The 72,089-nt window shown below is 40.9% G+C and overlaps 4 protein-coding genes across 4 annotated transcripts; 2 read left to right on the top strand and 2 right to left on the bottom strand.

The window, feature by feature from the left end:
- Positions 1 to 1,296: 1,296 nt before the first annotated feature.
- Positions 1,297 to 10,339, bottom strand: LOC139441920 (uncharacterized). Its single transcript, XM_071222668.1, has 5 exons — positions 10,250 to 10,339; positions 7,380 to 8,062; positions 6,202 to 6,287; positions 2,971 to 3,139; positions 1,297 to 2,065 (listed from the first exon to the last, which is right to left on the bottom strand). The coding sequence occupies exons 2-5, from the start codon at positions 8,059 to 8,061 to the stop codon at positions 1,680 to 1,682; spliced, it is 1,323 nt and encodes a 440-aa protein (XP_071078769.1). The 5' UTR covers position 8,062; positions 10,250 to 10,339; the 3' UTR covers positions 1,297 to 1,679.
- A 6,294-nt stretch (positions 10,340 to 16,633) lies between these two features.
- LOC139441913 (uncharacterized) lies at positions 16,634 to 24,077 on the top strand. Its single transcript, XM_071222661.1, has 4 exons — positions 16,634 to 16,700; positions 22,054 to 22,110; positions 22,633 to 22,711; positions 23,875 to 24,077. Exons 1-4 carry the CDS (start codon positions 16,635 to 16,637, stop codon positions 24,075 to 24,077), a joined length of 405 nt encoding a protein of 134 aa, XP_071078762.1. The 5' UTR covers position 16,634.
- Positions 24,078 to 28,835: 4,758 nt separating this feature from the next.
- Positions 28,836 to 44,096, bottom strand: LOC139441919 (cell division cycle-associated 7-like protein). The gene is made up of 10 exons (XM_071222667.1): positions 44,014 to 44,096; positions 40,005 to 40,070; positions 39,644 to 39,700; positions 38,309 to 38,482; positions 37,411 to 37,494; positions 36,291 to 36,419; positions 34,029 to 34,115; positions 32,476 to 32,538; positions 31,580 to 31,716; positions 28,836 to 30,930 (listed from the first exon to the last, which is right to left on the bottom strand). The coding sequence occupies exons 1-10, from the start codon at positions 44,023 to 44,025 to the stop codon at positions 30,918 to 30,920; spliced, it is 822 nt and encodes a 273-aa protein (XP_071078768.1). The 5' UTR covers positions 44,026 to 44,096; the 3' UTR covers positions 28,836 to 30,917.
- Positions 44,097 to 46,413: 2,317 nt separating this feature from the next.
- Positions 46,414 to 63,880, top strand: LOC139441915 (pyridoxine-5'-phosphate oxidase-like). Its single transcript, XM_071222663.1, has 7 exons — positions 46,414 to 46,553; positions 51,341 to 51,494; positions 53,241 to 53,340; positions 53,985 to 54,038; positions 59,148 to 59,276; positions 61,765 to 61,841; positions 63,411 to 63,880. Exons 1-7 carry the CDS (start codon positions 46,457 to 46,459, stop codon positions 63,574 to 63,576), a joined length of 777 nt encoding a protein of 258 aa, XP_071078764.1. The 5' UTR covers positions 46,414 to 46,456; the 3' UTR covers positions 63,577 to 63,880.
- Positions 63,881 to 72,089: the final 8,209 nt, after the last annotated feature.

Genomic DNA, 72,089 nt, shown 5'->3' with positions numbered 1-72,089 from the left:
AACCTACAATCATAGGTTTCTGGCGTGCCCAAGGGACGCAACTCTGCGAATCACGGCGCCTTAGACGACTGGGCCAGCCGTGCCCCCTATTACGACTGTGGTTATTTCACAGTATCGATGGCTGCTTCATAAAAGAGTGACATTAGAAATATGTATATTTATGTTGAAATATGTCGCTGTGTTTCCAGACATTGCGAGGAACAGAACCGAAAGTGTTTCTCCAAAACAAACTATCCACAAGAAACGTCTCAACATTTATTACACATATATTGTTAATACAAACCAACACATAAAATTGTCTCTGATCATGATTTGTTTATTTGTTTGTTGTTGAACGCCGCACTCAGCAATACTCCAGCTGCATAATCCAGTCTAGACATAATCCGGTGATTGGTTTAATGAGCATACGGGGATATACAACAACCAAGTCAGCGAGCCTGACCACCCGATCCTATTAGTCGCCTCTTATGATAAGCATGGGTTGCTAAAGAACTATTCTAACCCGGATCTTAATCACGTTATGTTTTAAATTGACAAAGACACAGAACATTGCCGAAGACAAACATTGACCAGCATGTACACACATACATCAGGTCAATCTGACTGAGAATTGAGTTGTTCCCCTTGATGTAGCTGGGCAACGCAGATAAACGCAATGACCGAACGGTCGCATCCAAAAGTGGGCGAGATAGGGAAATCGGTATTTGAAGACAAGATAATTAACGTGAGAATTGTTAGAATATTCAGGAAATACCAAACTTAACCCCCTTTCATAAAATGGACATCCCGACATTGTTGAGATTTGATTGTATGTATGGTTTCACCATTACTTGAATACGGGTAATTATGTTTAAATCCTGTGAAATTCTTCTTTTTATGTATATTTTGAGATTATAATAAGATTAATAATGTTGACACCTCATATCAGAAGTAAACGGTTCGTGTGCGTTGTTTATCGTACAATATAACACTCCCCAGCGTCCTTTAATTCTTAAATATATGCATGATATTGGTTACGGTGTGTACGAATAGATGGACAGTTAGCAACGCTTGCTGACAATATATTCATTATATAATCTAAGATCTATTACATTCTTAAGACGTGTGTTTCTTATCACATATTTAACGGGACCGTGAAGATCCGGGGTAGAATAGGTCTTCAGCAACCCATACTTGCCATCAAAGGCGAATATGCTTGTCGGTAGAGGCGACTAACGGGATCGGGTGGTCAGATTCGCTGACTTGGTTGATGCATGTCATCGATCCCAAATGCGCGGATCGATGCTCATGATGTCAATCACTGGATTGTCTGGCCCAGACTGGATTATTTACAGACCGCCGTCATATAGCTGGAATATTGCTGAGTGCAGCCTTAAACAACAAACAAACAAACAAACACGTATAACGGACCCGTCACAACACAATTATTAAATGAGTATACATGAACAAATCTAGATCTGAAATGTCTTGGAATTCTGTGAGTGATGTAAACTTGTGTAACGACCTCATCTACTTCAGAGTGAGTGAGTGAGTTGGGTTTTACGCCGCTTTTAGCAATATTCCAGCACAATTACGGTGGAGAAATTGGCTTCACACATAGTACCCATGGGGGGAATCGAACTGGAGTCTTCTGCGTAACGAGCGAACGATTTATCCACTAGACTACCCCACCGCCCCTTCTACTTCAGAAGTTCATAGTGCTTTGTGAGCAGCTTGGTGATCTCTTCGCTCAGCACTTTCCACTTAAGCCCATGCTTCTCCACATCCACTTTATCGGGGTGGTAGTGCGTCACCGCCTTGCAGTACACCTTCTTTAACTCCGTAATGTCGGGTTTGTCTGGGAGGGCTTCCTTCTTATAGGTGGAGTTTGTGGGAGGGTAGGTCTTGTACAGAAACTCCAAAAACTCTATCCTAGTCGACTTCTCAAAGGTTGAGTTGACCTTTGTTAGATCGTCCTTGATTTCGTCCTTGACCTTGTCCCTCTCCTCTTGTTTGGCTTTCTCCTCCTCCCTGACAGTTTGTTCTTGGTAGCGTTGTAGGGCTGATGTGGCGTAGATGTGCCAATCTGAGGTAAAACAGGAAATGAGTGAGTGAGTGAGTATGGTTTTACGCCGCTTTTAGCAATATTCCAGCAATATCACGGCGGGGGACACCAGAGATGGGCTTCACACATTGTACCCATGTCGGGAATCGAACCCGGGTCTTCGGCGTGACGAGCGAACGCTTTAACCACTAGGCTACCCGACCGCCCCCAAAACAGGAAATGAATGGCGACGGCTACAATGTATCAATCTATCAGGCCTTTTGTTTTTTAATACTTGGTATCCCCAAATGCGTGAATCGATGTTCATGATACCATTCGCTACATTTTCTGGCCCAGACTCGATTATGTACAGACCGCTGTCATATAGCTGGAATATTGCTGAGTTAAACAACAAACAAAACAACAACAAAATATCCACCAAATCCACGCCCAGAATTGTAAGTGCATCCCCGTTGGGAAATACTCTCCATATATACTTACCGCGAAAAGAAACGCGACCCACAGAAACATATATAGAAGTAAGTACCTTAAGAAGAGCTGTCTCCAATGTGTACAAATTAATGACAAAACTAGCAATCAGTCGAGTATTACCACAGTCTCTTTATTTAAATCACGATACGCTGAACGTGATTTCCAAACTTTGCAGCTAATCCTGCACGAGCCAAATGGTGCATCTCGAGTCATGGTTCTATGACGTCGCGTGCTGCATTCATGAGCGTCGGTTCGTGCAACATAACGGCATGTTCGTTTGGACATCGAGCCAGTCTAATATCTCTTGAATATGAGTAAGTCTTCATTTATTAACCAACAAGTATAGTATTCGCGTTTCCTTTGGCGGTGAGTATATTTCGTGATATCGGAACTTAATGGCATATTCCTATTCCATGGAAGCAATGACCCCAAAAAGTGAACAGTTCTCCACCCACCTTCACTATGGAATGTCCTTGGCACCATGAGGTTGGCGAGATGCAGACATCTGTTGAAGTTTTCCTTAGCTTTGTCTTTCATCATCAACACCTGGTCATAGACTTGCCCCAGACGGGAGTGGGCAATTGCCTCCATCTCGAAGTCATTCTCTCGCGTCAGCATAATTGCCTGTGAACAAAACACTAGCTTTAAGTTTATATGTGAATCGTTCAGTTACATTTTTTATATTTTGAGATTATAATAATATTAATAATGTTGACACCTCATATCAGAAGTAAACGGATCGTGGGCGTTGTTTATCGTACAATATAACACCCCCCATCGTCCTTTAATTCTTAAATATATGCATGATATTGGTTACGGTGTGTGCGAATAGATGGACAGTTAGCAACGCCAATATATTCATTATATAATCTAAGATCTATTACATACTTAAGACGTGTGTTTCTTATTATACTACTCAAAAGAAATTAAAGAACACCAGATATATAATACACGATTTAGCAAATTGGTCATGGCATTATGTGTTATAACATTACTATCATCTAATGTTTGGCAACATGTTGCACCACGTCTGGGGTATTGCTGATCCTCCTGACACTTTCTGGAAACACTTCTGGTAGTCATGCAAATGAATTGAAAACATGAACAAAACACAGGAATATTGTCGCCCAAACACAACGCTGCACCTGTCCTTAGCAATAACCAACACAATTTTCATGCTCAGCATATGAAAGTGGTGATGTTCATGGTGCACGTGCATGCTTTCCCTTTAAGAAGGCGATGACGATGATCGTGTTTTCACACTTTCCAAAACCATGCCACAGAGTCGACATCTGACTGATGTTGATAGAGGAAGAGCTATTGCTTGGCTCCAGGATGGCCTTTCTTTACGTGAGGTGGGCAGAAGATTGCAGGTGTCCCCTCTGTCATTCACACCCTTTGGCATCGTTTTGCTGCCACTGGCAGAGTGCAAGAGCGACATCGTTCTGGACGGCCAAGGTGTACCTCACAACGTGATGACCGATACCTGGTTCTCCAAGCACTCAGGCAGTGTAAATCAACAGCAATTAACCTCAGGTTACAGTTAAGGGCTGTCAATAACACTGTCGTTAGTGATCAGACGGTGCGAAACCGTTTACGAGCTGCGAACTTGAGAAGTCGACGACAAGCAGTGAGACCACCTTTACGTCCAGTTCACAGAACAGCACGTCTGGCTTGATGTCGACAACATGTGCGTTGGAACAGACAGCAATGGTCTCGTGTACTGTTTACAGACGAGTCGCGATTCTGTTTGCAGCTCAATGATGGAAGAATACGGGTGTGGCGTCGTACTGGAGAGAGATTCACTGATGCCACAGTACGTGAACGTGTCGCTTTTGGTGGGGGATCAGTGATGGTATGGGGAGGATTTAGTTGGAATCACAGGACTCCTCTGTACCATATTGTCGGGAATCTGAATGCTGCCAGGTACCGTGATGAGATTCTTGAACCCGTGGTATTGCCCACACTTCATCAGATTGGTCAAGGTGCTGTCCTCCAGGACGACAATGCAAGACCCCATCGCGCTCGGATTATCACTGACTATCACAGACAAAAGCAGATTACCGTTATGCAATGGCCCGCTTATTCGCCAGATATGGCGCCCATTGGACATCTTTGGGATGCCTTGGGAATAGCTGTTCAAGCTAACCATCCACCTCCTGTTAATCTCCAGCAACTGTTTGGATTTCTTCATCAGGAATGGCAAGCAATTCTACAGGCAACACTGCAGCAGCTTGTCCGATCTATGCGCAGAAGATGTCAGGACTGTATTGCTTCCAGGGGTGGGCATACCCGATATTGAAGGAACAGGATTATCCTGAACTGTAGTGTGTGACTTTTGATTTATAGGGTACATGCAGTTCATATTGTTTTGTTCTGGTCAGCTGTATGCCAGCGTTTCTTTCGTCAATGAAATGGCATGAGTAAATACTTATCTTTCCCAATCAGTGTTGTTCCTGTATCCACGATTTATTTTTTGAGTGATTTTGATAACTTATTTGGGTGTTCTTTAACTTCTTTTGAGTAGTATACATATTTAACGGGACCCGTGAAGATCCGGGGTAGAATAGGTCGTCAGCAACCCTTACTTGTCGTAAAAGGCGACTATGCTTGTCGTAAGAGGCGACTAACGGGATCGGGTGGTCAGACTCGCTGACTTGATTGCGTGGATCCATGCTCATGGTGTAAATCACTGGATTGTCTGGTTCATACTCGATTATTTTACAGACCGCCGTCATATAGCTGGAATATTGCTGAGTGCGGTGTTAACAAACAAACAAACTAACTTACAACAACACTCTGAAGGTCCTTACGTTGGTGTTTTCTCATGACACTAAGACACTAAATAGCAACATGACTCTGTGGCTCGACTTAATTATGAAGAAATAATCTAATGCCTCACATTATTGTGACATCTGCAGTCAGTTAAATCAAATAGGAGCTCTATTTTAATAGTAACATCGCTAATGACAATGAAGTTAAGTGCAATTCAAAATGCTTTGAACAACTTGGTTCTTAATATTGTCAAAACCGCGCAAAACTAGTAGTGTTAGCTTTCTATGCGTTGTTGTTCTGAAATACGATTTTGAAATTTTCGTCACGTTTTATATGGATATATGTCGACGTTCTCCCACATGAAGTTGACACGCCGTAAAATAACAGAATACTGTTCATAGCAGCGTTTAACCAAATCACTCACTCATACCATTCCCAATCACTAATCAGTCTATCCACCAACGGGGGCGGTCGGGTAGCCTAGTGGTTTATGCGTTCGCTCGTCACGCCGAAGACCCCGATTCCAGCCATGGGTACAATGAGTGTCCCCCGCCGTGATATTGCTGGAATATTGCTAAAAGCGGCGTAAAACCATACTCACTCACTATCTACCAACAAGTTCAATGTGTCTTCTAAGGCGCGGCAATTCACTGTTCAGAGTTGCGTCCCTTGGGCACGCCAAAAACCTATGATTGTTAGTCGCCCCGATCATGTTTCTAGTTTTGTCAGCACCATACCCGTACTCGTAGGTTTCACCAAAGTGACAACCGTCTGAGAAATGCATCATTTCGGGCTTTCCTCCCACATTAAGCTGACACGCCGTGATATAACTGGAATACTGTTAAAAGCGGCGTTAATCCCAACTCACTCACTCACTAAGGTATTGAGGGCTGATTTGTGAAACTGCTCACCGTCCTGTACCAGTCTGTGATCTCCCACACCATGTCAATGTTCAGCACCTCTTCGTCACGGATCACACACGACAAGAGTTCGTCACCTGTCACAAAGCATTGACACAATACGACACTTGGGTCAGAAATATCTATAAATCCGCTCATAACTTAACCTTAATGTGATACATACGAAATGTCATCGATCCCAATTGCGTGGATCGATGCTCATGATATTAATCACTGGATTGTTTGGTCTAGAATCGATTATTTACAGACCGCCGTTATATAGCTGGAATATTGCAGAGTACGGCGTTAAACAACAAACCAACAACAACAACAACATACGAAATGTTCATGTAGGTGCAGGTATCATAATCTATTGCGAATATAAAATATCAACGCCGGAGAATAACCAGTAAAGATTATCCGACGAAACAGATTCCTTTTGGCGTAAACGGTACAATAGAAGACTAGTGAACATTATATGAATGGATTACAGAAAATCAGTGATAACAGTAAAACAAGGGTACGAATATCCTGCAAAACCCATAGCACCTGCCATTCACACAATTAGCATAAAAAGCATGTGTTTGTTCCCTGTCATCAAGCAGCAGTACTCTTGCCAGGCGACGGCATCATGTAAACAAACCAGACAATCAAGTAATATAAATACAGGCACATGTGTATAAAAGCGCTAACCTGTGTCGTTTGAGATTCAAAGGAAATAGCAGTATAAAATCATTCTAAAAACTTGCCAGGAAAAAGAATTATGTTCAGAAATCTGGACAAAGGAAGTTGATATTAAAAAAAGATTGTTTGGTCCTCCTTTCAGAAGAAAAATTCAAATTTCTTGGAGAAGTGCCAAAAATAGAATCCTGCCTCCAACAGAGGTTATTCCAATATTACACCATGATCAGTCCGAAAGCTACAATGGTACAGACCCGGGATACTATTTTCATTCGATAGATTTTTTTTCCTATTGTTTCATGGGTCATTGTAAGACCAAACGAATATATCTTGTTTTGATAGGATCGACTTCAATAGGTTTAATCACATGTGTTTGAGAAGCCAAATACCATTTTAATGGTCCAGACTCGATTATAGCCAGACTGCCGTCATATAGCTGGAATATTGCTGAGTGCGGCGTTAAACAACAAAAAAACCAACCAACCAAATCGTCATCAGTTTCACCTTACCGGTAACGCGTGCTTTGATGGACTCAGTGACGCACGTCTGCACGAAGATGTCCTTCTCCATCAGCTCCACCTCCTCCAGCACACCAGACGACGATGTGCCCAACCGCTTCGCCTCGTTCAAGGGGAAATAGCAATCTTTGAGCAGACTCAGACTTTTCTTGTACTCGCGCTTCTGAAGTGCCGATATCCCCGCATGGAAATAGTGACCGGCTATCTCCAGGTACGCCTCCGCTCGTGTGACGTCATCGGTGACGTAGGCAACTGCTACATGCAGTTCGCGGATCCGTGTTTCTATGTCGGCGTGATCCATGTACCCCAGGAACTCTGTCCAGCACATAATGGCGGACGTCAGAAGATCTTCCAGCCAGGATAGCCTCTGATCTTCACTGGCCGATCTTGCATCACGGAAATATTTCAGTGCCTCCTTGAAGAAGAATCGGATGATCTCAGGTTTCTCGTCTCTTGCCTTTACGACAGGGGCCATTTTCCAGCATGCTTTAGCAAGGTTCTTGGCAGCCGATGATCTTTCATTCGGGGTCGCCGCCGCATTCAACGCTCTTTGGTAGTAGTTGAGTGCGCTGTTGAGGCGCTCTTTCTGTATCACGGGGCTAAGTCCATCAGTGACGGTTTTATAAATGTCATTGCCTTTCTGGCGCCACTCAACTGACGGTGACGTGGCCATTCTGTAAGACAATTGATAAAACTCAGATACAGACGTCAAACATTTAAAAAAACATTACACAATTACCATTATGACTTTTCGCCACGAATTCACAATGTATGAATGGACTTTGGGCTTGATAGTACTGTATTGCTTGTCTATTTGTTTGTTGTTAACGCCGCACTCAGCAATATTCCAGCTATATGACGGCGATCTGTACATAATCGAGTCTTGACCAGACAATCCATTGACTGATAACATGAGCATCGATCCACGCAATTGGGATACGATGACATGCATCAACCAAGTCAGCGAGCCTGACCACCCGATCCCGTTAGCCGCCTCTTACGACAAGCATAGTTGCCTTTTACGGCAAGCATGGGTTGCTGAAGACCTATTCTACCCCGGATCTTCACGGGTCGTATTGGTCGTAACGTACTTCTATCATAGGCTGTGAAAGTTGAACATTGAAAAGTGAAGTGAACAGAAACTGAAGCCACGTCATCTTTTGGGGCATCATATGAACTTATCCCCGCGACTCGGTGACCTGGTTAACGCGAGCGCCTCCAGCAATGTCACCAGCTTCACGGCGCGAGACAGAAAGGATGAACTTCATTCCCTGTATAGGAGTGAGTTGAGTTTAACGCCGCTTTTAACAGTATTCCAGTTATCGCGGCGTGTCAGCTAAATGTTGGAGGAAAGCCCGAAGTGATGCAGGTCTCAGACCCCTGTATAGGAACCCGGATGTTCAGCACGGTGAGCGAAACACACAACCGCTGGCTGCGCCGTCCTGAACAAGTTTGAAGAAATGAGAGAAGATGGTAAAAAAGAATTTTTTTGTTTTTGATAAAATGCTGGATGTTTTAAAAAAGACAAGTTTTGGTTCTCCTTTGAAAGAATATATTTCATGCCAAATCTCTGACTGAAAACATCCTGTCTCAAAACACAAACTCTCAGCACACACACACACTCCCCCTTCTACAAACTCATACACACACAAACACACATACACACTCATGTGCACACAAAAAGATACACACACATACACATCATACACACATATACAGATACAAACACATCCAACACATACACATAAACACACACATACACATACAAACTTCTACACACCCATACCCACAAACACACACTTACATACACACACTCACATACATACACACACATACATATACACATAAGCATACATACACACACAAACATACATACACATACAAACATACATACATACATACATACATACATACACACACACACACACACACTATTGAGGATCAGGTGGTCAAGCCGTGTGACAGGGTTGGTTGCATGGCATCGACCACTGGTTAACGTTTGTCTGATCCAGCCTCGACCTTTTACTTTTGCTTGTTTGTTGTTTGTTGCCTACTCCACACTTATCAATATTCCAGCTACATGACGGCGGTCTGTAAATAATCGAGTCTGGACCAGACTATCCAGTGGTTGACATGAGCATCGATCCACTCAATTGGGATACAATGACATGCATCAACCAAGTCAGCGGGCCTGACCACCCGCTCCTGTTAGTCGCCTCTTACGGCAAGCATAGTCGCCTTTTACGACAAGCATAGTCGCTTTTTACGGCAAGCATAGGTTGTGGAGACCTATTCTACCCCGGATCTTCACGGGTCACCTTTACAGGCAGCCTTAGGTAACAGGACTATTGAAGACAGTGGTGTAAAATAATGGGACCACAGCTCTATGTTGTGCTTTAACCGCAGTAGACCTACATCTAGGCCGACAGCCAAGTACATATTTATAGATCCACTTGTGGCGAACAGCGTCATCATAACAAGCACGACCTATATTGTTGTTAATGGAGTCGATATGGACGGAATCGTACAATCGAACTGCCAGACAATACCATATACCCATAGGCACGTTGTTATGGTATATAGTTGTACACAGACGTAAGAGATGGATAATATATATGGACGTGGAAATACATGGGGTAGACTATCGCTGGTGAAATGTGGCCGTGCCAATTCAAGCGTCACACAGAAATGTTAATGGCTACAATTAACGCATCTAGCAAAAGTCTAGCACGCGACCATGCGGTTGCCATAGCTTCGCTGCGCCCAAACCAGGAAGTGTACATGTACTTATGGTAATTGAAGCGTGCGTAGACCCATATGATCAAACAACAGTCATACGGCTAAGTGTAACACAAATTTACCTTGCTATGTGTGAGCCACAATGTACGACATGTATTCATCCAGTGGTATGTTTAAAACGATACTAGATATGGTGCAATCTAAAACGAAAGTAGAAGGACCGGAAGTTGTTTAGAACATAGCATAGTATAGACCTATCAGCCTGGCTCCCTGGGTATGCTGCGCTGGCGCTACACTAGCGCCAGCGCAACATACCCGGGGAACCAGGCTGTCGACCTATCCGCTGTATAGTTCATTTAACCTTGCAGAAGGGTGACTTGCTGGCTACACGGTGTGAACAAAGCACTTCAGTCACGCAGGGTTGGTTGTGGGTCATGGTGGTAGTATAAATACACGATTACGTGAATAGATCCCCTATAAACTAGAAAACTTCAAGGCACTAGGCGTATTCCTAATCAAAACAGATCTAATTAAGCGCATCTAAAAACTCATTAATCTACCAATCCAAAATCCAATTAACATACAAACACCCACCTCACCCGGCTTCCTTAGTTCCCTCCTCCACCCACCTCGGCATTTATTCCTAATTTAAAAATTCCAAAAATTCAATATAAGCAACCCCTAATAGCCCCCTCTTGGGTTGCACACACCACTTTCACCCTTTTCGCAATACACTAAATGGCCCGGCCAGGCCCGTGTGCGAAATAAGCTACAGTCGGAAAGCGCACGTTAAATCTCCTATATCAGTCAGTCAGTCAAAAGATCCCAGCGAAATAGCGACCTGCTCAGCTGCACAGACACGCTTCGAGTGCTACATCCTGTTTGACGCAGAATAAATCATATGTTTTTACATAAAGGAAAAGTGATGTTTGAAAAGTGACATAAAAATTGATAAACACCCTGCACCACCTCACATCTTAAAAATGTCAGTATGAAAAGTTGTTAAAGACATATTCATATAAATAATTGTATTAAAATTGTCCGTACTCTGAGGGGAGCACAGCAACTGAGTGAACAGCGAGGTGCACGTGCAGCATGTCCACGTGCAGCAAGGTCGTGAATGAGGTCACTTAAATACAGAGCTAATGATGAATTACAAAATGTCTGAATAAACCAGCAATTGCTAACACCCAACAATAAATTAAACCTACTACAAAATTTAGGAAACTTCACGGAAATGTGTTTTAAACTGTTTTATCGTAAATGATGAATGTATGCTTCTCATTATGATAAAATTCAAGTTTGATGTTTTTAAAAAAAATGTTCTAGCTGTTTATATGAATATGTTAGTGTCTCGCAATATCACATCGCTCTACTCACTATAAATGTCTATTTTCTTTAATATGCGACATATATACATCAAAATATGTATTTTGAATTGGCGATCGATATCAGCCCGGGTGGTAAGAAATTAGAGTTACGTCCCTTGGTGCGTCGTCTGCCCGTCAGTGTGTCTTCCAAACAAGGTGAACGTGTTTTTACGGATATACACGGAATTTAGAGATGTTTTAAGAATGGATACTTTTTACAATTTGATGTTATGGTATATGATAAATGGGTTATTATAATACGGTAGTTTTCCTATCATACCACATATCAACCCTCGACCCCCGTTGGGGGCACGGGTGGCCCAGTCGTCTGAGGCGCCGCGATTCGCTGTGCAGAGTTGCGTCCCTTGGGCACGCCAGAAACCTATGATTGTGGTTTCGAATCCAAGTTCGCCCCGATTATGTGTCTAGGCTTGTCAGCACCATACCGTGCTCGTGGGTTTCACCGAAGTGGTAAACGTCTGAGACCTGCATCACTTCTGGCTTTCCTCCCACATTAAGCTGACACGCCGCGATATAACTGGAATAATGTTAAAAGCGGCGTTAAACCCAACTCACTCATTCGACCCCCATTTCGGCCCCCTGTCTGAAGTAGGGGTCGAGGGTTGATATGGGTATGATATGAAAACTACCATATAATGACATTTATTTATGCCTAAATATATATACACGCGTACAGACAGAAGCTAATGTGTATGCGCCTGTAGGGGTTCTAACGGGTGATCGGGTTGTCGCTGACTTGGTTGATACATGACCCGTGAAGATCCGTGGTAGAATAGGTCTTCAGCAACCCATGCTTGCCGTAAAAGGCGACTATGCTTGTCGTAAGAGGCGACTAACGGGATCGGGTGGTCAGGCTCGCTGACTTGGTTGATGCATGTCATCGATCCCAATTGCGTGGGTCGATGCTCATGATATTAATCACTGGACCGTCTGGTCCAGACTTGATTATTTACAGACCGTGATATAGCTTGAGTATTGCTGAGTGCGGCGTTAAACAACTAACCAACAAACCAACCAACGTGTTGTCGTATCCCTATTGCGTAGATCGATGCGCATGATGTCAAACACTGGATTGTCTGGTCCAGACTCGATTATTTACAGACCGCTGGAATATTGCTGAGTACGGCGTTAAACAACAAACAAACAAATATTGTGAATGGACATTTGACTGGCCAGCGATATGTTGGCCAAATTATGTGTACTCCCGTTCTTTCCATTGCTAGAATAATCGGCAGAAGTTATGAACTGTAAGTTGACAATGCTTGACCACATCGTGCCCAGGTCGTCACCGATTATCTCCGACGAGAAGGCATACCGACATTGGATAGGCCCGCTAAGTTCCCTAACACGTCCCCAATAAAACATTTGTGGGATGTTCTCAGGGCCCTGTTCCAGAAAGCGATCGTAGCGCTAAGATGATCGTAACTCCCATACTTTAACATAAACTTACGACACTCATAGCGCTAAGATCGCTTTGTGGAACGGGGCCCAGACTGAGAGTGTACTCAAGAGACCCACCCCCGTAAACAAGGCCCAGCTTGGGGTAGCGCTTCAGGTGGAATGGCGGACGCCACCAAGGGTAACCACACGCAAGTTAATCAACAGTGTGCCATCAAGGTGTCATGCATGTATTAAAGGAGAATCAACTCGCTTAGCTGGGATACCCCTGTACACGACCAACCCACACACAAAAACAAGACCTGAGTTAATAAACAGTCAGAATGATTTGTGACTAGGGCTGCAACGAATACAGTGTGAGGTGAATACGATTCATATCACGAATATAGGGTAACGAATACGAATATTAATTCACAAATTCAATAACAAGTCAACAGTTGATGGTTTATTATAATATTCAGTGAAACAATAACAACATAAATTATTTGACATGGTTTGTTAATTATCAATATATTATACTTTTATATACTGCACTTATCCAGGTACTAGTATCTGCTCAAATGCGACAATGACCAGTGACCACATTACTGTCAAATTAAATATTGTAAGAGTGTTGTCATTGAAAGAAATCTATGCATATAATAAGTTCTTATGTATATATTTAGGTACAGGGTATGTAAATACACACGATTGCATATTCATAAATATTCGATTCTAGTGGCCACGAATAACGAATTCAATTCATGAATGGTTACGGTTCTATTTACCGAATACGCGTGTGAATCGTAACAGCCCTATTTGTGACTGTCTGTCGTCCGTATTTATACCCATTCTGGCTACTACAGATATCCTCATTTACACTGAAGGGGTCGTTGTCGGCACATGTTCTACGGAAATATACCCCAGGTACGTTTCTGTATACAGAAATGTACCCAAGCCAAATTCAAAATACAGAAACGTACCCTAGGATGAGTCCATTCAGAGTGGCAGGGCACAATGCGCGTAACCGGTTCTTGAGGTATTCGTCACTATCTGTGTGCCAAACCGCGGTTAAATTCAACATGGCAGTATTGTCATACTGTTGTATGAGATGCATTCCTGCGTATTACATAGGAAACGATCATGCACAGTGATGTTCGTACACTAATCTTACATTAAGGCAATATTCCGCGATGCACGTATGCACTCGTCATCAGGTGAACCGGAACTACATTATGAACCGGTTTCGGTTTCGGGAATATAGACTCGTCCGCCGTTTAGGGTACCAGGTACGTTTCTGTATTCTAATATTGGCTAGGGTACATTTCTGCATACAGAAACATACCTGGGGTACATATCTTTAGTACCCGTGCCGACAACGGCCCCTTCTACCTCATTTACTGATTAAACTGAGGAAAAAGTTGTTACTGTGAACTTTAGTAGCGCTGTCCAGACAGAATGATATAACTTAGTTTGACCGATTAATGATAAAGGTGTTATCAGTGAAGTTTAGTTAGAAAAAATAGTTATCAGTTGCTACTTTGCCACGAATGTATACGTGGTATGTGTGATTTGATAAGGGTGAATGATAAATAGCCGTAACAGATAAAGGTACTAACGCCTTACATTTGTTTCCTCGTTATCTAACGAGCACAATGAGAGATGCTGGCCCTATCCGATGTGCGTTATCGGTTTGACCCTTGGCAGATTAGACCCGTGAAGATCCAGGGTAGAATAGGTCTTCAGCAACCCATGCTTGCCTTAAAAGGCGTCTATGCTTGTCGTAAGAGGCGACTAACGGGGTCGGGTGGTCAGGCTCGTTGACTTGGTTGAAGCATGTCATCGATCCCAACTACGTGGATCGATGTTCATGATATCAATCACTGCATTGTCTGGTCCAGACACGATTACTTACAGACCGCCGTCATATAGCTGGAATATTGCTGAGTGCGGCGTTAAACAACAAACCCAAACAACAACCTTGGCACGTCAAAGATAATGGAACCTGATCCGTTAGTTGTAATATTCTCTTATTTCACAATTTCCTATTTTTAATATGTGGCATGTAACGTGATATTTTTTTGGTGAAACTTTGTCCATATTCCCAATGTTAATACATGTATCGGTAGACACACCAGATATTGATCTACACGCCCGATACTATTTTACAGACCCTTATATTTTGTCGGTAGCATAGAAATATTTGCTAAGTATAAAATGATGTTTCTAACCCAAAATTACGTTTTGGACAGCCAAATGTACTTACTTATTTTACAGCTCTGTCAGTCATTTCTTAACAGTTAATAAATCCCAAGGGACATAACCGCGTTCAGAAACCTTTTATCTGAATTTTCTTGGTACATTGATATTACGACTGTTCTCTCCGTCCGCCTCGACACTTTTTTCACCTGATGTGAATGAGTGAGTATTGTTTTGCGCCGCCTTTATCAATATCCCAGCAATATCACGCCCCGGGACACCAGAAATTGGGTTCACAAATTGACCCCATGTGGGGAATTGAACCTTGATCTTCGGCGCGACGAGCGAACACTTAAACCACGTGGCTGCCGCACCGCCCCTCACCTCAAGTGAATGGGAAGTATTTTCCCCAAATTAACCACTGTAAGATAATACGGTACGGTGTGTGAAGAGTTTAGTCACTTTGTTATAATTTCGAAAGTGAAATTTATCTTTTTTCTGCCTTAAGATAGGGGCGGTCGGGTAGCCTAGTGGTTAAAGCGTTCGCACGTCACGCTGAAGACCCTGGTTCGATTCCCGACATGAGTACAATGTGTGAAGCCCATTTCTGGTGTCCCCCGCCGTGATATTGCTGGAATATTGCTAAAAGCGGCGTAAAACCTTACTCACTCACTCTGCCTTAAGATAATTTTAGTGTGAAAATCCCTAAATCAAGTAAACGTAATTACATTGGCTCTAATCTGAAGTTAAAACAAAGTTACGTGAACTTCAATGACAGTTGGATGGATGCAATCATTTTGCTGACACTCCAATAGTTTGAGTATTGTTACTAAATCGTCCCATAGTTTTCCTTGAAAGGTTCCCCTCCCATAGTGAAACAAGAGCGGTCACCCTCCTATATAGCATAGTATAGTGAATATCACTTGAAGATTAGTTTGAGGCATTAACTTGATCGAACTTTGTTTTAAGTAGGAGAAAGTCCGAAATGTCGCGATTATTTTCGCACGTTAAGCTTTAGTTCTCCTATACATAGTTTGACTTTAAATAATGGTATAATTGCAATTGTGTATTTGTAAAATAGAGCTAAATAGAAACGTGCACTTCATCTTTGTGCGATACATTAAGCAGCCGTACGTTGAAATAAAACATTTATTGATTTTAGTCACTATTTGTACACATACGGACATTTCATGCCACGCGACAGCGTCTTTAGACGAGCCCATTATGTTAGGGTATTTGTAGTGACAGCTCGGGTTATCAAGCCGGTTACTACGTTTCTGCATTCCCAAATCCGAACAAAAACACAACAACCACACTCGATGAAAAAACAGTTCAAGAAAGTATATCATTATATATACAGTTCATAATTGATCAGGAAAGCTTACATGTGCGTGTTTACAGCAATACCCCTACTGATAATAGATTCGTCTGGTATGCGTGCATTTCATGTTTATGTTGCTACAAAACTCCCCGGCGCTCAAACAGCGGCGCACTTGTCCCTGTTCATTGACAGCCAAGCAAGACGAACTACGTCCTAACGATGACTTCAAAGCAGATTCCAAACATTTTCACCTCGACCACTGGATTTCTCGCAGTTATGCGAGAGGTGAGTATTGTAAAAATTCATTTTGGTTAAATTAGGTACAAGCAGACACGTGCGATGATCTTGTGGGATAATAAGTGAGGAATGCGAGTAGGTAAAAGCCTGGTCAAGGCATGGTTTGAATTGTGTCTGTATGTCATGAGACTAATGAAATTTGGCCTATTGTCTTATGAATGGGGCATAACCAATCTGGGAAAGACTTCCGTCCTTATCCCCCCTCCAAAAGTTATACATGTAGATATATGCATTGCCGCTCAATCCATTTAATTATATATATTTTTGAGTGATTATAGGGGCGGAGGTCTTACCTTATTCTTAAGGTCCGTGCTAGGGCACAATTCCACTAGGAAATGGATCCAGGGTATAACTTCATGCAAGTGTATGCAGCTGTTAATGTATCTCGCGTAACTAGGTTTGGTCTTTTTTCAAATCCGCAACGCGATTTATTTTTTTTTTATTTGAGGGAGTGAGTGAGTTTGATTTTAACCTGGAAACATGATCAGGGCGAACCGGGATTCGGAATCACAATCATGGGTTTCTGGCGTGCCCAAGGGACGCAACTCTGAACACTGAATTGCCGCGCCTTAGAAGACACCTTAGACTTGTTGGTGGATAGTGAGTGAGTATGGTTTTACGCCGCTTTAATCAATATTCTAGCGATATCACGGCGGAGGACACCAGAAATGGGCTTCACACATTGTACCCATTAGGGCTGGGATGAGTCCAATTTTACTACCCAACCCACACCCCTATTATCCGACCCTACCCGGGTACCCGGTGTCAAGAGATAGGTACAAAATGTCCGATTGGGAATAGTTTGACAGTAGCCCTGGCAGAATGTATATAGACACACGTATAAAACGATGTGGCCATGCATACACTGAAGTTGACTGACTTTGTTCAAACAAATATGTCAGAAAGAACATGTTCGTAGTCATGAAGGAATGCGAACATTAGAGACTTAAAATAATCGTGTAACCATGTAGTTACATTGTGAATTTTTGTCGTGAAACAATATATCACGTGACTAACCACGGGTCCGGGTAGTCCTGTGGGTACCAGGGCCCTACTAAGTACCTACCCGACCCGAGTACCCGAATTTTCCCGTCCCAGCCCTAATACCCATGGCGGGAATCGAACCCGAGTTTTCAGCGTGACGAGCGAGGGCTTTAACCGCAAGGCTGCCTGACCTCCCTTGTATCTGGTTAGGACCCAACACCAAACAATTCTGGATTGTCTAATTGATGTTCTACATTGTACGGCCATATTTCCAACAGGCTATGTCCTGTCTGTTCCGTTTCAAGTGTTCTTGTGCAGTTCGTAACTGTCTTTCAGAATGCACCGTGTTAACCGTTTTGTTTATACTGTTTTCTAATCATGCATTCGGACTTTCACTTTTGCGATCTCGTAAGACGCTCTGATTGGTCGGATGAAATGTCGCCCTAACGTGACCTGTAAAGTAATGTTGTTGAAACTGTGGACTTAAGCACGCTTCTACATATCCGATTGGCTATAAATAAAATATAATAATAATCTATGTACCAGTCGCTTCCTTACTTCCAAATACGTCATCGATAGTGAACTTTGACAGCGCTTATCTCTTGAAAAGGCAAAGAGTAAAAAGTTGATAAACACTAAACGTTTATGTAATAATAAATCTACTCGCCGCCAAAAGAAACGCGAACCATAGAAAGATAAAGAAGTATGTACGTCAAGAAGAGATGTTTCCAATGTGTACCAATGTATGACGAATAAGTCAAGTGTTACCACAGTGTCTTTATTCTTATCACGAAATGTTGCATGTGATTTCCAAACTTTACATGCTAATCCTGCACGAGACAAATGGTGCATCTGTCATGGATCTATGACGTCACATGTGATGCCTACATAGGCATAGGTTCACACAACGGACATATATATATATATATATATATATCATTTCATCTGTTAAGTTGTTGACCCGTGAAGATCCGGGGTAGAATAGGTCTTCGACAACCCATGCTTGGATTGTCTGGTCCAGACTCGATTATTTAGACTACAGACTAAGGCGACTATGCTTGTCATAAGAGGTAACTAACGGGATCGGGTGGTCAGGCTCGCTGACTTGGTTGATGCATGTCATCGATCCCAATTGTGGATCGATGCTCATGTTGTCAATCACTGGATTGTCTGGACTCTATTACTTACAGACCGCCGTCACATAGCTGGAATATTGCTGAGTGCGTCGTTAAAGAACAAATGTTTAGCTGTTATAAAACAATTTCATTAAAAGACGTCAGAAATACCACAAATTTCCAATTAGTACAAATATTTGACTTGATTATTTCACGTGTTAGACCTGTGAAATCACCACGGTTACGTAACAATTTCGTCTCGCGGAAAAAGGATGGGCAAGTGTGCTGACTGTGCGAAGTACTCCAGTCAAAGATGACACAACACAAATAGACAGTAATAGTATATTGAAGTATCAAACAGTTACAGGTGCAAATCCTGGCTGCACACTCTGGAAGACGCCTTAAACAAAATGAACAGATCTAGCTGGCGATGATGGTGTCCAGGCAGTGCAGGCAGAAAGAGCTTATAAAATATATTTAAAAGAATCAACAATAATCCAATGATAATCGAGATGTGATAATACTTATAAGAAAACGATGTTAAAGACTATACAAACGCATTGTTATTTGTAAATAAATCAATATTCCACCCTTATTGTCTTTCTTTCGTTCGTTTCCAATCCAGTTCCACTTTTTTACTTGCTCGAGTTGTTAAAATAACAATCGATACCCATTGTTTAACTAGATTGGCTGATTAAAATATTCGCAGGACGACGACCTCACTTTTTGCTAGTTTGTTTTCATACGACACGGGGTCGTCGTCCTGCGAATGAACCCCAAAAGCATATGTGCACAAATAAACACACAACCCCAATGATTGTTTACAGAAATGATATTAACTAATAATCCCCCAAAATAATCATCACGTCCTTTCTACCATTTAGGATACATATAAGATCCCAGGGGGCACGGGTGGCCCAGTCGTCTAAGGCGCCGCGATTCGCTCTGCAGAGTTGCGTCCCTTGGGCACGCCAGAAACCTATGATTGTGGATTCGAATCCCGGTTCGCCCCAATTATGTTTCTAGGTTTGTCAGCAAACCGTGCTCGTGGGTTTCACCGAAGTGGTAAACGTCGTTGACCTGCATCACTTCGGGCTTTCCTCCCACATTAAGCTGACACGCCGCGATATAACTGGAATACTGTTAAAAGCGGCGTTAAACCCAACTCGCTCACTCACTCACTATAAGATCCCACCTGACGTGAGGTGAAAGTCACTTTAACGGCGGCTAATGGGGATTTTGGAAACATACATTTAAACCCAAAATGAGGGAATATTTATCCCAGCGCATTTGGAGTATGATATGCATGTATATCAATCTCATTAAAATCAGTACTTAGTTCTGGCTGCCGCTAAACAAAGATCTGAGGACATCCCATTACGGGTCACGTCAGAACGACCTTTCGCAAACTCTGACCGACCAATGGAATTACTGACAAGAAGGCGGCATTGGCCAATCAGAAGGCAGCTTTCTCGTGCTTTACGGCACTAATTTCAAATTGGCGACTACGCTTAAAAAAACATATTTTGACAAATTCTCGCTTAAAAATTTGAAACCTGAACAAAAGAACATTCTCGAATGGCTAATATATGATCTTGATTGTATAGATTCAGTCGTTAAGCCCGTAACTATCGTTCGGAATACTCCGTTATAAAGTTTTCGCGGCTGCATGATGAGAAATCATATTCCAACTGTCACTTTCATGATCTGGTAAGAGACGCTCTGGTTGGTCGGATGAAAGGTCGTTCTGACGTGACCCTAAATGGGATGTCTTCAGATCTTTGTTTAGCGGTAGCGACAACTAAGATCTGATTTTAATGAGATTGCATGTATATAAAACCGGTTTAAACACGAAATACTGATAACGACAGGACACCTGGCCTGTACTAGAAAGGTGGCTAAGAGGAGTGGGGTATGACTGCCTAATGAATGATCGTACTAGTCCATATGGGGCTAGCTCCAACAGTAGATCAATACACCCAGTAGGTAAGCCACTTGCGGCTACCCAGAATGAATGCCCAATTTAAGCAAACAAATTAAAAAGGAATGTAATAAAAGGATATTACATAATATATATATATTACTTAAATTGCAGGCAAATTATTAGCCATTTAATATTGAATACATTAACATTATTATTGAATACAAGGTGACTTCACTATCACATTAAGTGGGAAAACGCAGTGAAATATACTTTATACCACCAATCCGACAGTGTAGAAATACTACATAATTAAAAGGACTGGATTGATATTTAATATAAAGGGTTATTTACTTATTTAGATATTGGTCAATGCTAAGCCTGTTGTCATCATGTAGGACTGCGTAACGCAGGACAACAAAGTTACCGTTTGCAGGAAATAGCCAAAGTTTGGAATGTACACTAATATCGAATTGCCTGATAAATTATGCCATATATATTCGCTAGTATGTGTTACTATTACTTTACAGACATATAGGATAGGATGACATTAATGTATAGTAGGCCAAACTGTGTTAAGGTAAACATGAAGCAGACGACGGAGCCATGCCTTGTTTACATCCGGTGCGGCCATTTTGTAATGCAACCGGAAGAGTGCCGAGGATAGCCGAAGATAATGTGTGCTGCCCAGCGCACAGGTCAAGTGTTGTCAGTGAGGGGTCAGCCACTAATTACTTCCAGATGGCACCAGGGTGTTTTAACTGAGCGCATGGCTTGGGAAACAATGACTGGTGATGGCCAATTGTTAATTTAAAATAATCTTGCAACAGATTTAATTGTTGTTGAGCAACGTTTACCAGTCCGGCACAGCAAGAATGACTTGGACAGTGGCCAAACACTTGTTTTGAAATTTGCTTGACTTAATGAAATTAAACGCAGCACGTGATTCTTAGTCCTGTAAATGTTATAACTATGCACTGGACCATACCATAAGTGCATACAAAAGACCTATAGTTGCCATATAGAGAAACTGGTGCTCTTACCTAAAACAAAATCTAGGTCTAGCTGGCGATGTTGGTGTCAGGCAGAAAGAGGCTGTTAAAAAGTTTAGGGGTCCCACGGTGGCACTGGCCCTTGTCATGTGACCCCATAGCCCCAGGCTATTGGCTAAAAGCTGTTGCTATGGGACCCGTGAGACCAGTGCCGTGATCCCCAAAACCCTATTCTAAAATTAGTAAATTGGCAGGATATTTGGTAACTGGTGTAAGGAACTTGGGCAAAATAGCCAGCCTTTACACACGAATCTTATGTCTTCTTCCAGTTCCTGGCGAGTGTGGACCGCCTGAACCAAACTGTGCTGTTTCCAGTGAAGTTACAGGTGCGTGGATTTTGCATGCTTAACGCTTAGTATATCCCGTGCTCTATTTGTAAGCGTTTTCTGAAAAGTATGGGACATGTGGGTGAATGAAATATTGCCTTATTGGTAATTGAATATAAAGTAGGTATTTCTTTTTTTTAAACAATTGCTTACAGCATTCACATTTGTTCCAGCACTAAAGTTGACATTGTCAGTTGAATTTTATTTTCATTTAAACCCTGAAATGCATAACATTTGTTAGAAAGTTTACCGCAATAATGACTTATTTTGAAAGTTTTGAGGGAGCCGAATGCGGCTTGATCTAGTTTCGGTCGATAAAGGCGACTGCGCTCATTTACTGCGGAAAGACAATGTTTACCAAATTTAGTATGTATTGGGGGTAGTCGCATGGTAGTCAAAAACATGGTTTAAGACGTATAACCGTAAAAGAAATTATCATATTGAGATGAACATGCCATCCCCAAACACTCACGTGATGCCTCCATTTTGCTATGTTCTATAATGGCCTATTCGTGTTGACAGGATTTGGACCAGTCTCAACTGATCCCAGATGACCAGCTGCTTCATCTCATCAAACAGACGACTGATGACGATAAAGAAGGTCGGTTCTTCAGAATCCCATTTTTAAAAACAACAACAAATGCCTACATTTGACTTTCTTGGTGTTTGAAGTTCTGAGGACGCCAGGACTTAAAACGTTTCGCTTTTTTATCTGCGTCAGAGTGAGCTTCCATTGCGACTCGAGGCGCAGAACTAAAGTCTTGCTAGGTTTTCTTAGGTCTTTTGAGGGTCGCCACTACTTACTGTCTTACACCATACAGGCGAGTAAACCACATTTTCGGTCACTCCTGTTAGTACCACACGAAACATCCCAAGGGATGCCTTGTTAGAATAGGTCCACAGCATCCATCTTTGTCGTAAGAGGCGGCTAAATAGATCTGGTGGACCGGCTCGGTATCTTGGTTGATTGATGGTGTGTTACGTGTCGATTCCAAAATTGGAAATATGTTTACCCAGAAATCTGTACGTAAAAGAATTCAGCGTGAAACCAATAAACAACCAACGAACTGTATAAATCAACAATGCCTGTCCAGTGTCACGGAATATTCTACATAACGCTTGACATAGCCGTTGCTATTCCGGAAGTTTACGTATAATTCAAACATCTGAATATAATAGCTTCCTCGCCACTGCTTGCATCAAATAGTATTACATTCCTGGCAAATAATCACTGTCCAATGCAATGCCATGAACTTCAACTGAATATCAACAGAAACAGTGTAGTAAGGTTACAATCATTGTTTAACAATAAATTACACTGCCATTATAACAGTGTCACCCTACCCTGCTCACGATATTCAATGCAGGCCGCGACCCGTGAAGATCCGGGGTAGAATTGATCTTCAGCAACCCATGCTTGCCGTAAAAGGCGACTATGCTTGTCGTAAAAGGCGACTAACGGGATCGGGTGGTCAGGCTCGCTGACTTATTTGATGCATGTCATCCATCCCAATTGCGTGGATCGATGCTCATGATATCAATCACTGGATTGTCTGGTCCAGATTCGATTATTTACAGACCGCCGTCATATAGCTAGAATATTGCTGAGTGGGGCCTTAAACAACAAACCAACAACAATACAGGCCGTCATCAAAGAGTTGAAATATTGCTTAGTGTAGCGGTAAACAAACCGCACGCAATATCGGCGACCAGCAGTAACGTAACTGGTATTTTGTTTAAGCTTCGAAATAAACCTTTTTTCAGCCATGGATCTCTTCGCTGTGTACATGCTTCTGCTGAATACGAGAAGCGAACTCTTGTCCGGAAGTGACCTTGCAGGAGGATCTTCTAGCGGCGACTCGTTGCTAGGGCAACAGCTGAAGACGATGGCGGGCATGTTGAAGAGCCTGACAAAGATGGCGAACACAATACGAGGGCAGTACGAGACATCAATGTACCTAAGTTAGTGACGTAACTGATTTATCCATTTGGCACAACCCAGCGTGCAATGGCGGGTAATATTTGTTATGTTACCTCTTCAAATGTTATATTTGTCTTGCATTGTTCTTATACATCTTTCTATATTTTACAATAGTTTCGCAATAAAATTGATTTGTTGAACTAAATTCAGTTTTGACTGGAATTGGAATGTAAGAACGGGTGCTGCCCGTACTTGGAATTGGGTTCCAATAATCGTGAAGGTATTTGTTTCTGGATCTAACTTAAAGCCTTATTTCATGAACAAAATTTGCAGAGATCAGTCTCGCCATTAACTGGTGCCTTTTGCTATTTACTGGAGCATTTCGAAATTTTGGAAAACTGGTTTTGTTCCGGTTTCAATCATTGAAGGACTCTATTCCATAGCATAACTCTTAAAACAATTGTATTTCCTTGCCTATAACCCTGCAGTGGTTGACTTCTGCCAATGTACACTTGCTGAACTGGTTGCCAAAATAAAACAAGTAAAACATCTTATGGAATTTTACCGAGAAGAGGTACACCGCGAACGAGGTTTTACTTCCAAGTAAATCCTCGCAAATGGAGGAATAGTAAAACAAATGTGACTATTTTCAATTTGCAATTGAATGTCAAACATGGCCGTGTTGAACAGCTGTCGGCTTTCTGCTCAAAGATCCTGTTTTGTACATCCAGATAGCTTCTCTTGTACTGCCTGAATTGTATACAAAATTTACTTAGATATATATACATGGTAATACACCTGTGTAGATCCTGATTAGAATAGTTCAGCATCCCATGCCTTCCGTTAGAGGCGATTACTGGGATCGGGTTGATTGCGTTGATCGATGCTGATGTCAATCACTGGATTATTTGGTCCAGGCTCGATTATATACAGACCGCCATCATATAGCTTGAATATCGCCGAGTGCAGCGTTCAACACCAAAAAAACATTGAGTTTACATGATTGATGTTCTACCTCCAATCTTATGTCCCCATATTCCGCATCCTCTAAAGATAGGTTTATTTTGAAAGATATTCCGAGTGGGATTTTCTTGTCAAAATAAATTTTAAAAATTTTACAACTGCAAGAAAGAAAAAAATTGTCCGTTAAAACCGATATGATGTATCGGACTGTTGCAATATCAAGTAATTAACGATTGTACTACCTGTGGTTTGTCATCGTATCCCAAAGTGTGTGGATCCATACTAGTGATGTCACTGGATAGTCTGCTCCAGACTCGATTTTTTACAAACCGCCGCCATTTAGCTGGAATATTGCCGAGTGCGGCGTTAAACGACAACTGTGGTACGAAGTATTTCAGTCACAAGGAGTCATATCGACAATTTGTTTCTTAGCAAGTTCAGATATGATATGTTTTCGTTAAGTCAAATTCGGGAAGTCTGAAACGGACTATAGAAATATGCGCAACCGACATCGTTGTTGATTGTGATAATGTAGCCCTCCTTAATAGTCCACAAAGAACAAGTCACTTGGAGCCATATTTGGATATGTCTTATAAAAAGAAACACAAGGACGCTGCATATGTTTCCATGATGCATTACACCATTTATTTTCGATAGGGTGTATTGCCGAACTGACCAAACTCTGGGGCTTTATCACCAACGTTGTGATAAAAAAAGAAAAAAAGGGTCGGGTCGTCTCGAACAAAACCGGGACGTAAAAGGAAACGAGACAGCTTTGGCATAGGGGTGATTAGGCGTACAGTGTACAAGCTTCATGACCAGAAGGTACCCCCCGACTAGAACTCGGGAGGAAACATAAGGCACAATTCATGTTTCCCGTACTACATTAATCTCCACGAGATGTGACCACGTGCAGTGAATCGAAAACCCATCTCCTCAACAATCATGACCATCGCAGTCAGAGCTTCCATACAATTTGCAGTAAACTTTGTTTATAACGTACACGCATATTACGGACTTGCCGCTATGACGTACTTAGTTTAGTCCCGGCCATTTGTTGTATATATGCTTTACGAACTATGCTAATTACGAACTGAAATTAGTGGTCCTTTTGAATTCGTTTTAACCGTGGTGTACTGTACCTTGTACCCTGGCTGAATAAGAATCGTTCCACCGTCACGTGGCTGCCCTCCGACAAACGAAAACCACCCATGGTACCATCGGGTGCAGGTAATGGTCAGTTTTGCACGCCGGAAGCCGTTATCTGGGGCTTACTGATGAATGTGAGCTACAGTCCGTTTGGCTCCAAATGAGAATTATAAATGTCAAAATAACTATCAGGAATTGTCAAAATGGTACACATGCTTGCCGTAAAAGGCGACTAACGGGATCGGGTGGTCAGGCTCGCTGACTTGGTTGATCCCAATGGCGTGGATCGATGCTCATGACATTAATCACTGGATTGTCTGGTCCAGACCGCCGTCTTAAAGCTGGAATATTGCTGTGTGCGGCGTAAAACAAACCAACCAACCAATATGGTACACGGCTTTGAAAACGCTGCGCCCAACAAGATCTGTTATTTTTATTCCCATCACTAGAAAAAGTTGTTTAAGAAACTATCCTTTTGTGTACAGGTTGACTTCTTGAATGGAGGTGACCCAGCGGTAGGGGAACAGCTAAAACGTTTATATTTATTGAGAAGTTTAAAAGAAAAGATGCTGAACTTTACAGTTTCTGTACCTTCAAAATGTTCGGGTCTCCAGCATACTATTGTGGCATTCTTTATCACACCATTTTCCCGTGAAATGTCTCTTTGTAGACTTGTCATTCCATTTTAATATAGATGCAGTGTCTCAAAGAACGTGAAAATACTTCTGCAGAAGTAGCAATACTGATGATTATCAAATCAGTGGCACAGATCATGTCTCGTTTGCAGCTGTGAGAATGCAGTCTATTGCAGAATCGAAACCCGCCCCATTGCACTGTTCAGGCTGCATAGACTGAGCTGGTAATGTTCGTTTCTTGTTTAACGCCGCACTCAGCAATATTCCAGCTATATGGCGGCGGTCTGTAAATAATCGAATCTGGACCAGACAATCCTGTGATTGACATGAGCATTGATCCACGCAATTGGGATACAATGACATGCACCACGTCAGCCAGCCATAAGACACCGAGCCTGACCAGCAAAGCTTGTTGGGGGCCTTTTCCGTGTGGGAATCATCACCAGTCCTCGAACCTGATATAAATCTTAGACGAGCTGACTTTGGGAACTGTCTTGACAAGAACCTCTTATTATAATATCATGCAAACTTTCATTCATATATTTTCAGTTTTTAGAAAGCTTGTCCCCATTTCATGCAGTATGCACTTATTTGAAAGCACGGATCAAGGGTCATAACTGATATATTCACAAGTGTCACTATAGGCCTCCAGTAACGAAAGCTAGGCCACCTCGCTGGGGACCCTGGGGACTTACGGTACCTCAGCTTCCTGCACGACATGCCAACAGGATCTACTTCCATCTCATTAAAATCAGATCTTAGTTCTCGCTACCGCCAAACAAAGATCTGAGGACATCCCATTAGGGTTCACGTCTGAACGACCTTTCATCCGACCAATCAGAGCGTCGCTTACCAGGGCCACTTGCACAAAGGATCTTGGCGCTACGACTATTGTAAGCCTATGTTCAAGTATGGGAGTTACGATCATCTTAGCGCTAAAATCGCTTCGTGCAAGTGGGTCCAGATCATAAAGTGACATTTGGAATGTGAATTCTGATAATGCAACCTCGAAAGCTTTAACATGGGTAGTCGCCAATTTGAAATTAATGCCGTAAAGCACGAGAAAGCTGCCTTCTGATTGGCTGATGTTGACTTCTTGTCGGTTGGTCAAAGTTCGCGCAAGGTCGGTCTGACGTGACCCCTAAAGGGATGTCCTCAGATCTTTGTTTAGCGGTAGCGAGAACTAAGATCTGATTTTAATGAGATTGATTACCTATTGGTGGTTGTGCACAATATTAGCCAATATTAAAACATTCAACAATGAGTTGGCTTAAAAACACTGGTTGATGTTAGTTACATGGATTATAATAGGAATTAGGTGCCACACAGGGGGACAATTATTTTTCCGTACTTTAACCTCCTGGGCAGAACCTTCAGTTATGTCAGTTGATAAAACCACCACACCAAATTTAAAAACAAGCAATAAATTATTCACATACATATTTCAAAATTTATCATACAGACCAATTTCTGAGTAACTGAGAATTTGATACCCGCTTACACCATTGAGAACCGTTCCTATATCCCCAATCCCACTTTGTGGCCTGGGATGATAAAGCAGCAATGGGAATGTCAAAACATAATTTGATGAAACTTGGTCTGCACTAAATCGACAACACGAAAACAAATAATGTAAGAAAATATTTATTCACAATATATCAACAATAAAAAAAGATAATGGAATCTAAAAGCTAACAGAGTGCCCTACAACAAGTGATTGCCATGGAGTAAGGTCATAGGGGTTGGTCTTCCTGACTACAGTCACACAGTCTCCATTCCTGTCCAAGTTTCAGGAGGCTACTCATCTTACTGATAGCGTGAAGTCAAATCAAGGTCAAATTTCATATCACCAAAAAACGAAACATATAAGTTGAGCCCCACTACTAACTACACATACCAAATTTCATCAATCAAACTAACAAGCAATGTAAGCCTTAATCATAATGTTATGCAGCATGTGAAAAATGCTCAACCTGAATGCAAGACATGGCCTCTTTAAATGCTGGTGTGATTTGGACGGTTTCCATCCTTGACAACACTTGATTATTTCATATTACTATAGGTCTAGTTATGCCCTGACATAGTAACTGTAGCAATACGAAAGAATCGGGTGTAGTTTAACTTCTTTGAGTAGAACATATTCCTGCATATGGATAAACAATTTTGTAGGTTTTTTTCCCAACTTTTTCAAACTGTTACATTCACAGAATTATTTCAAAATGCCAGTGTCCATGCCAATCTGAAATTGTCTGACGGAACTCAGTATGGGGCTTGGGTCAATGTGAATGTTGAGATTTGAACCAGCACTGTATGTGAGCAAGCTACCACTCTACCCACAGTGCCATCTCACTCACTGTGTGGTTCATATCAAATTCTTAACTTTCAGCAAGTACTGTAGAACTAAAATCTCCACTACCAATAGTCCATAGGACAATTCTAAAACCAAGAAAGTGAGAATGAAACACTCGCTAACATTCTCTTAGCCAGAAGACCAAACACCTTGTTCAACAAAACACATGCCATATTGTTATGTGTAAAAGATCAACATGATAAAAACAATTAGGAAACATTCCCACTTCTGGACAATGCAGAGAGTAATGGCGGCAGTGGACAAAAACACTTTTGGCGATAGAAGTAACGAGTAACAGTTTTAAACAACAAACTTTCTAAGAAAATATAGCATATGATCAAAAATGTGACATTCCACAGTGAGTGATGAAGTTATCAAGGAGTTGTTCCCTCACTAGAGACAGTGCTACAAGAAGCAGGGATGTGTGGGGGAAAATGAGCAAATGGTTCTTTGTTACCATGGTTACAAGAGGTTTTGGTTGGTTTGTTTAACACTGCCCTCAGCAATATTCCAGCTATATGACAGCGGTCTGTAAATAATCAAGTCTGGACCAGACAATCCAATGATTGATAACATGAGCATCCATCCACGCAATTGAGATCGATGCCCGTGCATCAACCAAGTCAGCGAGTCAGACCAGCCGATCCCGTTAGTCTCCTCTTGCAACAAGCAGTCGCCTTTTACGGCAAGCAAGGGTTGCTGAAGACCTATTCTAACCCCGATTTTCACGTTACAAGAGGGACTACAGAGGAGGTTTGGCACTTAAAACACTGAACACTTGATTTGCGTCCTACCAGCAGTACAGATGGTCATGAAAATCCCTGTACTCGACACATGTAGGAATCTTGGGGTGATCAGGGTTTCAGACCTTGAAAGTCCAGTAAAGTAATTGATTGTTTTGGAAAAACATCCATAATTCTAGGGTGCTTGTGCCTTGTGCTTGTAGCCCCTAAATTTGAAAAAAAAGGCCCACATTTTCAAATACAATGGGGCATTTTAACATTGTTCTGTATGGGCAAGTATGGGTGTGCCTCTGGAATGTTTGAAATTTTCATATAGAGGGCCCATGTCAGAAAATTCCTAGAGTGAACCCTGAACATCTATAGATTCTTTCAAATTGGTATACATGAGCATGTTCGATGACATTATTGATTTAACCAAATATGAGTGAGTATTGTTTTACACCACTTTCAATATTTCAGTAATATGGCTGGAAAAACAGAAATGGGCTTCATGGCCAAATATGAGTGAGTGAGTATGGTTTTACGCCGCTTTTAGCAATATTCCAAAAATATCCCGGGCGTTGGACACCAGAAATGGGCTTCACACATTGTACCCGTGTCGGGAATCGAACCCGGGTCTTTGGCGTGACGAGCGAACACTTTAACCACGAGGCTACCCGACCGCCCCTGGCCAAATATGAAAAATCACTGATGTGTTCAAGAATGTCTGTCTGAATGCCATTTGTCCTCAGCAAAATCCTGACGTTATTCTTAAGTGAAAATAGCAAGAAGATTGAAAACCATATTTGGTTGTTACCATGACAACCAATATTGATAATTTATCTATTTTTAACTAACGCCACGGAGACAAGAATGTATACATACATTCATGAATGTGGTGGTATTTAAGATGTCTTGTGTAGTGTGCAGAATATCAGTTAGTGAGTGCTTGTCACATCTTTCATCATACACAATATTTCCAACATGAGTCTCCCATCAGGAACACAGGAGTTAACATTCATTGACTATCAGAGCTGCCTCTCCACCATCTTGTTTTCTTGTGAGTATTATTTCCTGAAACTGAAAAAGATACGGCAGATGTCAAGCTGTACGTCGAAACTTTCCGAAACTACTTACTAAGACAATGATTGATACTGTACCGCATCTGTCATTTGGCGGCCACAAGGTGTTTGTTTGTTGTTTAACGCCGCTCTCAACAATATTCATGCTATATGACGACTGTCTGTTAATAATTGGACCAGACAATCCAGTGATTGACATTATCAGCATCAATCCACGCAATTGGAGTGAGGGAGTATGGTTTTACGCCGCTTTTTGCAATATTCCAGCAATATCACTGCGGGGTACACCAGAAATTGGCGTCACACACTGTACCAATGTCGGGAATCAAACCTGGGTCTTCGGCGTGACGAGCAAACGCTTTAACCACTAGGCTACCCGACCGCCCCACGCAACAGGAACACGATGACATGCATCAACCAGTCAGTTTGGTAAAGTTATCTCCTATTGTATCCAAGTTCTGCTACGAAAACGAAATGAAATGGATTGACAGACAGACAGACAGACAGACAGACAGACAGACAGAGAGGGCTCGTTTCTATATCCCCCACCGACATTGTTGGGGCAGGGGAAAATAACAAGAAAGCCTTGGAAAGTGAAAGGGTTAAATGCACATGTTTCCTTTTTGGTCATGTAACAATCTAAATACCTTTGTAAATAAGCGTTGACGTCACTGTAACCGTTCTCCCTGGCTAGATGAATGAGGATTCCCGTGCAGGACTTGCCAGCCTTCTTTCGACAAAAACTACAGTTGCAGATCCCTCGACACGGAGGACACATCCAGCTCTATAGATGGGAGAGTACATTTACTGAGTGAATGGATCAGTGAATAACATGAATCGAAGGCAGTAAATCTGTCAAGAAATAATTTACAGGACAAACTTTCAAACTCAGTCAACAAGTATCTCTTACATGAATGAAAGTTTCCATGCTTGTGTAACTTGTGTCGTTTCTGAAAAAACTTGTCCCCATTTCACAGAGTGAGCGAGTGTGAGAGTTGGATTTTTAACGCCGCTTTTAACAGTATTCCAGTTACATCATGGTGTGTCAGCTTAATGTGGGAGGAAAGCCCGAAGTGAATTTGAATTTGAATTTTGACACCGATTTTCGAACTCATTTGAGATCATGACCAGTAACAGTGTGTAAAATGTAAATAGTTTGAGAAAATTTGTCCTCTTTGGGAACCGGACCGACGACGGACAGAATCTGTTCCAATATTTCTCGCCCTACTTCATGGTAGGTATAATAACTATACATTTAAGTGAGTGAGTTGGGTTTAATGCCGCTTTTAACATTATTCCAGTCATATCACGGCGCGTCAGAAGTGATGCAGGTCTCAGACGTTTACCACTTCGGTGAAACCCACGAGCACGGGTATGGTGCTGACAAACCTAGAAACATAATCGGTGCGAACTGGGATTTGAACCCACAACCATAGGTTTCTGGTGTGCCCAAGGGACGCAACTCTGCACAGCGAATCGCGGCGCCTTAGATGACAGGGCCACCCGTGCCCCAACCCTACATTTAAATGTCACATGTACTTACAGGGTTTTTCAGAGCTTCTTTAGCATCTTCCCCATATCTATTCCTCAGACAAGGTCCACAGAACTGAAACGGAAGTCTTGACATCAATAAGGTGCACCAATTGATCAACCACAGGATGCAATGCAATTGTCCCTGATGACAATATAGGCTATGTGATGAGAAACTTAGCACTAAGTGAGTGTGTTTGGTGTGATGCTGCTTTTAACAGCATTCCAGTTATATCACATCTTCCCGGGGCAAGAGAGTTAACTGACTTTAAAAGTCTAGTTTCCACCCTTGCCGAACTACGGCAATATTCCAATGTGCCCATGTCTGTGTGTTTGTGCGTGTTTGCCATCTATCTGTTTCAGTATGAGTCACACGATGACAAAACCCTAATGATAGAACAGGAACCGGAAAAACCTTAAGTTGCAAGCAACTCTTGTAAGTTCCGAGTCTTTTCAAGTGAATACATGTTGTGTTGGTTGGTTGGTTTGTTGTTTAATGCCACACTCAGCTATATGACGGCGGTCTGTAAATAATCGAGTCTGGACAAGACAATCCAGTGATAGATATCATGAGCATCGATCCACGCAATTGAGATCGATGACGTGCATCAACCAAGTCAGCGAGCCTGACTACCCGATCCCATTAGTTGCCTCTTACGACAAGCATAGTCACCTTTTATGGCAAGCATGGGCTGCTGAAGACCTATTCTACCCCGGGATCTTCATGGGTCCAAAAGTATGTTGACAACAACAAACAACTAACAAGTCCCAAGACTTAGTCTTCTCCCTACAGGCGAGAAAGAGAGTCGATGTCGCGTTGCTGCCGCAGATGAGCGTGCGGCGCAAAACCTAATGAGCGACTGATATGCTGTATCTTCGAGTGTGCTGAGATAAACCTACACAAGCGCATAGTCAACGAAGTCATCTATATCCCCCGCCCATTTAACACGTTATGGTCCCAAACCAGGTAACTGACGTAACATTTTTCTTAGCCCATGTCAAAATAGCTGCAATGGAAATTCTAAAATAAACATTTCCAAAACTCCTTAAAATCAAAAGGCACCAGTTCAGTATGTGCTTTATATATAGACATGCAATGTTTGGCAAGGAAATATTTAACAGTTTATTTGTTGTACTGGACCCACACTATATTAAAACTTAAATCCAACTTTTCATGGACATGATGGAATCAAACAATAATTATCTCTGAAAATGCTAAATATCAAAAGGCACCAGTTCAGTATGTGCCTGGTAGACATGCAAAGTTTTGTAAGAAAGTATTGAATGGGTTTTGAGTTATGCTCTGGAAACAAACGCCACCCTTATAGAACCAAAGACCAACTTGTTGCCATGGAAAAGTAAAAAATAAAAATTTATAAAATTCCCAAATAGCAAAAGGCACCACTTCAGCATGAGTCTGCAAGGCAGGCAAAAAATTGTAGAGAAATATTTAACGGTTTCTGGGTTACGCTCTGGAAACGATTTGGGGACGCAATGTGCGGTATATATACCACAGCACACAAACATTGCAGTTTATTAAACAGTGAGTCAGTCTTGAATCAGTACCTGTCCGCGGACTCCGAAACACTTGCCAGACCTGCACACCGTCTTCATGTCCTGCGTCTTCTGTCTACACTGGTGACATGATGACCCCTGAAGGAACAACGCATACTTTAAGGGACTCAACTTAACAAATTTATTCAAGGACACTTCATTACCAGGGTAATATAAAAACATTTTTTATTTGATTCTGAACGCCCCACTACGCAATATCCCGCGTATACATGACAACAGCCAACCCAGCGACTGATCTTATATATATGACAGTCCCCAACGATTGCTGTTGTGAATTTATCAAAATTCTGAGGTAAAATTACCAAACTTCAGTGCTAAAATTGCAAAGTTCTGCAGCAAATTCTGTGGAAAAAACCTAACCATTTCCACCTTAAACAGAGGCGGTATACTTGTCAGCTTGGTGTGGGAAGAAAGCCTGAAGTAATGTAGGTCTGAATACAATTCAATGGTTTATTGAATGAAAGGCCATTGGCCTAAATACAAGTGAATAACAGACATACAGATATATTAACAAATATTGAAGTATACGGAGTATAAAGACAACAACTGACATAACATAAAAGCATGATGAATGTATAAAGATACTTGTAGTTGAACAAGTGAGTGAGTTGGGTTTTACGCCGCTTTTAACAGTATGCCAGTTATATCACGGCGTGTCAGCTTAATGTGGGAGGAAAGCCCGAAGTGATGCAGGTCTCAGATGTTTGCCACTTCGGTGAAACCCACGAGCACGGGTATGGTGCTGACAAACTTAGAAACATAATTGGAGCGAACTTGGATTCGAACCCACAATCATAGGTTTTTGGCGTGTTCAAGGAACGCAACTCTGCACAGCGAATCGAAGGACGACTGGGCCACCCGTGCCCCCGAAGTTGAACGATATATTTTATGTTTGACAACAGACATACAAAGTTAGTAGAAGGACATGAACATGACCATGCGGGTAGATATTCCATTCTTATTTTCTTAAATACAGGGCAAGAAACACAAAATTAAACATGTTAAAACACCGAAGTTACAGAGTGGGCAAATTCTTAGTGACTTTTCACTATTTAAATATCTTCCTTTATGCACTTTTAAATAATTCAGACTAAGCCTAAAGTGCATAAAGGTATTTATTCAAAGGTGGTGTTTGAATCTTGAATTCGAAAGATAAGAGTCTTAATATTACGCTATGTGTCGTATCTTTGAACTTCTCAGGAGCTTACCACTGTTGTGAGACACCTCAATCTCATTAAAATCAGATCTTAGTTCTCACTACCGATAAACAAAGATCTGAGGACATCCCATTTGGGTCACGTCATAATGACCTTTCATCCGACCAATCAGAGCGTTGCTTACCAGATTACGAAAGTGACAGTCGGAATGTGATTTCTAATCATGCAACCTCAAACTTTAAAACGGGGTATTCCGAACGACTGAATCTATACAATCTAGACCATATAGTAGCCATTCGAGAATGTTCTTTTGTTCAGGTTTCAAATTTTTTAGCGAGAATTTGTCATATGTTTCTAAGCTAGTCGCCAATTTGAAATTAGTGTAGTAAAGCATGATAAAGCTGCCTTCTGATTGGCTAATGACGACTTCTTGTCAGTAATTCCATTAGTTGTCAGAGTTAGTGATAGGTCTGACGTGACCCATTATGGGATGTTCTCAGATCTTTGTTTAGCGGTAGCGAGAACTAAGATCTGATTTTAATGAGATTGTGACAAAGCCAGAAACACAACGGGATAAACCAGGATTTGAATCCAGGGTTTGATCTTGACTTACAAAAGGGGGGTCTAGGGCACACCCAATAATTAAGCTAAAGAATCACTGCAGGCAATAGGAGGGTCCAGTAAAGTAATGAAATGCTGAAATGTAGTGTATGGTTTAATAATTACTTTTGAGCCTGGAATGAATCAATGATCATGTGGGAATGTGATTGATGGATAAAATGACAGACGACCATATCTGCTCTTGATAAGCTGTAGGTAATATGGGAATAGGTAGATTCTTTTTCTGCATCCATTATCAACGTTTGTGCGTACTTGACGCACATTTGTTAGTCGTGTAAAACCATGAGAATCCATGATCGTATGTTTCTGGACAACTAAGGAACGCAACTCTGCACAGCACTTTTCACAACAGTGCCACCCATTCCCCTGTGATGCAATCATACAAGACAATTACTGGCCGACTAGTCCTCCAACAAGTGTTTGACTTACCAACTATTTATCACACACACACATCTGTTTGATTTCTTTTACTTACGTAAAAACTATCATACTTCTTATCACTGACAAACATGGCCACAAGGTCAAGGTCCTCGTCGGTGATGTCTTCTGCTGCTTTCTCCTCAACAACAATTCGAGGCCTTCTCACTGGGGCCGGTAGCTCGTCCTGAAAGATTACGTCATGTTAGAGAACATCGAATGTTTGTTTGTTGTTACGCCTCACTCAGCAATATTCCAGCTGTAAATAATCAAGTCTGTATCCAACAATCCAGTGATTAACATCATGTGCATCGATCCACGCAATTGGGATACGATGACATGCATCAACCAAGTCATCGAGTCTGACCACTCGATCCTGTTAGTCGCCTCTTTCGACAAGCATAGCAGCCTTTTACGGGAAGCATGGGTTGAAATCCTATTCTACCACGGCTCTTTAAGGGGCAGACCGAAAGTGTGAATGTGGTTCTAATTCATAAGGATTTTACCATTGTGTTGAAAATTGCAGCATTCCTGCTTGTTAACAGAATCACAATCATTGGCAGAAAAAACGTAAAATTCACCTATGTACCCAGCATACGTCTTCATTAAAACTTCATTAGGCCATCATACAAACTTAAAATGTACACTGGACCATGGACGTCACATAGTTGTTTTTGTTTGTGTTTTAAAATTGGAGAGGAATCAGAGAAAACTAAGGTTTGGCCGACTCAACTGTCTTTGGGACAGACTGACACTGTTATTTTCACAAGTCCTCCCTATCAGATTCTGTGTCACATCACAAGGTGAAATTGGGTTTAACATGATGTCCAAGATTATTGCACTTTTATAGAGATGTGCATGCATGTGTGTGTGTGTGCGCGCTTGTACTAGTCCGGACTGATGCCGATTTATAGTGCTAGCTCACTGAGATACCATGCCGCAGTTTAACATGAATACCCTAATCAGACATAGTATACTGACTCCGAGCCGACTAGTCCTAGTTATAGCCTCTTAATGCCAAGCGCCAGACAGGGTAACACGTACCATCTTTTAACGTCTTCAGGTAAGATTTGTCCGAGGACCGAACCCCAGGCCTTCCACTCTCCAGGCAGACGCTCTACCACAAGACCACGCAAGCGGTCTGTTACAACACGAAACAATACATGAGTCATACAAACCTCATCCATATTGGAATCAAACTCATCACTGTCTCCATCCAGACGATCAGCTTTGCGGAAAAAGCCAAATCTCACAACCATTTTCTGAAAAAACAAACAGGAAGAACATTTTACATGACACTCCGTCAATTGTAAGTCTCTTCTGAGCATGCTGAGATGGTAGTGAATATGGTAACCAAGTTAGCGCTATATTGAAGAGCACAATAGCGAGGGAACACTTATATATCTGGGCCCACTTGCACAAAGCGCTAAGAAGATGATCGTAACTCCCATACGATACTTCAGCATAGGCTTACAATAGTCTTAGCGCTAAGATCGCTTTGTGCAAGTGGGCCCTGCCAAGTATTGTTGAAAGATATTTGAAAGTTTTTCGAGTTTTTCTCCAGAAACAAAATTATTACAGACAGGCGAGGTGTCGACTATCCCCCCCCCCACCCCCCGTGTTAAATGCAGGGGGATAAAAATATATGGTGGTAAACGTTGTTTAACTTGCATCTGAAGCAACAATTCCAGTTGTCAGGGAATGGTGACTCCACGAGCCATGTCACATCAATAATCTAATCGTTGGTTGTTTACGCAGAACTCGGCAACATTCCAGCTGTATGACAATTGCCTGGAAATAAACAAGTCTGGACCAGACAACCCAGTGATCGATACTGTGAGCAGAGTAGTAGGGTTACGAGGACACCTACCTACCAAGACACTGAACCTGACCACCCAATCCATCAGGTAGCTGGGGACCTATTCTTTACCAGGAATCCCACGGGGTCAGTCAACTCTTAAAACAATATGTGGGTACTGGTAACCTATTCTGCACCGAAATTCCCGACAGGACAACAAATTAAGTGAGACAACAATAGTGACCAATAGCAAGTTTGAGAGAGCAATTTCCTCTCACTTCTGGTGACGATGTCGGTGATGTTGAAGATGATGCAGAAGACACTGTTGATGACACTGATCCCCTGCGTGCCCGTGTGCGGGGAGGGTCAAGGCTGAAGGTACTCCTAGCATGGCGAGAGGGGTTCCGCCTGATGGGACCCTCGCTGATGCTCTTCCTGGAGGTACGTGGCTTCTGAAGAAAACAATAGGGATGATTATCCTGGTCGGTTGACGAAAAAATTAGGGCTGGCACAATAGATCAATAATCGGAATTATCGTCGATGGGAACAAATATTAACAATTACGGATATGAAAATTGTGTCATCAATAACATCTTACATAAGCTATTTCGATGAAATAAAAGTTTAGATTGACCAAAAACAGGCTTGTTATTGTCAATTGCTGAAGATCGAAAGTAACTGCTTTTGTCCTATCTCAAATGTCCACAAAGTAATCTCTGCATAAATGTGCCACCACTCACCGTTGGAGTAAAATATGTTGATTTCTTTTGAACTCTTTTTTTTTGGGGGGGGGGGGGCGTATTGGCATATAACCCGTAAGTTACTTCCCCGATATTTATTGAATATTGATCAATATATAGTTAACAATTATCGATCATCTATGATCTGTATAGATAGCCAGCCCTATCAAAAATTGGGATTTTGCTTTTAGTAGAAGTTCTGTTTTCTTCAATTTTTTTCAATTTACATTCACAAGTATTTTGATATTCTATTCAATGCGAAAATGTACCACAACAATGCCCCTTTAATGGCCCAGTGAGTGAGTGAGTATGGTTTTACGCTGCTTTTAGCAATATTCCAGCAATATCACGGGCAGGGGACACCAGAAATGGGCTTCACACATTGTACCCATGTCGGGAATCAAACCTGGGTCTTCGGCGTGACGAGCGCTTTAACCACTAGGCTACACAACCGCCCCTCGGCCCAGTGAAATACAGTTTAGCCCTACTGAGCCATAACAAATTCAGAAACACGAATTCCACTGTTGGAATTGTCACCAACATTTGCGCAAAATTTGTGTCGTAGATATATAAGTCTCTGAAAATGTCGATAAATCCCTGAAAGGTGTTCCAACTCAATCACATCTCCCTTTATTTCCCCGCAACTAAAAGTACTGCACATGCATTGATACTAAAAAACGGAGATAGAAACTAACAGTTTTAGTCCACTCGTCCTTACAATGATAACATATAGTAAAACCCTTAAAAGGAAAAATTTCTACTGGTCCTTACATTTGCCTTAGGATACCTTAACTACTGGGCATTTTGGCAAGGACAATAGGACTAGTGCCAAATATCAGATCCCTATATATAATTCTCCGCATAACACCTTACCCTTGGTGGAGGTTTTTGAGGAAAGCTTTTCTTTAAATCTTCCATCAATTTTGCCAACTGAAAAGAAATCATAACATATTAAAAGCTACTAAAATGTTTTTGAAGCCAGCCAATAATTAACAGTCTTATAGCAACATCAGTCGAAAACAAGAGTCGGACATTTGTGTTAATTATTATTAAACAAAATATTTTATAAAAAGACAACCTAAACAGCCAACCCAGGCCTGTTTGGTCCATGTTGCCATGGTTACCTGAAAATGCAAATATTTGGCCCAAAATGGAACACTGACTGGAAAATATCAAACAACAAATGCCATGTCTGGTAACTATGGTAACATTACTCTGGAAACCCATTACTCACCACAGCCTGATTGTCGGCCAAGTTCTTGTTGCGGAGAGCCTCATACTCTGATACCAATTTCTTTGCCTGAAAGGAGACGGCAAGCTGGTATCAGTGACTTACATTGATTCTGTTTGTTTTGATGTTTAACGCTGCACTCAGCAATATTCCAGCTATATAACGGCGGTCTGTAAATAATCGAGTCTGGACCAGACAATTCAGTGATTTACATCATGAGTATCCATCCAGGCAATAGGAGTACGATGACATGCTTCAACCAAATCAGTGAGTCTGACCACCCAATCCTGTTAGTGGCCTTTTACGACAAGCATGTGTTGCTGAAGACCTATTCTATCCCGGATCTTCACAGGTCTGCCTTAACTTGAATGCAAACATGACATCAAAATATAATAAAGAAGATAAGGAATACAACTGACATATTTTTAGTGTTTGATAAACCCCACACTCTGCAATAATCCAGCTATACGAAAATTCCACCAATCTTTAAAAATAAATTAAATAATTAAACCCGTCTTTTGGGCATGTTGAGGATGCAAAATATGGGGACATAAATGATTAGGAAGAATATCCATCATGTAAACTCAAGGTTTTGTTTGTTGTAAGACGACAGCGAGTAAATAATCAAGTCTAAACCAGACAATCCAGTGATCAATATTGTGATCCATGCCTGATCCATTTGGTCACCTCTTATATTACAACTAGCAAAGGTTGCTGAGGCAGCTGACACACAAGATTTGACAAAAAATAAATTTAAAAAGTTGAGGAATACACTTGACATAGTTAAGTTAATAAATTTATTGTAAGTCTTCATATGATCTGATGATGATGATGATGTTTAATATTTAATTCCCAAATGTAAAACTGTTAAATGTGACACTTATGTGTATTTTAACAAACTAGCACAACATGGAGTATCCAACTCACCAGCTTGAGTGAGTGAGTGTGTGAGTTGGGATTAGCGCCACTTTTAACAGTATTCCAGTTATATCACGGCGTGTCAGCTTTATGTGGGAGGAAAGCCCGAAGTGATGCAGGTCTCGGACGTTTACAACTTCGGTGAAACCCATGAGTATGGGTATGGTCCTGACAAACCTCGAAAGATAATAGGGACGATGTGCACGCACAGGAAAGCTGATGAATCATAGAGTTAGATTAATTACTTCATTCATAATTTCATTCACTGTTGATATAACAGGGGCAAAAAAAAAAATATGTCCGTCAATGTCAGCAGTAAGGAATTTGTCTGGCTGATTGGCATGTGACAACTACAATAATTTATATGTATTTTATCAATATATACTGTTACCAGATCCTGATGTGCATGTGTTGGCCACCACACAGTTGCCAAGATTGCCGGCAACTGGTTTAAAGACCTTATCCGACTAATGCCCATTCATTTGCATTAATTGATACAAGGAAACACTTCTGCCACTTTAGATAACAAATTCTGTTTGTTTGTTGTTTAACGCCGCACTCAGCAATATTCCACCTATATGACAGCAGTCTGAAAATAATTAAGTGTGGACCAGACAATCCAGTGTCATTGACATCATGAACGTCAATCCACACAATTGGGATCGATGACATGCATCAACCAAGTCAGCGAGCCTGACCAGCCGATCCCGTTAGTTGCCTCTTACTACAAGCATAGTTGCCTTTTAGAGCAAGCAGGGGTTGCTGAAGACCTATTCTACCCCGGATCTTCACGGGTCATGCATATTGCTCCATGTCATGGATTTTATGCTTTATACCTAGTCAAGACATTTTAAGTCAGCCTGACCAGAAGAAATTCCTTTGCTTGTCGCTTACTTGTTTATCTGACCATTGTTTGCAGAATAGGCGTTGTCAATCAACTACAATCGGCTTTTGACTGATACAGCCGAAGTTATTCGTTTCCCATTGCGGCCGTACACGTATTCTCCTTACGACCGATGTCAAATATGATCTTGTTTCTTCGTTTGCATATGAATACCAATACACCTTCATTTAAAACCCATTCAATGCTTTTTATTCAAATAGAAAGGAGGGTCTGACAAAGCTCCAGATAAGCTGCGTATCTGCGTAAAATACGCATCAGAAATACGCAGTAAAATCAAATCCAAGCGTATCAAATACGCAACGAACATTACAGATAAGCTACAAAAATAAAACTTGTGTGTATCATCAAAATATTGTGAAGTAACCCTGCGTATTCGATTAGCAATTCAGCAACTTAATTTGAAATTATAAACGGGCATTCCGTCAACCTTGCCAAACAGTTACATCATGATCATTTGCCATCACACTTTCTTTGTGGAAGTATCGAGTCCTATAAAGCTCTCGAACCCACACAACACCAGTTTGCAGGGACTAGATGAATAGTGTTTTTAAATATTTAACTTAAAAACCCACATGTGTAAAAACTAGTGGGTAACAGACATTTGAATACCCAGATAGAATTACTGATACCCAATGATTTTAAAATGCATGGGTAAAATACCCACAACACCAAAAGCTTATCTGGAGCTCTGGTCTGCGAAAAGAAGGCATTCAAGATGCGTGAGACGAGAGCCACAGTGTATGTCAATTAACACAATAAGCTGTCCCTGGTTTGTTGCAATGTTGCCATTAATAAGTTTAGATACGAGACATTAAAGAAATTGAATTTAAAAATATTACCATGAATATCCACTGACTTTTCTAAAGCGATCCACTTTACAAATTCCATTTCACAAGTAGGGCTGGGACGCGTAACTCGGGTTGGGTGGGTCCTGAGTTGGACCCAGATACCCATAGTACAACCCAGACCCGTCGTTAGTCCCGTGATATATTGTTTAATGACAAAAACTCACTATAGCTCATTTTCTTCTGATGATGCACACATTCATTTTGACTTGTATATGTTTGAGTAAAGATAAAGCTTCTGCAACTTCAGTGAACACATGATCTGATGATCTGATACTCGTATCTAAATACTTTTTGCCAGGGCTGCCGTAAAACAATTCCAAATCAGACATTTTACACCCAAATCTTAAGGCCTACAGTGGGTCAAGTCTACCCGGGTAGGGTCTGGTAGTTGGGGGTATGGTACCCGCGTATTAAATTTGTACTCGTCACAGTCATTGTCACAAGGATATATTATTTCAAGAACAAATGTTTTTCATGCTCATGATAATAGATCTAGCTATTAATAACAGTTTATACAGGATACAGACAATTTACCCAAAATACTCTTTGGAAGGATAACAGTAGTCAAGGCCGTAGTTAACTTTTTTTTACAGGGGGGGGGGGGGGGGGGCAAATATTTGTACAAATATCACTTGTCCCCAACTTGTATTTTCATGATTCAAATAAAACTGATTCAAATAAAACTGTTTTCTATAAAAAATCCAAGGGGGTGTTGGGGGGGCAATTGCTTGCTACGGCACTGGTAGTTTAAACCAAGTGTGCCCAGGCGCATCCTTTCGCATGTTTCAAAAACTATTTGTGGCTGATTATGCCAAATGAACAAACTTTGTGTGTCTGGACACAGTTGTCCATCTAATTATCCATAGAATTTCCGAAAAACACACATACTGCAATCCGTTAAAGCGTGTTTATCCAACTACAAACGTGTAATCAACAAGGGTGAATTTCTGAGTCGGCTGTCACTCACTTCCTGAGAATGACATTTATTCCCGCCATATGACGATTGCTTTTGTTTCGAGTCGAGATGAAGGAACTAGGCTATTTACTAACCTGGCAATTTAGCGTTCACTTATTTATTGATGTTAACTACATTTATTCTCTTGGAGTTGAATTCTCCATATTTTGAATATTTAAAGCAGTCGCCATCAAAAATAATTTCCCGTAATAATATCACTACAAAATCAATCACAATGCATTGACAACACAGCTGGATATGGGTCAAGTCTCCTCTGTATGGTTCCAAATTTGAAAAAAATATATAATACCACACTCTACAAACATGATAATAATCCCCCGAATAGCACTATTTACAAATACTGTGCAGAAAAACGCTATATCTTACCAGCTGTGCCATGACTGAACACCAGTTATTACGTTACACTCGTCGTCTGAATCACCCACGTGGAACGAGTTTGGCGGGGATTTCTGAAGCGCATGCGCAGTGTACGTGTAAAATACATGGGCTACTTGTAGAACAACTAATACGCCAAGTCAAACAACAGATGACTCGCTTTTGACGAACTCTGGCCTCATATCATATTGGCGGCAAAATATCGGCTAACATTTTTTTCACGTTCACAGTATTTTCTATAAAATCGACAATGACTGCAGTTAAAATTCGCATGCCTTTATTTCCCTGAGGACTAGGACTAGGAGCATTTCTCAGAGGGAATGGGGGTGGGCGTTAAACACACATTAAAAAGTAAAAGTTGTTGAAATAAAATAATAAATCGGTGGGCTCCCTGCTACAACTTGCCTGAAACCTGATGTACCTAGGGCGGATCCAGGATTTGTGAAAGGTGTGTGCATGTGCATGTTTGTTGGTGTGTGTGTGTGTGTGTGTGTGTGTGTGTGTTGATCGATGCTCATGATTTCAGTCACTGGATTGTCTGGTCTAGTCTTGATTATTAACAGACCGTCGTTATATAGCTGGAATATTGCTGAGTGCGGCTTTAAACAAAAGAAAACCACACACACACACCCAAAAAAACACGTATGTGTGCATGTGTGTTTTAGTGTGCACGTATGTGTCAGTTCGCATGTTTGTGTTTGTGCGCATACATGTGTGCGTGTGTGTCTGTGTAGGGGTGTCTGCATGTGTGTGTATGTTAGCGTCAGTATTTATGTGTGTGTTTGTGTGCATGTGTATATGTGTTAGTTTGTATGTGTCTATGTGTGTGCATCTTCTCGGAGCAAAGGTGTTAACTGACCATAAAAGTCCAGTCTCCACTTTTTACAGTCAGTTAACTCCCGTCCCTCGGGAAGATGGCGTGTGTGTCACGTGTATGTATGCGTGTGTGTGTGTATGTGCGTGTGTCTGTGTGTGTATATGTGCGTGTATGTGTCTCTGCATGTGGCATATGTCTGTGTGCATGTGTGTGTGTCTGTGCGTGTATCTCTCTCTCTCTCTCTCTCTCTCTCTCTCTCTCTCTCTCTCTCTCTCTCTCTCTCTCTCTCTCTCTCTCTCTCTCTCTCTGTGCCCGTGTCTGTGTGTTTTTGCATGTTTGCCATCTAATGATAGACCAGGAACGGGAAAAACCTTTAGTTGCAAGCAACTCTTGTAAGTTCCGAGTCTTTTCAAGTGAATACATGTTGTGTTGGTTGGTTGGTTTGTTGTTTAACGCCGCACTCAGCCAATGACGGCGGTCTGTAACTAATCGAGTCAACCAGACAATCCAGTGATTAATATCATGAGCATCGATCCACGCCATTGGGATCGATGACATGCTTCAACCAAATCAGCGAGACTGACCACCCGATCCCGTTAGTTGCCTTTTACGACAATCATAGTCACATTTTACGGCAAGCATGGGTTGCTGAAGACCTATTCTATCCCGGAATCTTCACGGGTCGAATACATGTTGTGCTTTCAACACAAATTCACGAGGGACAGATACTCTGTAATTTGTCTTCGCTTGAATGTTTTTGTTGATGCAGTCATATTTTAAACAGATCTTAGTCCTCGCTACTGTTAAACAAAACTTTGTTTAGCGGCAGAGAGAACCTAGATCTGATTTCAATGAGATTGTTGTATTATTTTACCCGCAGTTTCTTTTTCTGAGAAAATGTTGAAACAAAAATTAGATTTCCTGGTGTTTCCAGCGCCCGTTCCTGAATTCCTGAATAGGAGAACTGAAATTGGTTTAGGGACCGATCTTTAAAAAAACAGGGGTAGAAGGGCGGGTGTCCATTTGGTGAGAGTAGAGGCAGTATGTTTTGTTCGGTTACTGCTTCTCTGGGAAGAGACAAAAAACAACAACGTTTTAGCACAACAAATATTTTGCAGGACACCCAACATGTCAGCGAAGGATTTCTTAAATCCAGATGAAAAATGGTCTTTTTAGTATTTTGTTGTCATCAGCTCAATAATTATTTGCACGATGTAAAGGAAATTTTCCAAACATTATAAACAATGGATGACGTCATCGACTATAATTTGCGACAATGCTTTCATTTGACGTGACATTGCTTTGGACCCCTTCTTCGCAAACAATGAAACAATGGAGCAATATAGCTATAATGCTCATGAAGAAGTACTGAAAATAATTTCACTTATATCTGTGCCCTTATAGATAATATCATAGCATATTTCTTTGAACGTGAGGATGCACAATACCCATAAGAAACGCAATCGTATTAACTTAATTGAATATTAATAGTCGCATGTCAAACCGTACAAAGAACAATAACGGAAGTTTATAAAACGCATGCGCTGAAATTTGTAAACATCCGGAAACTTGAACTTCGTTATCTCGCACGTGACAGGAGTTAAATAATTCAGCTGCATGAGTGCAGTGGCACGACGTCTGATTAAATTTGGTCTCACCAATTTGCACAAGACCTCCTACTTCCAAACACGAAACATGTCAGGGGATATTTCAGGTAATGACTGATATATCCAAGCTGATATGCCACCTGAATTATGCCTAGGTTTAGGACAGGTAAATCGTATGCCTAACAATTGATGAAAAACAGGAAGGCGTTTTGAGTGTCAGACGCGGGGGCTTGTGTATTGTGCTTCTCAGTGTGTCCGTGTATTATCAATGGGGGCGGTCGAGTAGCCTAGTGGTTAAACCGTTCGCTCGTCACGCCAAAGACTCGGGTTCGATTCCCGACATGGGTACAATCTGTGAAGCCCATTTTCTGGTGTCCCCCGTCCGGGATATAGCTGGAATATTGCTAAAAGCAGCGTAGAACCATACCCAATCAGTATTATCAATGCGACGTGACTATTTCCAATATCGTGATGGTGACCCACATTTGAAATTGTCACAATATGAATGGCTGTACGTGACATATTAGCGTTACCAGCAGCTGCTGTACATGTTACAGATTCATCGACGTGTTTGTTCCACGTACATGTTTTAATTTATAAAATTGTTTACAAGATTTTTATATCTAGAACTGTTTGATCATGTTCATAGATAAACGACGCCAATCGAATACCATCTATAGTCAAGTGTTATTCTTCATAATTGGGTAATTATATAATGGTAACGGTTCTCTGACAACTGCGTTGATCTTTTTGTAGAAAATCCAAAATAGCGTGACAATTTCAGTGCTCTGTTAATATGGGTAAAATGAGTATAAAGTTTTAAGTATAATACATGAAGAAATTTATGGATATATATGATCCAGAAATGAACACTACAACCCATCTGATATTTATCCCCCTGGCATATAATGTGGGGGATATAGTATTTACTAGGGCTGTTACGATTCACTCGCGTATTCAGTGAATCAAACCGTAACAATTCATGAATTGAATTCGTTAGTCATGGCCACTAGAATAGAATATTTATGAATATGCTATCATGTATATTTACATACCCTGTACCTAAAAATATCCATAACAACATATTATATGCATAGATTTCTTTCAATGACAACACTCTAATAATACTTAATTTGATAGTATTGTTTTCACTGGTCATTGTCGCATTTGAGCAGATACTAGTACCTGGATAAGTGCAGTATATAAATGTATAATTTATTAATAATTAACAAACCATGTCAAATAAATTATGATGTTATTTTTTCACTGAATATAATAAATAATACATAAACTGCTGACTTGTTATTGTAATTGTGAATTAATATTCGTATTCGTTACCTTATATTCGTGATATGAATCGTATTCGCCTCATAGTGTATTCGTTGCAGCCCTAGTATTTACTTGGGTTGGGACGAGTCCAAATTTACTACCCCGGTATACCCATCCCCCTTTTACCCGACCATACCGGGTACCCACTGTAGGTATCAGGAGATGTCTAAAAATGTCAGATTGGGAACATTTTTAGCATAGCCCTGACAAAACATATTGAGATACGAATTGAGATCTGGTCATTCATACACTGAAGTTGAATGAAGTTATATCTTTTTCAACCACATGAAAAGTCAGAAGGAATGGGTGCACAGTCAGAAAGAAATGCGAACATTAGTGACTTGTAGTGTAACCATAGAGTTCTAGATCATTTTTGTCATTAAACAATATATCACGTGACTAACCACGGGTCCAGGTAGTCCTATGGGTACCTGGGTCCTACTCAGTACCCACCCGAACCGGGTACCCGAGTTACCCATTCAAGCCCTAGTATTTGCCTGGTCTGTCTGTCCGTCCATATTTTTGTTTCCAGACCATAACTTGAAAACCGTGAAAGGGGTTTCATGAAAGGTTTGTACATGTTTGTTTGTTTAGGAGATAAACATTCAGTGTTTTCAATGTAGAGCTAGGGTACTGTGATGACTTTGGTAGCAGCTAGCTACAACAAACACTCGGCTTTCCGGGGAAAGGGTGTATTCTCTCATCACATTACATGTCAATACACTCAGTCAAGTGCAGTCGGCAGCCATGTGGTCTGCTAGCGCACAACACACACTTCCGGCACTGTTACACGTGCGCACTCATTTATCTAGATACATCGTATGGATAAAGCGAGTGACTGGTTATATGTTACTGAAACGCTACAGTTACCTGTAGATTTAACCACGCTAAATTTAACATTTGAAACCTCACGCTGTGCGTTCGGTTCCAAATTCAGTTTAGCACGGTTAAATCTACAGGTAACCTAGCTCTACACTGAAAACACAGTATGTTTATCTCCATTCTACCATGACTAAATTATACGCAAACTCTTTGGTGTTAGCAAATATACTGAGTGAAGCGGCATGGGTTGAGTTCAGTGTTTTGAGTGGGTTATCGATCTGAATTATGAAATCACCGAGCAAAATATGGTGCTGTATATATACTCAAGCAGTTTGTTTACACTGTAATACTTCACTCAAACATATGACAGGCATTGAAAGCATATAAGCATGGCAACTTGGTAAGCTAACATGAGGTGGGCATCCCTAAAGAAAATAAAGCAACCTTTGCAAGGCTTTCGCTCTACATCGCACGTCACCATTATGACATCATAATGCTCATTGTGACGCAAAAGATGATATGACGTCACAGTCGTATATAGAAAAACACCAAATTTCCAAGCTCTCTGTTGTCTCCAAAATATAAATACATTCCCTTTGTAGATTTCTATCATGTTTTCGGCACGAAATGTATTGCCACACATCCTTTGAATATTGTAGTAACCGCATCTGTGCATTTTGTAACCTGTAATTGTAGATATAATTATTTAAATATGCCTACCAACAATGACTGAAAATAGTACTATTCTATGAATATTAGCTTCCGCTGTGATGCGGCCATCAAACCAGCTGTTTCAATCAGAGGGGGTTCATTGTGATTTAATAGCATCTGATTGACCAATCAAAATCAAGTAAATTCCAAATTCATGGTAGTATTGTTTTTTAATGTTACACTATGCAATATTCCAGCTATGTGACGGGCCTGTAAATACATGTATAAACCAGGGTCTGAAGTGGTGCCTTTTGCTATTGTGGGGGCTCGGGGGGGGGTTGGCATCATCTGATGACTTGCGAAGTTACACTCTAGTAATGAAAGTAACCTATATTTAGGAGAAGGCCATCTTGTTGCCAAGGAAACAGCAAAACGGCAATAGTTCAGTATGTGTTTGATACATATGTAAAAATTTTCATAATGTAATATTAATCAGTTTCCAAGTTATGCTCCAGAAACAAATGCTATGTATATCTGAGTGGAAATCCTGTTTGTTGCCAAGGAAACAAAATATGTTTAGTTCAGAAATATCAAAGGGCACCAGTTCAGCATGTGTTGTGAACATACACAAATTTCCATAATAACATATCAAGGGGTTTCCAGCTATGGAACAAATGCTGAATCTAAGTCCAATTTCTTATACCAAAGGGGGCGGTCGGGTAGCCTAGTGGTTAAAGCGTTCGCTCGTCACGCCAAAGACCGGGGTTCGATTCCTGACCGGGGTTCGATTCCTGGTGTCCCCCGCCGTGATATTGCTGGCATATTGCTAAAAGCGGCGTAAAACCTCACTTACTCACTCACTTCTTACAAAAGACACTGGACAAACCAAAAAATATTTTTTTTAGAAATACCAAAACAGCAAAAGGCACCAGTATAGCATATGTGTTTGATTCATATGCAAAGTAATGCAATAAGATATTGAGCAGTTTTCCGAGTTATGCTCAGGAAACAAAATGTGACGGATGAATGGATGCACGGACAGGATGTAGAATGTAGGGTTGAGCAAAGTTTTGGGTATGAAATTTGAACTTGAAGGAAATGTTGAAAGTTCCACAGACAGTGACAGCTTGCTAGCTTGGAGAGTTTATATGACAGTATACCCGTTGAGGGGGTATAGCAGAGCTCCAGATAAGCTTTTGGTGTTGTGAGTATTTTACCCATGCATTTTAAAATCATTGGGTATCAGTAATGCTATCTGGACATTCAAATTTCTGTTACCCACTAGTTTTTACACATGTGGGTATTTAAGTTAAATATTTAAAAACACTATTCATCTAGTCCCTGCAAACTGGTGTCATGTGGGTTCGAGAGCTTTACAGGACTCAAAAATACCACGATACTTCCACAAGAAAGTGTGATGGCAAATGATCGTGATGTAACTGTCATCGTGGAGTTTGGCAGAGACGGAATGCCCGTTTATAATTTCAAAATAAGTTGCTGATTTGCTAATCGAATACGCAGGGTTACTGCACAATATTTTGATGATACACACAAGTTTTATTTTTTGTAGCTTATCTGTAATGTTGATACGCTTGGAGTTTATTTTACTGCATATTTCTGCATTTCTGATGCGTAATTTATGCAGATACGCAACTTATCTGGAGATCTGGGTATAGTGAGGTAATGCTCCTCATCGTGTCTAAACCAGCTGAATCAGGCCATCAGTATTAGGCTAAAAAACATAATGGTCTTGGTTCTCACTTTCCAGCACTGCCCACATTATCATAAAGTTCATTGCATGTTTCATTTTTTTCAATTTTTTGTGTGCTTTGTGTTTAAGTATTAGGATTTTTTTTTTTTTTTAAATGGAATTAAAAACAAAACGTGCAGCAGACTTTATGATGATGCGAGTGGTGTCTGAGAACCAAGACTATTATTTTTTTTAGCCTTATCATGAATTGGATATGTTTGGAGTTTGTTTACATCTCTTTTTCAAACTAAGTTTATCTTTTAGAGATACAACGACCTTACACATGTTACACAGACTCTTCACCTTTGAATAGTACCCGATAATTTGCTGTTTTGATTTCAGGAATGAGAAAGCCATACCGAACTCAAAAAGAATTATTTGATGTCCAGCATCTGGTAGCCAAGGAGCCATTCGAACAGTTTCGCCATTGGTTTGACGAAGCTCGCGCAGTAGATGGGATAGAGGCAAATGCCATGTCACTGGCTACTGCTGCAAGGTCAGGCTATAGAGCTAAAAAACATTGTCAATAAGTAAAAGATAATACTAAGTAGAGGTGCCTGGTATTACCGGTATACAGTGATTTGAAATATTAATGAATACAATCTCATTAAAACCAGATCTTAGTTCTCGCTATTGCTAAACAAAGATCTGAGGACATCCCATTACGGGTCACATCAAAATGACCTTTCATCCAACCAATCAAAGCGTCACTTACCAGGTCATGAAAGTGGCAGTCGGAATGTGTTTTCAAATCATGCAAGCTTGAAAACTTTAACACGGGGTATTCCGAACGACAGTTACAGCCTGTACGACTGATTCCGTCGAAATCATCGTCTATATCTCGAATGGGATAAACATTTGAACGGAAGAGGTGTTGCACAGTACGTGGGAAGCACTGCCATACAATCTCAACCATATATTAGACATTTCGAAATCTTCGTTTGTTCAATTTTCAAATTTTTAATCGAGAACTGTGTCAAGATATATTTCAAGCATAGTCTGAAATGGAAGTCGCAAGGGTGCCGTAAAGCTTGAGAAAGCTGCTTTCTAATTGGATAATGTCAACTTCTGGTTAGTCATTTCAGTGGTCGGTCAAAGTTTGCATAAGGTCATTCTGACGTGACCCGTAATGGGATGTCCTCAGAACTTGGTTTAGCTGCAGCGAGAACTTAGATCTGATTTAATGAGATTGTAATGAAAACGTATCACAGTACATTTGGAATTTACTGGCATACTGTTTTTTTTAAATCATGCATTTTCATCTTGTTGGCTGAGTGTCCAACCAGAGGGTAAATGTAAAACATGTTAATCTTTTTAAAGAAACTCTGAAATGGAATTTTTTTTTATCTCTTGCATTTTATTGTTGACCTACTAGGGCTGGGATCTTAGGGCTGGGACAAGTCCAATTTTACTACCCGGGTACCCACACCCCTATTATCTGACCCTACCCGGGTACCTGCTGTTGGTGTCAAGAGATAGGTACAAAATGTCCGATTGGGAATAGTTTAATATTAGCCCTGGCAGAATGTATCTAGATACACGTATAAAACGATGTGGTCATGTGTACACTGAAGTTAACTGAAGTTTTAGCTTTGTTCAAACATGTATAAGTCAGAAGGAACGTGTTTATAGTCATGAAGAAATGTGAACATTAGAGACTTAAAATTATTGTGTAACCATGTAGTTGTATAGTGCATTTTTGTCATGAAACAATATATCACGTGACTAACCACGGACCCGTGAAGATTCCGGGGTAGAATAGGTCTTCAGCAACCCATGCTTGCCGTAAAAGGTGACTATGCTTGTCGTAAAAGGCGACTAACGGGATCAGGTGGTCAGGCTGGCTTACTTGGTTGATGCATGTCATCGATCCCAATGGCTTGGATCGATGCTCATGGTGTCAATCACTTGACTGTATGGTCCAGACACGATTATTTACAGACCGCTGTCATATAGCTGAAATAATGCTGGGTGCGGCGTTAAACAACAAACAAACAAACATTGTACCCTAACAGTGAATCGTTGCTCATAACTGTCTGGTTTAGGTTTGATCACAGACTCGATTATTTACAGACTGCCATCATATAGCTGGAATATTGCTGAGTGTGGCATTAAACAACAAACAAACAAACAAACAAACAAACAAACAAACAAACAAACAATACTTACAGGCTGCCATCATAAAGCTGAGTTTGGGGTTACATATCCAGCCAAACTTAAAAATAATTCCATTCTTCACCAGGAATGGTGCGCCATCGGTCAGGATGGTCTTACTCAAAGGTTTCAGCACAGAGGGCTTCACCTTCTTCACAAACTACGAGAGCAGGAAGGCAAAAGAACTGGTAGGACACATTCTAAGAACTTTGTCATAAAATATGAATACCTTGGACATAACAATTTGAATTTTTTCTATGTCATTGGGTAATTAAGCTTGCAGTGAGTTGTGTTCAACGCTGCTCTAAACAAACTTTCTGTGGTGTCAAGGAAAGCTCGATGCAGACATTTACCACTTTTGTGAATTCCATGATTGTGGATTTGGCGCTGTCAAACCTCGAAACATAATCAGAACATCTGGTTCTATTTTTATGAATACCCTGACTCCATTTGCAACTAGACTGGTGTCACCACCTCCAGCGCTCCTATCTCTAATGGAGCACAACATTTCTCTTACTCAGCATGCTCAGAAGTTATTCAATTGCATAGCTATTTTATCCATTGGACTTAAGGGAGAGACTCTGGAATTGTAAACCATGATCATAGGGTTCTGGCCCACCTAAGGGAAGCAACTCTGTACAGTAAATTGCCATGCAGTGATGACAGGGCCACCCATAACCCTTTAAGAAGTACAAATCACAATTTGAATGATGTTGTATTGTTTATCTTTATTTTAGAATACAGTGCTGATGTGACGTGAGGTATTGTTTGTCTTGATTTTAGAATACACTGATGATGTGACGTGAGATTAAGTCTTTGTTATATATTGCAGGAGGAGAACCCTAGGTGCAGTCTCATGTTCTACTGGGAGCCCCTGAACAGATGTGTATGTATTACCTGTTCATCTGTTCAAGTCTAGTGTGTCAGAAAGCCTCACCCCAGTGAAGTCTTCAGCAACCCATGCTTGTCTCCCCTCATGAAGATCTGTGTTAAAATTGGTCTTCACCAGGCCACACACCCCATGTGTGTCCCCCCTCATGAAGATCTGTGTTAAAAGTGGTCTTCCCCCATCCACGCAACCCATGCTTGTCTCCCCTCATGAAGATCTGTCTTTAAATGAAGAGCCAGGTTACAAATGGTCTTCAGCAACCCATGCTTGTCATAAGAGGCAACTTTACTGAATCGTGTTGTCAGGCTCGCTGACATGATTGATGCATGTCATCATTATCCCCATTGCTCATGATGTCAATCACTGGATTGTCTAGTCAGGACTCAACACTGAGTGCAGGGTAAAACCACAAACAACAAGACAAACCCTGAACATACATACGAAGCCTTAGATATCACTGAATGCAGCTTAATTGGAACAAAATCCACAGCTCAGCTCGAACTCATGGTTGAGGACAGTGTTAGAGGCACCAGTAAAATCTGAGAGGAACTGCAATTCACTCACCATTGTTCTCCTTTCTAGTCTTGGTCTTCATCTCATGAAGACCACCTCTGTGGTCAAGTGGTAGAGCGTCTGCCCAGAGTTTTGTTTGTTTGTTTGTTTGTTGTTTAACGCCGCGCTCAGCAATATTCCAGCTATATGACGGCGGTCTGTAAATAATCAAGTCTGGACCAGACAATCCAGTGATTAATATTATGAGCATCGATCCACACAATTGGGATCGATGACATGTATCAACCAAGTCAGCGAGCCTGTCCACCCGATCCCGTTAGTCGCCTTTTACGACAAGCATAGTCGCCTTTTACGTCAAGTATGGGTTGCTGAAGACCTATTCTACCCCGAATCTTCACGGGTCCGTCTGCCCAGAGAGCGGAAGGCCTAGGGTTCACTCCCAGGACATTAAAAGATGGTACTTGTTGTTACCTTGCCTGGCACTTGGCATTAAGGGGCTAAAACAAGGACTGGTCGGCTGGGAGTCAGTATACTGTGTCTGAGTGGAGTATTCATGTTGAACTGCGGCATGGTATCTGAGTGGGTTAGTAAATCGGCATCAGTCTGGACTAGTACAAGCTCACTCACGCACACATTCTCAAACTTTGTACCCCTTTTGGTCCTGTTGAATAAACAAAAATAAAACTTGAAAATTCCCACTTTTAGTGATTTAATAAGAGACATCTTAACTTAACAAATAGAGCAGAGAACATTCTGTGTAGCGCCGTAATTTCCAGCCACCTTTTTCTTCTTTACCTCAGTGGCGCAGCACAGAGCTGATATTTGGTGGTTGTTTTAAAATAAATACGAGGTAAGGTGACCTCAGATGAACACGATTGTGTAGCCTTTGGTTTGTTTAGCAAGTACCAATAGGTTGAAATAAGTGACATTCATATTTCATGGGATATTGACCTGTTATTCGAACTGAGTGCGAAATCTTGAATAAGAACCAATATGGCGGGTGTCACTCCTTGTCTTTTTGTATATAGAGGGGTGTGATTTTTTTTATACAAATACATTATGCTATACACGCTATCATCGAGTTCCTGTGTGTTAATATGATTAAAGAGTTGTTATTTCAATGGCACAAGACAAGTTTAACCATTGCCCATTCGAAGTCCATGAAAGAACATATTAGGTAACACCAAAGATTTTTAGCTTCATCTAACCCTAAGTTAGAGTGTTTTGATAAAAATACAAATTTAAGTGTTAATATGATTAAAGAGTTGTAATTTTAATGGCACAAGACATGTTTAACAACTGCCCATTCAAAGTCCGTCCAAGGACATATTAGGTAACACCAAGGACATGTTCACTGTAAAAGGCATTTGGTGTCTATTGACAGTGATATTTCAACAATTTCACTATGGACTATATACCACTCCATCACAAGCAAATAAAGCACAGATAAGGCAAATGTTTGATGATATGTTTTAATTTGGTTCCCCGCTGAAATGTTATTGATGAAAGTAAAGGGCAGTCTCAAACTTTATGAAAGATAAAGATTACTGACATATTTTCATAATAACCCATATAAGTGCAATAATCTTGAACGTGATGTTAAACCCCATTTCACCTCAACTCACCTATATCTCATTAAACTCAGAACTCCAATACAAAACACCTCTGTGCGTGAAGATCTCAGGACATCTCCACCAGAGGTCATGTCAGATGAATTGTCTAATTAGCCAATCTGTATCAAAGATTCTAAATTCTCAGTATCACCCGGCAGTATGCCTCATTTCCGTATCTCAAAATTGTACATTAACGGGCAGTTCCAAATGCAGATAATTAAATTTCATACTATTTTATTGATGTGGATATTTTAATCACTAATTACATCTAAGCACCATGGGGTAGCCTAGCGGTTGGCGCATTTATTCCGACGGCATCAATTCATTTCCCACGTGGGTACTATGTGTGAAGCCCACGTCTGGTGTTCCCCACCATAATATTGCAGAAATATTGCGGAAAATGTGGCGTAAAACCATACTCACTCAAAATGCCATATCATTTTCACCGAAATGGGTGTAATATCGAAGTGTGAGTTTTCTTTCATTAAGATCAAAATTTCCCATTACGGGTGTAAAGAAATGACCATGTCATTTTAGAAAGTTCAAGAATGTTCACTTCATTTCGACTGGGCAGGGGTCAAAGTTTGTTCAAGGTTTACCTGAATCGGCTTGTTGTGGGAGGTTGTCAGATCGTCATGCAGCGGGGCATCATAACAACATACAAGATTTGATTTTATTAAGATTGCGTGTAGATCCAGGAATGAGTGCTGTGGTGAGGTGAGGTGAAATGGGGTTTAACGTCGCGTCCAAGATTATTGCACTTATATAGCGACGTGCATGCACGTGTACGTGTGTGTGTGGCTGCTTGTACTAGTCCGGACCGATGCCGATTTATAGTGGTAGCTCACTGAGATACCATGCCACAGTTTAACATGAATACCCCACTCAGACACAGTATACTGACTCCGAGCCGACCAGTCCTTGTTATAGCCCCTTAATGCCGAGCGCCAGACAGGGTAACAACAAGTCCCATCTTTTAACGTCTTTTGGTATGACGCGGCTGGGGATCGAACTGTGGACCTTCCGCTCTCCTGGCAGGCGCTCTACCACTAGACCACGGAGGCGGTCGAGTTTCCTGTGTGTAGGTGAGACAAGTTCTGTGTACAAATGGTTGTCAGTTGATGCTTGATTGATACTGATCATGAACCTGAGTAAGCAGACTGGCGAAGTGTTGACGACCTGACAGACTTCAAATTGGATTGTGCGTGAGACTAGCTTCGCTTTAACAGAGCAAAATCAAATTTCAAAGGTTATATATTTCTATCACCAGGGTTCTTTATGACATTTGAAAACAAACCTCTGTGTATGACATTTATTACTGTGACTACTTTGCTTGTGCTAAGATATATGGCATCAGGTGAAGGGTAATCTTAACTGTCAGCGAGATATAGACTCATCAGCATTAGAACCTTGCACTGATCTTCATGTTGTAACCACATTTCCTAATGGTTAGGGTAGAAAATACTGAAAGTTTGATGTCATTCCCTCAATGTTGTCATTCCCTCTGTTTTTACCATTCCCTCTATGATGCCATTACCTATTGATGCCATTTCCTCAATGATGTCATTCCCTTTATGATGTCATTCCCTCGATGATGCCATTCCCTCAATGATGTCCTACCCTCTATGATGCCATTTCCTCAATGATGTCATTCCCTCTATGATGTCATTCCCTTTATGATGTCATTCCCTCGATGATGCCATTCCCTCAATGATGTCCTACCCTCTATGATGCCATTTCCTCTATGATGCCATTCCCTCAATGACGTCATTCCCTTTATGATGTCATTCCCTCAATGATGTCATTCCCTCTATGATGTCATTCCCTTTATGATGTCATTCCCTCTATGATGTCATTCCCTCAATGATGTCATTCCCTTGATGATGCCATTCCATTAATGATGCCCTCCCCTCTTTGAATATGATACCATTCCCTCTATGATGTTATTCCCACTATGATGCCATTCCTACTATGATCAATCCCCGTATTCCACAACCAAAAACTAAAAAATCTGTGGTCAATGTTTGTAAATTCTGCAGACAATTCTTCAAACTTTTAAGCTTTTATTTCGGGAATGTCATAGTGTGGCACCTGTCTGACTTTTTCATGATAAACATATCCATGGATTAGCGCTGGTTATCGATATAGATCTTAGAGATCAATAATCGTTTACTGATTATCAATCTATTATCAATAAATATCGGTGAAGTAACTTTCTGCAAATAGACAGAGCAAAGCTCAGAGACAAAAGATCATATTTCAGGTCACTGGTGTGTGGTGACACATTTAAACATGGATTACTTTGTGGACATTTAAGGTAAAACCAAATCAGTTACTCTCCGTCGTCGGCTGTGGACAAAAACAAGTCTGCTTCGGTAACTTTAAACTTTATTTCATCACAATATTTATGTAATATTGCACAATTTTGATTATTACTTGCTTGACAACGTTGTCAGAACCTACACCGAAACGTCGCTCTTGTAATTGTAATACAGAAGTTGTTCATCCATAAATCGGGGCGGTCAGGTAGCCTAGTGGTTAAAGCGTTTGCTCTTCATGCCGAAGACCTGGGTTCGATTTCTGACATGGGTACAATGTGTGAATCCAATTTCTGGTGTCCCCTTTGTGATATTGCTGGAATATTGCTAAAAGCAGCGTAAAACCATACTCACTCACTCATCCATAAATCTTACCCTCACTTAATTTTGATATTGATTACCTATCATTAATTTTTCTTTCATCGATGATAATTCTGATTATCGATCTTTTTAACCAGCCATACCATGGATAGTATAGCTTAACGTTCTGCTCACGTATTTCATGATTTTCTGCAAGATAAGTATATTTTGGCACCAAGTGGCTATTTCTGCAAAATAATGTGTGACCACGGAATCGCGCAATACAGCAGGGTCTGTTTGATGTATCTGGTGTATATTGCACTCACTCACTCACTTTATACCTGAGGGGATGTTTCCACCAGGTGAGAGTCGAGGGGAGCGTGGAGAAGGTGTCGGAGGAGGAGTCGTTGACGTACTTCCAGTCTCGGCCGCGTGACAGTCAAATCGGTGCCATTGTCAGTCAACAGGGCCAGGTGATCACCAGCAGAGAGGTGGGTCAAATATAATCATTATTCATTTCAAGGGCATCTTCCGGAAGCAAGGGAGATAACTGACTTTATTAGTCCAGTTTCCACCCTTGCCGAACTAGGCTGGTATTGCGGTGTTACATTTTGGCTGGACTAATGAGTCTATGCATAGTCTAATCAAAATTGCACAACGAAATTGAAGTCAGTAAACTGTCGTGTAGATTTCGGTCGATTGCAGGATTTGCAAAGTATGTACACCACCAACTCATTGTTAACAAATATTTTCCAAATCTTTTCATGTTTATAATCAAGATACTCACGTAATTTGATGCAGTTCGCAATGTAAGACCCGTTTTATCACACTATAGAACTATAGATTATCGATCAAATCATCTTGACTGGGCGCCACCATTTTGTTTGATGCTAATACAAGTGATACGAGAGGTGGAATCTGAAAGGTCCATAGGAGAGGCATAGAAGGGATTTAACTCGTAATAGCCACTGGTGGCGCTACTATCGAGCCCAGTAATTACAGTCTAGTCCGGCAAGGGTGGAAACTGGACTTTTATAGTCAGTTAACTCTCTTGCCTCGGGAAGATGTTTCAAGGGTTGAGCAACAAGTCTTTTAGTTGGCAACCTGGAGGGGAATGTCCAGGTAACTTTCCATTCCTTATAAATAATGGAGCAGTGACCCATTATTTTTAAGGAATGCAGCGTTATGAGGATATTCCCCTACTTAAAACACATCTCTACTTTTACACTTTGACAAAACATTTTCTTGTTGGAAATATTTGAAAAATTCACCAGACCAGTTGTAAACTGTATTTTTACGTGTTGTCCTTGCGTGATGCACGAAGAATATGCATGGTACACAGCTTTTCATAATTTCCTGGGGTCCTAAAGTAGTATTTTATCAATCGCTTATGCGTTGTTAATACATGCTGATGGAGAAACGATATAACAAATGTTTCCCTATTTGCCACATAAGCCCATTTCCGGTGTCCCCCGCCGTGATATTGCTGGAATATTGCTAAAAGGCGTAAAACCATACTCACTCACTATTTGCCATATCAAGCATTTTCATTTACCCCTGCTCAAAAGACCTGCCGGAAATGACAGTAAAAATTCCCAATTTGAATTCAAAATTTTCCAATTCTTCAGGATTCACGAAAACATGAACATTAAGAGATCCAATTTTGAACAATATAATGATTGTTTCCCAATTTACCTGCGCTTTGTTTGGAATCCTTGATCAATGCCTGACTTTATCTCATCCAGTGACGGTGATGGTATTAATTTTCTTTCATCAAAGTTGGTGTGATATTTGTACAAATTGACAACCATGGAAGTCATCATCAATATTAATCTTGGTGTTGCCATCTTAATTGTGGGGTTCATTTTCTGTTGATGTAGCTGTCATAGCCTTGTCTGTGATGATAGACAGGCTGTGTAACGTTAGATTGCCGAAGCAAACATAATTTCACTCACACAAGTAAAGTAACATAATTATCAATGCAAAACATCAAAGCTGAGTTCTGAAGAACCAGAGTGTACAAATTGGGGTTGGTATTTCAAATAATTGGTGTCATAATGAATTTATGAGGTCGACACAAGGCATCTTTATGAATAATAATAGAATTTGGTGGCCAAATACATGACTGACAGGCCATGTTCAATTTGTTTCTTGTCCTCACCCTCTGTTTGACGTAGTTTCACTGATGTGTTACATGCGATGTTACAACGATTGATGATTAATTCTGTTACTATGGGTTACCTTAAACACACACAGAGATTGAATGGGAGTATTCCTTATATTTATGTCACTGCCTAATCTTCTTGGATAAAGTTGGATTAGGGACCGACCGTTTGATAATCTTATTTCATGTTTATATTTGAAACTACAAGCCCCATTATGTTTTTTTAGATTTAAGAAAAAATGTATTTTTTGTGGCAGGCAATTTCTTTTTGTTCAACAGTTGAAGCATAATTATTTGTTTCAAGAATTTTCGGCCCAATTTACTTTTTCCATAAGAGCCCAGCCTCCCCAGAATATCAAATGGTCTGACTGTTAGGAGGTCAAGGTTACTTTTGTGAATTACTTGGCAAAAAGGATGGGTAACTTTTTGTCATGCCCCCCTCCCCCATAATAAATAACCAGTCTTCAAATAACGGAGAAGAAGAAGAACTTTTTATTTGCATGAAGGTCCGAGCCCATATACAATTACGGTTCACAATATACCAATTGTTCACAGATGCAAGGGTAAAGTAACGTGGCACATGACTTATGTCATAATTGAATTGTACTACTTGTTCTTTTTGCCTAAGCGTAATATAGGAAACGTGATAAACTGTTTAAGACAGCTTCATTGTTATTACCCATAACAGATTTGAAATGGAGACCATTATGTACTCAGTGATGAGTTTGACAGAAGCAATGTTTTCATTTGGCTTGTCCTTTTAACACATGATGACCGAGCGGAGCAGGAACTCCAGTGTAACCCTGTATTTCCAGGCACTTGACAAGAGGAATGGAGAACTACAGAAGGAACATTCCAATGAGAGCAAGGACGTCCCTAAGCCTGATTACTGGTAATGTATTTGGCTGGTTTCCTTTGAACCTGGTAGACCAGGAGTTTTCAGATAATTTCCCGGAAGACCGGTGGAAGTAGCGACATCAGCATTAGTGAGTGAGTGAGTTGGGTTTTACGCCGCTTTTAGCAGTATTCCAGCAATATCACGGCGGGGGACACCAGAAATAGGCTTCACACATTGTACCCATGAAGGGAATCGAACCTGGGTCTTCGGCGTGACGAGCGAACGCTTTAACCACTAGGCTACTCGACCGCCCCCCCATTAGCATGAGCAATTGGCACTTGTCATGTAGTCCTTGCCAAACTGCCCAATAGTTAAGGTATCCTAAGGACCAGTAGAAATTTGCCATTTTTAAGGGTTTTGCTATATGTTATCATCACAAGGTCTAGTGGACTAAACATGTTACTTTCTACCGCTGGGCATATGAATTTCAGTGTCTTCTAACAAGTTACCCGTGAAGATTCCGGGGTAGAATAAGTCTTCAGCAACCCATACTTGACTGTGCTTGTCGTAAAAGGCGACTAACGGGATCGGGTGGTCAGGCTCCCTGACGTGGTTGATGCATGTCATCTATCCCAATTGCGTGGATCGATGCTCATGATGTTAATCACTGGATTGTCTGGTCCAGATTGTGGTCAACAATATTGTCGATGCCATGTCTGTCCATGCGTCCGTCCGTCCGTCCGTCCATCCATATTCATTTGGTTTCTGGAGCACAACTTGAAAACTGTTCAATATTTTTCAACAAAAATTGGTAGTTATATCAAACAGATCCTGAAGTGATGCATTTTGCTATTTGCAGATTTATTTTTTTTGATTTTTCTCATTTTCCATGTAAACAAGTTAGACGTAGCTGAAACAGTAGCATCGACTGATAACTGTTCAACATTTTTCATCAAAACTTGGTACATGTATTATTAAGGGGGTGCCTTTTGCTATTAAGTAATTGTTTTAAAACTATTCCTGTTACTATGGCAACATGTTTGACTTTGACTCAGTTCATAGTGGTGGGGGGCACGGCTGGCCCAGTCGTTTAAGGCACTGCGATTCTCTGTGCAGAGTTGCGTCCCTTTGGAATGCCAGAAACCTATGATTGTGTGTTTCAATCCCGGTTCGCCCCGATTTGTCAGCACCATACCCGTGCTCGTGGGTTTCACTGATGAGGTAAATGTCTGAGACCTGCATCACTTCGGGCTTTCCTCCAACATTAAGCTGACACGCCGTGATATAACTGGAATAATGTTAAAAGCAGCGTTAAACCCAATTCACTCATAGTGGTGTGTTTGTCCAGACCATATCTCTAAAACTAGACCCGATTCCGGGCTAGAATAGGTCATAAGCAGCGATCCATGCAATTGGGATGCGATGACATGAATCAACCAAGTCAGCGAGCCTGACCACCCGATCCCGTAAGTCGCCTCTTACGACAAGCAAAGTCGCCTTTTATGACAAGCATTGGTTGCTGAAGACCTATTCTAAGCTGGATCTAGAGTGTATGTATTTATCTGTTTCAAGGGAGACTACTCTGTTGACAATGTAACTTGACTATTGTGTTTTCTAACACAGGGGAGGCTACCTGGTTCGTCCCACAGTTGTTGAGTTCTGGCAGGGGCAGTCCAACCGACTTCATGACCGCATTGTCTTCCGTCACCTTCAGCCAGGGGAGACAATCAATACAGAAACCACCCACCAGGGGGACAATGGCTGGGTGTATGAGAGACTCTCCCCATAGACTTTCCTGTCGTGTCTTTGTATACATTTGTTTCTCCCAAGCCAAAGTGTTTTTGCGTCAGTAACAAGACAAAGGATTGCTTTTCTGCTCATTTATGGAAATTATTATACATTTCTTCTTTGTTGGTTTACGGATCCACCCACAAAAATGAAAACAAGCATAATGAAAATAGAATTAGAATAACTTTTCTGTTTGTTTAATACCACCAAATTAAAAAAGAAGATAAATACAAAGTTTACTCAAAATAAGTCTGAAATTAGTTTATGCTGAAAAGAGGATTTATTGTGAAATATGAAATGCATAGCAAAGTGTTTACCTCAAAGTTTGAAGTGATGTCGACTGATAGGAGTTACGGCCCTTTGATAGGACAGGAGGTTGTGCAGTCGTTTAGGTACAAAATGGTGGCATTCATGTTTCTCATGAGTGCTGTGGAGGGGCGTTAACTCAGGAAATTCTGAAAGTTTATTTGGAGTTTTGTTAAAATTCTATTTTCGACTATTGACATGTTCACAGAGTAGACAAAATTTACGAATAACGTCTTCATGATACTTTCATAGCAACATTTTAGTATAGAGACTTTACCGTTGCAAACAAGAAATTGTCTCTACTTTGTCATCCGTCAACTTCTAAGAAATACCTATCAGACAATTCTCTGACATGTTCATTTGAAGACCATTATATTTTGACCACCAACATTGTAACAACAAAACAAAATTCCGTAAACCAACTAAAAACCTTTTTTGCCAAAACAGTAACTTGATTCTACATTTGTGACACTGGTGGAGAAATCTGTAAGCCAAGTTATCTTGAACACAGCATGCCTCAGCTACTTTGTTGGAGCAAGAGCCAGTGAATACAAGAATGAAGGAAGAGTATTGCACATCCATGTTTTATGTATTATCATACCCCCAACCTAAAAGGGCGGGGGTATATAGTTATGCTGAGGAATTCTGTCTGTCCGTCCATCGGTACAAGGACTTTTTTGTGTGACCTATAACTTGAAAACAACTACATAGATTCTTTTCAAACTGGTGAACACTCTTGATATCTATAGGAGAGTTGCAGTGTGAATTTTGATTTCAATGTTTGGATTTTCTGAAAAAAATACAGATTTTTTTTTTCATTTTTTTTTACTGAAACGTTTGTGCGACCTATAACTTGAAAACTACTGCATGGGTTCTTTCAGATTAAGGAAACATTTTCCATACTAATAGAAGAGGTGCAGTGCAAAGTTTAATTTTTATATGTGTTTTTCCTGAAAAAAAAAAGTTTTTTTCTTGTTTTGAACATATGTTGAAATATGTTGGAGTGAAAGTCGGGGGTGTTTGTGAGCCCTGTTCACTGTTTACTTGTATCGAATATTGTTTTTTGTGTGAATGTGTTTGTAAAATTAATCAGATCGTTTAAACTTTGTTGTGAAATGAAATGTGCAGTTTGGAATTTGGTGATTATTGTCCTTTGTGATACTTTTCCAGATATTCATAAATACTGTAAATCTTGAAATTAACGCGAACGTGAATTAAATGCGAAAATTGCGAGTTGTCTTTGCTCGCCTTTTTAAACATCGCACATATATCAACAATAAGACATTTTGGATAGCAAAAATACTAACTTAGACATACGCTGATGTATTCCACACCACTGACTTACTTACTTACTTTGGAGATTTAACGTGCGCTTTCCGACTGATGCGTATTTCGCGCACGGGCCCTGCCAGGCCATTTAATGTTTCCGAAAGGGGCGAAAGTGGTGTGTGCAACCCAAGAGGGGGCTTTAGGGGTTGCTTATATAGAATTTGGGAATTTTGAGATTTAGAATAGGTGCCGAGTAGAAGAGTAGAACTAAGGGAGCCGGGTATGGTGGATGTTTGTTTGTTTATGTGATTTTGATTTGGTAGATTATAGTGTTTTTAGATGCGTTTTATTAGTTCCGTTTTGATTAAGAATACGCCTAAGGCCTAAGTTTTCTAGTTTATTTTGTGGGTTTAGTATTGCTTCTAGAGTGAGAGCCTTGTTTAGATTGAGGGTGGTTTTTAATGCGGTTCGATGTGTTAGGTAATGTGTACAGTGGATGAGTGCGTGTTCTGGGGTTTCTAGTTGTTTGCAGTGTGGGCAGTTACCAGTAGTGTGTTTTTTTATTTTTTTTAGGTGGTTATTTAGGTTGGTGTGTCCTGTTTTTCGAGTTTAGTGATTACTCTGTCGATTTCTTTTTATGGATGGAGAATTTTTGGTTTGGTTAGTGGTTTGCTGAGTACATTTTTGATTTGGCTATTTGAGTTTAGATATAGGTTATGTCATTTTTTGGTGATTTTTTGCTTGTTTACGCTTTTAATTTCTGATTTTGAGATGGGTAAGTTTAAGCTTATTTCTGGGATTTTGAGGGATAGTTTGGCTGCCTTATCGGCGTTTTCATTACCGTATATTCCTACGTGGGCGGGTATCCACAAGAAGGTTATTTGTTTGCCTGCCTTAGTTAGGTCGCTGGAGCTTTTAAGTATTTGATTTATTAAATTAGGTCGGTTTTTGGTATTTTTGTTTTGGAGGGCTTGCAGTCCACTTAGGGAGTCGGTAAGTATTAGGATGTTTTTGTGGTTTTTGGATTCGTGATTATGGAGGGCTGAGGCCATGCCCATTAGTTCTGCCATGAATATTGATTGGTTGTTTGGGAGTCGGAAGGATTGTTTGGTTTTAGTTGGTTATGTGGTATGGACTCCGAAACCTGTGTGTTTGGAGGTCGGATCTGAAGATCTGTCCGTGTAAATGTGACACCAGTTTGGCCAATTTTCGTGTATGTATGCATGGGTTGCAACCACTTGTATATAAAGTATATAAACAATGTTATTTCAAACACTAATTACATCCTGTGAATTGTCACTGCTGGGGTCAAGACAAGAGTTCTACTCACTTATGTCATCACTGATCACACCTGCAAAGTCCAGACAGATGCCACCCTTTGTTCTTTGCAACTGCGTCAAAGGCCGACACGAGCCAGCGTGCATGTATTGTTTTTGCAGAAGTACTTTACTCAGTGCTAATAAGCGGTGCTATTTGGTGTGTGATTGGATTAATGTAAGGATTAATGTGAGGATTCTAAACCTGACAAAGGACATTTTCTTCAGATAGAAATCCACTGATGCTTGAGAGGAGGAGGTGTTGCATTCATATTGAGTCACATTTTTGGCTAGGGTCCAGTGGTCGCATTCTTTTGGAGACGCATTAATTTCATGATTTACAGTATATGATTTATTTAGTCCCAGATTTGGAAAATATGATATTCGGTTTTTTTTGTCAATGTGAGATTATTTACTGAACAAAAAAAGGTACAGATCACGAATATTTTTAGTGATTTCTTTTTTGCAGAGAGACTGAGCACACAATTAAATATAAGTATCCCCAAATTATTTGTGATCCCTATGCTTGCTCAATATATTATGTCTTGTCTGTTGGTCCTTCTATCTATTAGCACTTAAACTTAATATCTCTTTTCTACAACTCTTCTCTATCATTTCTTTCTCTCTATTTCTTTTTAAATCATCGGGTATTAAAACACTTTTTGTAATACAATAATTGCATCATTCTCCATATTGTCCTGTTATCAATAAGTCACCTCTATCTTTAACTAGTTGTAACTTTATTAACTTGAGACTACAAAGGGGGATGGGGGAATTTCAGGATTAGATCTTGTCGTCCATGCCTTGCAGGTGGGTAGTTTTCAGATAAAAAATCCATTTTAAGTGCAGTGGATCGGGGCCTAGCTGTGATCTGGTTTGAGTCAGGGTCTGTTTTAAGGTGTATGATTTGATAGTGTAGGTTGGTTGGTTTGTTGTTTAACGCCACACTCGGCAATATTCCAGCTAGATGACGGAGGTCTGTAAATAATCGAGTCTGGACCAGACAATCCAGTGATTAATATCATGAGCATCCATCCACGCAATTGGGATCGATGACATGCATCAACCAATTCAGCGAGCCTGACCACCCGATCCTGTAAGTCGCCTTTTAAGACAAGCATAGTCACCTTTTACGGCAAGCATGGGTTGCTGAAGACCTATTCTAACCCGGATCTTCACGGGTAGATAGTGTAGGTCTCTGGTCGAGTGTTCTACAGATTTAAAGTGTTTGGCGACTGGTTTGTCCCTTTGATAGTTGATGTCGGCAAAGTGTTCTTTACGTCTAATGCAGAAGTGTCGTTTTGTTTCACCTACATATTGGAACACAAAGTGAATATGAGGATCTCCCCTGCCCACTTACATTGTGCTGAGAGCCCCTTAGTTAGTCACTTGAGATTATTCTTGGGTCCAAACCCTATACTTATATATCAACATGTAGAAGACAAAATAAAATCTTAACTCTAAGGTGGGAATTTTATTGACTTTTGCTGCAGGGGCTGAATATTGCCATCAGAAATGGCAACTGATGCTTCTCATTTTTAAAAAAAAATACAGCCTGCGTGACAATACCTTCTCCACAAATACATTGGACATACATTGTATTGTGTTCAAACTTTCGACGGGTCATGTGTGGCCCAGTTGTCTAAGGCGCAACGATTGGCTGTGCAGAGTTGTGTCCCTTGGGCACGCCAGGAACCTATGATTGTGGGTGGGAATCCCGATTGTTTCTAGGTTTGACAGCACCATACCTGTGCTCGTGGATTTCGCCGAAGTGGTAAACGTCTGAGACCTGCATCACTTCGGGCTTTCCTCCCACATTAAGCTGTCACGCTGTGATATAACTGGAATGCTGTTAAAAGCAGCGTTAAACCCCACTCACTCACTCACTCAGACTTTCGATTCTGTTGATGAGATTTTTTTTTTTACAGTGGAGTTAGGTTTTCATTTTGACAAATTCAATGTGTTTGTTCAGTTGGGTGTTTGTAATATATTGATTGTGACTATTGTTTGCTGCATGGTTACTGTGGGCAACTCTGATATATGTTCAGGCAATTAGTCTCTCATATAAGATAGCTTCCCGATTGCAAGGAACAATGAAGAGCGAAGTGTGGTTTATTTCACAATAAACATTGTTCTATGATGTCAGGTGTCCCTCGCCGTGATATTGCTGGAATATTGCTAAAAGCGGCCTCGCCCACTCTATCATGATGTCATTTCTGGAGATTCGAAAATCCGCTCGCAACTAATGACATCATGATTTGGACAACGTTTTCCTGGAGAGGGCATCTTGTGAGTTGTATCCCATAGATGCAGCTGGGCACCACAGATAAAGGCGATGAAATACCCACCTGTGCATAAAATGGACTTGTCCGACATTGTTGTGGTTAGATTCGATTGAGGAAGACATCATTGTAAAAATACGGTTAAATATGTTGAAAGCTTGTACATTTTATCATCATCCTTAAAGATGCTGTACAAAATGTTAGTATCTCATATAAGAAATAAACGACTCCTGGTAGCTGTTTGTCGTACAATTAAACACTGCAGGGAGAATAAACCATATGAGAGCACCAACTTGAAAATTAAGAATAGCATAAGTAACTTAACTAGTATCACTTGACCTCCTTGACAACATATATATAAGATTTAAGGTCACTGTAATTAATCATTGTCGAAATAAATACAGGAATATTTGTGTCTTTAAAAGTCCAGTTAACACCTGGACTGGTCAGTTAACTTTCTTGACGCGGGAAGATGGAAGATGGTGTCTTACGTAATTTATGATAGGTTCATGTGAAGAAAACACAAATACAATCTCATTAAAATCAGACCTCAGTTAAACAAGTGACGTCACCGAGATGTATTGGTCCCCTGCCTCCACCCCTCATCCAATGAGCGCCATACCTGTATATTGTGGACACAAATGTTATTATTCAATCTCATTAAAATCAGACCTCAGTTCTCGCTACCGCTAAACAAAGATCTGAGGACATCCCATTACTGGTCACGTCTGAACGACCTTTAATCCGACCAATCAGAGTATCGCTTACCAGATTATGAAAGTGACAAACGGAATGTGATTTCTGATCAAGCAACCTCGAAAACTATAACTCCGAACGATAGTTACGGGTTTATCGACTGAATCCATACAATCTAGACCATCTATTAGCCATTCCAGAATGTTCTTTTGTTCAGGTTTCACATTTGTAATCGAGAATTTGTCAAAAGGTGTTTCGAAGCGTAGTCGCCAATTTGAAATTCGTGCTGAATGTACGAGAAAGCTGCCTTCTGATTGGTCCATTGGTCGGTCAAAATTCGCGCAAGGTCAGTCTGACGCGACCCGTAATGGGATGTCCTCAGATCTTTGTTTAACGGTAGCGAGAACTAAGATCTGATTTTAATGAGATTGACACAAATACAACGCTGGAATCACTTTTGATCTGTATGTGCATCCACTTCACACAAATACATTTGGTATTAATTAATATGCATTAATAACTAGTGGTGTAACTGATGAGGTCGTTGCAGCCATTATGGAACTATTATTGTGTAATCTTCTGATGTTTGTTTCATTTTCGATGTTTATGAATGGCAGTTATATTCAGGTTCAAAGTTTTATCATTAAACCATACACAGTGAAGAGGATAATCTTTTCTGCTTATTTTCAAATAGGTGTTTTTTGGTGATGCATGCTGCACATTAAAAAACATAAAACAAATATGGCCGAAAGGTGTAATGCAAGTTTATCATGCACCATTCCAATAGCCTGAATTCTTTTGACAGGGACACACATTCCGTACAATATTCTGTACATTCATTGTATAACATTGCTGCATGATGATGTGTGACTCTAGTCACAGCTGGGAGTTTAGGGCACCCTGTCATCTGAGGCATCAAATTCACTGTGCAGAGTTGTGTCCCCTAGGATGCAAGAAAGCGGTCAGTTTGGGTTTGAATCCCAGATTTAACCTGTTTATTTTCCTTGGTCCATCAGGACGGTGACCATTACTGCACCACTGCCGTCTTTCTCTCAGTTCATACTGATTGTGAGGGGACCACAGCTGGCACACTCGTCGTAGATGTTGCAGTTCGCTGTGCAGATTTGCGTCCCTTGGGCACGCCAGAAACCTATGATTGTGGGTTCGAATCCCGGTTCGCCCCGATTATGTTTCTAGGTTTGTCAACACATACCGATACTGTGTTCGTGGGTTTCACCGAAGTGGTAAACGTCCAAGACCTGCATCACTTCCGGCTTTCCTCCCATATTAAGCTGACACGCCGTGATATAACTGGGATACTGTTAAAAGCTGCGTTAAACATAACTCACTCACTCATGTTGAGTGTGGTGATATTATTGAAATACTGGGCCAAGAAGCAAATATCACAACTCCCCCTCTCACTCTCTCGACTGCCTCAGTGGTCTTGTGGTAGAGCTTCCTCCCCGAGAGCAGAAGGTCAGGGGTACGATGCCCGGCAGCGTTACACAAAGAGATGTTAAAAGATGGTACTTGTTGTTAACTGCCTCGCGGTTCGATCTCCGGCAGCATCATACCAAAATACGTTAAAAGATGGTCCTTGTTATCCTGCCGCGCGGTTTCGATCCCAGCAGCGTCATACCAAAAGACGTTAAAAGATGGTACTTGTTGTTACCATGCCGCACGGTTCGATCCCCGGACGCATCAAACCAAGAAGGGGCGGTCGGGTAGCCTTGTGGTTAAAGCGTTCGCTCATCACCCGGGTTCGATTCCCGACATGGGTACAATGTGTGAAGCCCATTTCTGGTGTCCCCCACCGTAATATTGCTGGAATATTGCTAAAAGCGGCGTAAAAACCAAACTCACTCAAACCACAAGACGTTAAAAAGATCGTACTTGTTGTTACCCTGCCTGGCGCTTGGCATTGAGGGGATAAAAACAACCCCCTCAGTATTCGGATTTGACAGACCCTCATATGAAGTGCAATAGTTTGAAATGAACGCTTTTATATCTTGAAATTGTACACCTCGTATTGTATGAAAGATACCTTCAATAAACCTGGAAGATATATTGTTATTGTTGATTGATTGTGCACTCCCTGGGCTGACAAGTTAGCCTGTGAAGGATCTATATGAGCTGTCTGTCATCACCAATCAACAGTTATTTTCTGACAGTCTAAATATTCTTGGTTAGAACTGATTCCATGGATGAGGTGGTCAGAGTCACTGGATTAAATTGACTTCGGTCTGTAAATAATCGAGTCTGGACCAGACAATCCAGTGATTGACATCATGAGCATCGATCCACGCAGTTGAGATGCATCAACCAAGTCAGCAAGTCTGACCACTCGATCCCGTTAGTCGCCTCTTACGACAATATAGCTGGAATAGTGCAGAGTGCGACGTTAAACAAGCAAACAAAGAAAAACAAGTCCTGTGCAGTAAGGCCACAACAAATAGCAGATCGTAACTGGTGTTGGGAGTGGCAGTAAAGTAATGGGTGAGTTATAATTTAACGTCGCATCGGCTTTATTTCAGCCATATAGTGACCAGTATAATAATGGACGTTGGGACTGATGGTAATGTTACAAAGTTATATGACCTTTCATGGTCAGTACATGATGACCATTTCCCGACCATGCGTCAAAC

This window comes from Haliotis cracherodii, unplaced genomic scaffold (genome assembly GCF_022045235.1).
Source record: "Haliotis cracherodii isolate W230 unplaced genomic scaffold, xgHalCrac1.p SCAF_49, whole genome shotgun sequence".
NCBI classification, from domain to species: Eukaryota; Metazoa; Mollusca; class Gastropoda; order Lepetellida; family Haliotidae; genus Haliotis; species Haliotis cracherodii.
The sequence above is the reverse complement of the archived record's forward strand: the minus strand, read 5'-3'. Positions and strand labels throughout refer to the sequence as shown.

Excerpts from the sequence above, each read along its gene's own strand:
- LOC139441920 (XM_071222668.1), bottom strand. The coding sequence starts at position 8,061 with ATGGCCACGTCACCGTCAGTTGAGTGGCGCCAGAAAGGCAATGACATT. Across the intron at positions 6,288-7,379 it reads CATCAAAGCACGCGTTACCG|GTGACGAACTCTTGTCGTGT; the intron begins GTAAGGTGAAAC and ends GCTTTGTGACAG. Across the intron at positions 3,140-6,201 it reads TCACAGACTGGTACAGGACG|GCAATTATGCTGACGCGAGA; the intron begins GTGAGCAGTTTC and ends TTTTGTTCACAG.
- LOC139441913 (XM_071222661.1), top strand. The coding sequence starts at position 16,635 with ATGACTTCAAAGCAGATTCCAAACATTTTCACCTCGACCACTGGATTT. Across the intron at positions 16,701-22,053 it reads TTCTCGCAGTTATGCGAGAG|TTCCTGGCGAGTGTGGACCG; the intron begins GTGAGTATTGTA and ends GTCTTCTTCCAG. Across the intron at positions 22,712-23,874 it reads GACTGATGACGATAAAGAAG|CCATGGATCTCTTCGCTGTG; the intron begins GTCGGTTCTTCA and ends ACCTTTTTTCAG.
- LOC139441919 (XM_071222667.1), bottom strand. Across the intron at positions 38,483-39,643 it reads CTCAAAAACCTCCACCAAGG|AAGCCACGTACCTCCAGGAA; the intron begins GTAAGGTGTTAT and ends TGTTTTCTTCAG. Across the intron at positions 34,116-36,290 it reads AGAAGTATGATAGTTTTTAC|GGGTCATCATGTCACCAGTG; the intron begins GTAAGTAAAAGA and ends TTGTTCCTTCAG.
- LOC139441915 (XM_071222663.1), top strand. The coding sequence starts at position 46,457 with ATGAGTGCAGTGGCACGACGTCTGATTAAATTTGGTCTCACCAATTTG. Across the intron at positions 59,277-61,764 it reads AGGTGATCACCAGCAGAGAG|GCACTTGACAAGAGGAATGG; the intron begins GTGGGTCAAATA and ends CTGTATTTCCAG. Across the intron at positions 61,842-63,410 it reads GTCCCTAAGCCTGATTACTG|GGGAGGCTACCTGGTTCGTC; the intron begins GTAATGTATTTG and ends TTTCTAACACAG.